Source organism: Mauremys mutica, chromosome 3, assembly GCF_020497125.1.
Source record: "Mauremys mutica isolate MM-2020 ecotype Southern chromosome 3, ASM2049712v1, whole genome shotgun sequence".
In the NCBI taxonomy this organism is placed as follows: Eukaryota; Metazoa; Chordata; order Testudines; family Geoemydidae; genus Mauremys; species Mauremys mutica.
Window position 1 is genome coordinate 105,206,058 of NC_059074.1, and position 71,352 is coordinate 105,277,409.

General features: G+C 44.5%; 1 protein-coding gene and 1 long non-coding RNA gene across 2 annotated transcripts; one reads left to right on the forward strand and one right to left on the reverse strand.

The window, feature by feature from the left end:
- Window positions 1-15,367: 15,367 nt before the first annotated feature.
- LOC123367459 (p53 apoptosis effector related to PMP-22-like) lies at window positions 15,368-28,658 on the reverse strand. Its single transcript, XM_045011721.1, has 3 exons — window positions 28,222-28,658; window positions 17,381-17,524; window positions 15,368-16,474 (listed from the first exon to the last, which is right to left on the reverse strand). Exons 1-3 carry the CDS (start codon window positions 28,430-28,432, stop codon window positions 16,275-16,277), a joined length of 555 nt encoding a protein of 184 aa, XP_044867656.1. The 5' UTR covers window positions 28,433-28,658; the 3' UTR covers window positions 15,368-16,274.
- LOC123367460 lies at window positions 22,140-48,662 on the forward strand. The gene is made up of 3 exons (XR_006578477.1): window positions 22,140-22,409; window positions 43,192-43,299; window positions 48,606-48,662. It is a non-coding gene; the product is annotated as an uncharacterized LOC123367460 (long non-coding RNA).
- The last annotated feature ends 22,690 nt before the right edge of the window (window positions 48,663-71,352 follow it).

Genomic DNA, 71,352 nt, shown 5'->3' on the forward strand with positions numbered 1-71,352 from the left:
CCCAATGTCATCTCTATCAAGTTTAAATGCAACATGTTACAGAAGCAGTATTGTTTGCAACACAGACAAACACTGATTCAGTGCTTTAAAGACAGCCAGTACTCACACACCTGTCACTAACTGGCTGACCCCAGGTAAGCACACATGAGCCACAAGACCCCCAAAATGGTGAATAGCCGCAGGGGCAGGGGAAATCACTCTTCCCCGACCCTGCTGTACCCTGGGCAGGTGTAGGGGGGGCTTGATAATCATTCCTGTCCCCACACGTTCCACAGGATGTGATCATTATGGAAGTTATCTCGTTGCTGAGGGTGAGCCTGGAATCAAGGGAGGGTCTTCTCCAAGCCTGCGGCTTCCACCCTGGCCCCTATGCGGCTCGCCTGTGTGCAGCAATGGTCCCACCTCCCCCACCCACCGTGACAGGAAAGTTACCATTAATGGGGCAAGAAACAAAACAAAACAGCTCTGCCAAGAAACCCGGGGTAGCAGATTGCTCAGTATCTCCATGAGAGATTCCTGGAGATCTCTGAGGGAGATGCCTGTGGAGTGAGGAGTCGATCAACAGCCTGTTCCTCCACTCAGACTAGGCATGCGGTGGGAGACCAGCCTGATTTCTGCAGCCCTCCTGCCCCCAACAACTCGCTTCAGCAAGTCCCCAAATCAGATCTACTTACCGAGGGCCAAGTGGGGAGGAGGGGGAACGCAGCATGCCGGGGGAAGAGGCGGGGCCAGGGCAGCGATTTGGGGAAGGGATCCAATAGAGGCATGAAGGGGGCGGAGTAGGGAGGGGACTTTGGGGATGGGGTTGGAATGAGGGCGGGGCCAGGGGCAGGGAAAGGGGTGGGGGAGTGCGAGCACTCACCGGCGCTAGAGAAACTTGTCTCCTATGGCCTCCGAGTCATCCTCTGCCTCTGGGTCCACCTCCCCCTCTTCCTCCAAGATTTCCTCCTCCTGGCTTAGTCTACTCTCGACTGGTATGCGAACCAACGAAGTATCCACAGTGGTTTTCGCAGTGGAGATGGAGTTGCCACCGAGTCTCGTGTCCAGCTCTTTGTAGAACCAGCAGCTTGTGGGAGCAGCACCGAAGTGCATAGGCACCACTTCTCCTGGTGCCGGTAGGTGTCGACTCCCCTGCCCCAGCCCCGCCCTGACTTCACCCCTGCCCGACCCCAACTCTGCCCCTTCCCTGCCCCTGTTGAACGCCTTCCCCAAATCCCCATCCCCGCCCCGCCTCTTCCTCGCCTCCTCCCCTGAGCGTGCCGCATTCCCGCTCCTCCCCCCTCCCTCCCACAGCTTGTTACGCTGCGAAACAGCTGTTTTGCGGCAGCAAGTTCTGGGAGGAGAAGCAGGGACACGGCGCGCTCAGGGGAGGAGGCGGAGGTGAAGTGAGGTGAGGTGAGGTGAGCTTGGGGGGCGGGGAGCTTGGCTGTCGGTGGGTGCAGAGCACCCATCGATTTTTCCCCGTGGGTGCTCCAGCCCCGGAGCACCCACGGAGTCGGCGCCTATGCTGGAGTGGCAGTTTGCCTCCTGCGCCTTGTTGTAGGTGTTCCGCAGCTCCTTCACTTTGACTCTGCTCTGCAATATGTCCCGGTCATGGCCCCTTTCTATCATGCATCATGAAATCTGTCCGTAGGTATCATAATTCCTACGGTTGGAGCGCAGCTGGAATTGCACAGCCTCCTCTCCCCAAATGCCGATGAGGTCCAGCAGCTTAGCATTGCTTCAAGTGGGGGATCGCCTGGTGCGTGGAGCAGGCATGGCCACCTGGAAAGATGCGCTGAGACCACTGCACACATCGCCAAGCAAACAGGAAGGGGACTTTTAAATTTGTCATCCCCATTTCAGGATGGGGATGACGGTTGGTCACCTGAGGGCAGGGCAGTAGAGTTCAAACCAATGGCCAGAGAGGTGAAAACAGGCCAGTCACAACACTGTAATTGCCACAGTGTCTACATTGGCACCGCAGTGCTGTACCCCCAGCGCAGAAAGCTCTCTATGCCTCTCGTTAGGGTGGTTTTTTTAGAGCGCTACAACTGCGCAGTTTCTGCACACTAAGTGGCTTGGCAGCGTGTACACCTCAGGAGATACAGCGCTCAAAGCTGCTTTACTGCGTAGAAATTTGCCAGTGTAGACAAGGTCTGTGTCTAAACAGATGGAAGTTCCTCAGTGCTGGGGCACTGGTTCTGGAATGTATGGCTAAGACAGTCAGACTGCAGGTTCCCACTGCCCAAGAAGAGTGTCAGATGTGAAGTCTGTACCATGGTCTAAGAAGTACATGACCCACAAGGGCAGTTGGGTCCACTCACAACAGACTGGTGTTTGTCCAGAGAGGAACTAAGCTAGATTATGATTGTCCCATTTTACAAATGAGGTAACACCAAGGACTTGTCTACACTGGCACTTTACAGCGCTGCAACTTTCTCACTCAGGGGTGTGAAAAAACACCCCCCTAAGTGCAGCAAGTTTCAGCATTGTAAAGCATACACAAATCTGTAGCCATTCCAAGACCCCTCCCCTTCTTGAGATCTTCCCTTCTCCCATCCCCCTCCCTGCTGATGAATTTTTTCATTTGACTCTCTCCTCTGGTTGTTGTCTTTTAATAAAAGAATTGTGTTTGTTTGAAAGCAATTTTCCCACAAGTCTTAGTGGCAAAAGAGAAAGAGGTGCTCTGTGAGATAGCTGCCCAGAGTGCACCGCTCTGAATAGCGCTGCAAGTGCTGCAAGTGTGAACATGCTATTGCACAGGCAGCTGTCAGTGTGAATACACAACAGTGGTTTCCCTTCAGCGCTCTCTGAGCGGTGCTGTAACTTCCGGCACTGTAACTTTGCCAGTGTAGACGTGCCCTCAGTCACTACACCTATAAATTGGAGCTACCTACCTTTGTCAAGACCTCTGAGATTCAAGCACAGATGCTCTGTTGATGATCTGCTGCCTAATCGACTAAACTACAGTGTAACAACAACTACTGGAATAACCCTGACACAGGTCAGCTAACCAAGGACAGGAATAAAGTAATTCTCAATTATTGGCACTCCTGTGTGTCACACTTTTTTTTACCCCCGTGCCTTCTCAGACATATTGCCTACATCCTCTGTGCCTTACTTATGCCTTCTATAAAATTAATACCCACTCGCTTTGTAAAGTACTTTGAGATCTACAAATGAGAAATGTAATGTACATACAAAGCATTATTTATTAAAAGACCTGGTCAACATTTTTCTTGTGGAAAGTTTTCCTGCTAAAAATAGGATTTCATCAAAACTGAAATTATTTTCTGGAAAATGTCAATCCTGATTATTAGAGAGACAGCTCAGTGGTTTGAGCATTACCCTACTAAACCCATGGTTGTGAGTTCAATCCTTGAGGGGACCAGTTGGGGATTAGTCCTGCTTTGAGCAGCGGGTTGGACTACATGATCTCCTGTGGTCCCCTCCAACCCTAATAATCTATGATTCTAAAGTGGGTGAGGTAATATCGTCTGTTGGGGTCAGAGACAATCTTTCCAGCCACACAGCTTTTCTTCGGGTCTGGGAAAGGTACTCCCAGCATCACAGCAAAACACAAGGTGGAACCAGATTGTTTAGTTAGCACATATTGTAAGGGACCATTCAAGGTACAGTGGCCCATTAACAACTTTGCAGTCATAGGACAAAAAGAGGGGGTTAGTGAGTTATAGATTGTTGTAATAAACCATGAATCCAGTATCTCAGGGCTAGTCTACATTGGCAACACTAAAGCGCTGCTGCAGCAGCGCTTTAATGTGCCTTGTGTGGTTGCAACACTCTCTCACACTCTAAAAACCCACCTCCACGAGGGGCGTAGCTACCAGCGTGGCTCCCAGCACTGGTGCACTGTTTACACTGGCACTTTATAGCACTGAAACTTGCTGCACTCAGGGGGGTGTTTTTTCACACCCTGAGCTAGAAAGTTGCAGCACTATAAAGTGCCAGTGTAGACAAGCTGTCAGTTCAGGCCTCAATTTTTAGTGTCTAACAGAGCAAGGAATTGAAGCTCACAGGTTCATCTTTTGAAGGTGTTGTGCAGGTTTCCTTTGAGGATCAGGACTGATTGGTCAGATATGGAGCGATCACATTGTGAAAAGTGCCCGTCCACAGGTGATAGGGTGTTTTTGTCTTTTATCATTTTCCTGTGTGAGTTCATTCAACAGCATAGTGATTGTCTGCTTTCACCCACATAGTTGTTGGGGCATTTAGTGCACTGGATGAAGTACACTGCATGTTGTGATACACAAGTATAGGACCCATGGATTTTGAAAGGTGTGTTATGGGGGATGTTGATCATTATAGCATTGGAGATATGTCTATTGTTCTGGAAGGGACTGATTCCATTTTGAGTTGGCATGTCCTGATCTGTCGGGAGCTTGCTTCTGCTGATTGTTAAGATGAGTTCCTGTCTGCATCCTATAGAACTTGCCCATACCAGTATTGCCCTGGCCTCTTCTTTTGTCATTCAGTGTTGAACGCATTCTAAGACAATATGCATTTCCTCACCTTTTGGGGGCGAAGCCAGACTTTAAGGCACCTGCTCCCCTACATGGTGTAAACTTTGCTTGTGCCAATCAGAAACGAACACAAACAGGTTTTGGGCCCCGTCCCCTATGACACTTCTATGATGTCCTTGTGGGTACTTTATGGCCTGCCTGCCATGTGCAGGCAGGGAGAGGAGAAAGAAAACGAATCCTGTGTATACCCGTGTATCCTGTGTATACCCGTGTGTCCTGTGTATACCTGTAACTGAGCCTGATCACCTCGAAGCCTCTCTCTCAGCTCACGTGTTTCAAATAGAGCTTCTACGTTTGCCGGTCGTTATGCGTTGGTTTGTATTTGTAAGTATCAGTTATTACTAAATGCTGCATCTTTGTTTATAAATATTGTTAGTAGATATTTTAGTCATTGTGTGTTTTAAGTTTCAGTAACTCTATTAGCTAATCATACGCTGCTCCCTTACCCCTTGTAATTATCCCCAATAAAACTTTTAAATTGATTAAGTTTAGTGTGTGTGTGTCTGCAGTTTGCATCGTGACCCACACTCTCCTTGCATCCCTTACCAATATAGTCTGTTGCCACGTGCAGCCTGGTAAATAACAGGCCTGCATTTTCTTTTGCCCCTGCGAGTCCGTGGCAATCCACATGGCGTCACGAACAGGATGCAAGGGAGTTGGGCCATGCCCGTGGCATGCTGCAGACCGCGCAGATTATGAAACTGAACAGTTCCAATATTTGCAGTTTCACCTTTTTACTAGCCAAAATTCGACTAATCCAAAAATAGAATGGATCTGTTCCCTTGGCTCGGGCAAAACTCTAAAAGGCTATACTGTGCCTTTAACCCTGGCAGATACTCTGAGGCTGTTTCCACCGTCCTGTTTAGCACGATATGCAAGGCCCTTGATCTGTGCTCTGTCCTCCACGGGGGCACAATGTTTGCAGCTAAACAGGCAGCCCCAGGCTCTCCTAAAGATGATAATGAGGAGAAGACAGAAAAGGTAGAGCCCATCACTTCCCCCCCCCCAGTCCCTCTCAGAAAATTTTGCCACCCTCATATGAAGCTCCTAAAACTCCTCTGTATCCAGCTCTGCCAATGAATCTAAAACTGTAGCAGAAGCTTTGCCTGCGATAACTAACCTCGATGGCGTTAATCTTTCTTGGCTCAGGTCTCGCTACGTTCCTAGGTTGCTCTTCACCCCCTCTTCCCCCCCTCCGCCTCTCCTCACTTTGGCTCTCTCTTTTTGTTTTAAAAATTAAAAGCTATAGTTTTTACAGAAACCTCCAAAAAATAAAGCAATTGAAAACAGAACAAAACAAGAAACAAAAAGAAAACAAGGTAAAAACTTTAAATACGGTAAATTAATTATTTTAACCCTCCAGGAATGCAACAGCTGGAATTATTCCTAACTTTCTTGAAGATATGGTTGCCAAGCAACAGAAGTGCACTCTTTGCTTCTTATTCTAACCACTAACTAATATTTGTAACATGGGCTTTTCTTATTTCCATATAGCAGAGTTTTAAAATAATGTTAAATATAAAGTAATGCAAAATTCCTTGTTACCGAATTAATACAATACATTTGGCAAATACTAATATATTTTTATCAAATTTATGCTACAAGTTTTAAATAAGGTAATAATTTGTTTATTCAAATGTTTAACCCTTTTACTTTTTATTTTTGGTTGTGTTATTTTGTATAAATATGAATAGAATTTTGGCGCCATTTGTTTTTAATTGTAAGTTTGTCCTGTATGTCGTGTGTGTGTGTGTTGTGTCTATGTTGTGTGTGTCACGTGACTATTTTTTTTTCAAAAAATTATTTTTATTTTGTTGCAACAAAAGTCAATTTTATACCCTTTTAAAAAATATATATATATAAGATGTGGTACCACACTATTTTAAAATCATGGTTGGGGTGTAATCATAGTATATTAACACCAATTTTTTGTGCAAAGTTCAAAAAGGTTTCAGTTACAAATATATGTACATATATTTCTGCCTCAACAAATAATGCAATTGCAAACAAAGAAATTCTCTTTTATCAATCACAGTTTTGTTTTTTAAGTTTTTTTTTAATTTGTTATTCAAAAAAAATGTAAGGGGAAACCTCAACATTAAGGTAAAGATAATATTAACAAATGTCAATTTCTTGTTTGGGCTTTTTATAAACTTGTTTGCACTTTTAATTATAGTTATAAGAATGTCATAACCAAAATGTTTTAAAATAACAATTTATGCATAAAGCTAACCAAACAATTTCAACAGGTTTCCACCTTTGGCTCCCAAACATAACAAAAAAGCATCATAAAAGTATACCCTCAAATACCCTCAAAGTATTTGCATGTATCTGTGTTTAAAATTTATTTTGGTTTAATTTTATAGTTGGTTTGTATTTGTTATACTGCTCTCCCTCACAACATCTTTGCCGACTGCTCTCCCTCACAACATCTTTGCCCACAGAGCCCTTAGGAGAGGGTGGACTACAAACTTGGTTTGCCGCCTACTGGGTGCAGGAGGTCAGCGGAAACCAGTCCCTGTCAGCGCTGAGTCCAGAAGATTGTCTTGTTTGCTCCACTCAGTTTTCACCTAAATATCCATTACCCTTTCAATTTGTACCAATAGTTTATAATTTTTCTTCATTTAATATATCTAGTGTAAATTGTTCTTCCCCCTATGTGCAGTGGGCTGCTTTTACTGTTTGTAATAATTGTTCTTCACAATTTAATTCTTATGTGTTTCCAGTTCTTAATGCTTCAGGTCGAAGTGATCATAGCTTTCCTTTAATTGAGAGTATTAAAGTTCCAGCATCTCATTGTTGGGTTTTTGTTGGTAATAGTTTAACCCCAGCCCCTACTTGGGTTGGTACTTATTCTAATTGTTCTATGTGGAGTTTCTCTTATGCTAATACCTCCCTAACTTAACCCACTCTTTTTGGACAGCAGCTTCCTTCCTCGCCTCCTCTATTGTTAGTTTTAACCCTGTTGGTTATATGATGTTACGTGATCAAGTGCTGTTTCAATCCCTTGCTATTGAAATGCTTACTAATACTACAGGCAAGGGCCTCTTCTTAATTAATCAGCACTAAATACATTAATGATTCAATATTTGTTACAATCTTCCTCATTTTGTACTAAATTTGCTGAAGTATATCCCAACTTTGCTGATAAATGCTGCGTTTCTTTGCCTTCTATTTCTCCTAATTTGTCCTCAATTGTTAAAGACCTGCAAACATTGAGCTCTACTGTCAGAGAGTCAAGAGAGTCCTTCCAGTTTTGGTCATGGCTCAATTGGCTTGGCCTTGCGCCCTACAAATCCTATTTCCAATCCCTGTTTGTGTCCCTTCTGGTTGGGCTTGCTCTTCTCTGTCTTGGATGTGCCTTCATTAAAGCCTGCATTCACAAGTTTGTTGCCTCGGCCTATATCGCTTCCACCCCCGAGGCGCATCCCCTCGTAGGTGGGAATGAGGAGTCGGACTCGGAAGTTTAGGTTTTCGGCCAAACTATTTCGGCCAGGGCACGGGGGCATGTTAAGATGAGTTCCTGTCTGCATCCTATAGAACTTGCCCATACCGGTATTGCCCTGGCCTCTTCTTTTGTCATTCAGTGTTGAACGCATTCTAAGACAATATGCATTTCCTCACCTTTTGGGGGCGAAGCCAGACTTTAAGGCACCTGCTCCCCTACATGGTGTAAACTTTGCTTGTGCCAATCAGAAACGAACACAAACAGGTTTTGGGCCCCGTCCCCTATGACACTTCTATGATGTCCTTGTGGGTACTTTATGGCCTGCCTGCCATGTGCAGGCAGGGAGAGGAGAAAGAAAACGAATCCTGTGTATACCCGTGTATCCTGTGTATACCTGTGTGTCCTGTGTATACCTGTAACCAAGCCTGATCACCTCGAAGCCTCTCTCTCAGCTCACGTGTTTCAAATAGAGCTTCTACGTTTGCCGGTCGTTATGCGTTGGTTTGTATTTGTAAGTATCAGTTATTACTAAATGCTGCATCTTTGTTTATAAATATTGTTAGTAGATATTTTAGTCATTGTGTGTTTTAAGTTTCAGTAACTCTATTAGCTAATCATACGCTGCTCCCTTACCCCTTGTAATTATCCCCAATAAAACTTTTAAATTGATTAAGTTTAGTGTGTGTGTGTCTGCAGTTTGCATCGTGACCCACACTCTCCTTGCATCCCTTACCAATATAGTCTGTTGCCACGTGCAGCCTGGTAAATAACAGGCCTGCATTTTCTTTTGCCCCTGCGAGTCCGTGGCAATCCACACTGATGAGTTTGGAGAGGCTGGGGGGTTGTTGGAAGGCCAGAACTGGGGGTTCAGGAAAGATTTTTTTCAGGATGGGGTCCCATGGGCATAGTTTTTTGATGAGGTTGTAGGTAACAATTAGGGGTGTGCAATCAGAAGGGGTTTTAATTCTGTGTTGAAGTAGGTTCCCCTCGCCAAACAGCTGTGGGAAGGGGCTTGGTGGAGGGCAGAGAACAGCGAGCATTGGTCGGGTGGGAGCCTTGGGGGAGGGGTGGAGTGGGGGCAGGGCCTCAGGGCTGAGCAGGGTAGAGCACCCCAGGGAAAAGAAAAACTCAGTGCCTATGGGTACCGCCACTCGCAGGGGCTGGAGTAATTAAGCCAATGGCTTAGAGCAGCTACATTAGAGAGCCTACAGCAGCGTATCTGCACCAATGCAGCTGTGCCTCTGTAAATCTGTAACTCTTGTCTCTCTCACCAACAGAAGTTGGTCCAATAAAAGACATTACATCATCCACCTTATCTCTCTAATATCCTGGAATTGCCACGGCTACAATAACACTGCAGACAATCTTGATTTTTTTTTTCAGTAAATGTTGAAATGAAAAATGTTTGTTTTGAATCTGCATTTTGCATCAAAATTACCATTTTCAGTCTAGTATGACATAAAATGTCAACATCTTCTCAGCATTTTGTGTTTGTGCAATTTTTTTTTAACTTTTCATTCTGATTCGAAACAGAAACTATTTTCAGGGTAAAAATTCTGTTTTCCAAACAGCTCTATTTATTAATCCATTGTACAGATGAGTTAACTAACACAGAGAGAGTTCAAAGAATGGTTTTACTCTGAAAAGAGACTGCATTAAAAAAATGTACCTCTTGCCCAACATGACTGCTCCCTATGTATATCAGGAGTCATATCTACTGACTAATTCCCTTTTATTCTTAATAGTTTTCCAGAGCCAACACAGCTAAGAGGGAGTGAGCTGAATTCTATTCCTCTCTATGCATCATCAACAGAAATTCCAACTGCAGAGCCAAATAGTGCCCTCATTCACATCAGTGTAACTGAATTACACTAGTTACACCTCTTTAGTCTCATTGTTCAAAGCAAGTGCAATTGTTGGCACAATTGGCTGCAGTCTTTAATACTAGCAGGATGCATGCAAAGGAAATAAGTCTGCTTAACTTTCAGTCTGAATTAATTTGCAGTTGGAAAAACATTTTATTTGTAAATTGAGTCAGTTGCATCTGGAAATCATAATGGCATCAAATTTGGAAGCCAGTAGTACCGGTTTTGGTCACTTTTCAGAATAGATCCCCAATATAAGTAATTTGACCTTAAGGCACTATGTTTTAATGACTTGTCTGGCTGTTGAGCCCACAGATCTAAGTTCTAGTTCCAACTTTGTCAGACTCATAAGCTGCCTCTGTGAACGGGATTCAGTGGTTTAAGTCTTAAGTTATCTGTGCCTCAGTCACTATATCTATATCACATGGATCCGACGAAGTGGGTATTCACCCACGAAAGCTCATGCTCCAAAACATCTGTTAGTCTATAAGGTGCTACAAGACTCTTTGCTGCTTTTACAGATCCAGACTAACACGGCTACCCCTCTGATACTATATCTATAAATTGGAGCTACCTACCCTTGTAAAGACCTCTGAGAGCCACAGAACATGACAGTGCCAAGAACTTTATTACTCCTAAAAAAACAACAAGGAGTCCGGTGGCATCTTAAAGACTAACAGATTGATTTGGACATAAGCTTTAGTGGGTAAAAAACCCACTTCTTAGAAAGCTTATGCCCAAATCAATCTGTTAGTCTTTAAGGTGCCACTGGACTCCTCCTTTTTGTGGATACAGACTAACATGGCTACCCCTCTGATATTTATTACTCTTAGGCTTTGGCTACACTTACACTTCAAAGCGCTGCCGCGGCAGCACTTTGAAGCGCTAAGTGTAGTCAAAGCGCCAGCGCTGGGAGAGAGCTCTCCCAGTGCTGTCCGTACTCCATCTCCCTGTGGGGAATAACGGACAGCGCTGGGAGCCGCGCTCCCAGCGCTGGGGCTTTGACTACACTGGCGCTTTGCAGCACCGCAATTTGCAGCGCTGGAGAGGGTGTGTTTTCACACCCTGCTGCAGCGCTGCAAATTTGTAAATGTAGCCAAGCCCTTAGTGTATAGATCAACACTGATTCAGTAAGGCAGAAGTCTTGACCGGGAGCTTTATAGATGGAAATCCTGGCTCTGATGCTTATTTGCCATGTGACATTAGGCATCCCTTTGCATAATTTAGTGTGGGTCATCTCCTCCAGGTCTAACTTCAGTATATAACTCTTTGGTGGTTTATTTTGTTACTTATTTGTAATTGTCCTTATTTCTTCGTGGCTACAGTTATTTGCACAGAAAGCATAGGGCTAGATTCACAAAGATACTTAGATGTGGTGACACTTTGCATTGCCATGCCTAATTTTTTGGTGCCTAGAAAATCACCGGGATGCACAAAGCCTGTGTTTGACCACTAAGCACCACTGTCTAATGAATGGGGAGAGACACCTCAGAATGGAATTCACACACACACACAGCCAGCATGCTAGGCAGCTCTCCTCACCTAAGGCAGTTAATGAGAGATGCCAAGCCAAGGGGCATATACTAACTCCTGGAGCTTAGGTATCTTGGTGGGTGGTGTGCTCATGCCCAGAGGCAGAAACACAGGTGCCCAGGGAACTTTTACTACAAACAAATAGGTGCTGAGTGAGTTTAGGCGCCTACAGTCTTCAGCAGCAGTTAAGCAGGAGTTTTGTGAATCTGAATGGGGCTTGATTCTGGGATTTAGGCACCTAACTGGTAGTTAGGCTCCTAAGTCCTTTTGTGAATGTAGCCTATAGTCTTTAGTAGGTGTGCTTCTTGGGGGCTTCTCTGTGTTGCAGCAGCCTTCATTGCCCCTGGGAAACCACTGCATCAGCTGACACCATGGCAGACTTTCTCAGATGAGGCAAGTGCAGAAGAAAAAATAACTTACTACACAAGTTCCATAAACCATTTTTTAATACATTGCAGTCTACTCTTACACAATGTATTTGGAACTCATTGTTTTACTTAAACACTTGAGCTCAGAGGTTCCTTTTTACAGTTCATTTAATTGTTTATACGTATGAGTGTTTCTATAGTGCTCATCACCATACTACTACTCCCTCCTCCACTCCACCCCCACCGAAACATCTTCAGTTATCTGGACTGGACTCCAGTGCTTTACCTTATGTAAATTAACCACAGGTTTTTAAACTCAGCCAGATATTTGAATGAACTCTCTTATTAATGAATTGTTTTTGAATTTATCCTTAATTTGACTAAATATGAAGAAAAAGAAAGAAAATCTCAATGTGGGCCTAATGCTGCCATGCTTATCCATGGGCATACTCACTAGTTGTCCCGTTCAATTGAATGGGCCTTCTTAAGTGTCCACTTCTACAAGATAGCGAGTGCCCTTGATTCATCCAGAAATAGCTAGGAATAGCAGGTGCTCACACCCCAGGAATGCTTATTGTCTCCCAGGACTGAGCTGATCCTGCACCATTGAAGCCTGTGGGAGATTTTCTATTGACTTCCTTGAGAGCAGGCTCTGGTCTATGGTGAGCAGAGGATTGTAGGAGAGGACTTTTAATGTATAAGTGTGTTTGAGGAAAACACCCGAAACAAACTTACATTCTCTTCAAGCCATTTGGGAAAATCTAAAAATCAACCAAACTGACCTAGTTGTGTACTTAAAATCGTGAATATTTTAAAAAAATCTTTAAAAAATAAATAAATAAATAAACCTATAATCAGAAACAAAGTGAGGTGAAGGATGGGAGAAAGAAGTCACATGTTCCCTACAATTGTACGAGCACAGTGCCTCTCAAACTTTCTTACTGGTGACCCCTTTCACACAGCAAGCCTCTGAGTGTGACCCCCCCCCTTATAAATTAAGAATACTTTTTAAATATATTTAACACCATTATAAATGCTGGAGGAAGAGAGGGGTTTGGGGTGGAGTTGACAGCTCGCGACCCCTCCATGTAATAACCTCGAGACCCCCTGAGGGGTCCAGACCCCCAGTTTGAGAACCCCTGCATCAGCACGTCTCTAAAATTCATTGGGGATGAAGAAGGAGGATGGTTAATTAATGCAAACAAAGAAGAAAATCCTGGCTTATTAGCTGGAAACAGTTGTTAGATGTCTCTTGTTTACCTACTTCAGAGATCAACAGTCCTGGGGTCTGGAACAACATTATCCAATCAAAAAGAACAGGAGTACTTGTGGCACCTTAGAGACTAATAAATTTATCTGAGCATAAGCTTTCGTGGGCTACAGCCCACTTCATCGGATGTATGCAGTGGAAAATACAGTAGAAAGATATATATACACAGAGAACATGAAAAAATGGGGGTTACCATACCAACTGTAACGTGACTAATCAATTAAGGTAGGCTATTATCAGCAGGAGAGAAAGAAAACTTTTGTAGTGATAATCAGGATGGCCCATTTCAAACAGCTGACAAGAAGGTGTGAGTAACCGTAGGGAAAAATTAGCATGGGGGAAATAGTTTTTACTTTGTGTAATGACCCATCCACTCCCAGTCTTTATTCAAGCCTAATTTAATGGTGTCCAGTTTACAAATTAATTCCAGTTCTGCAGTTTCTCATTGGAGGCTGTTTTTGAAGTTTTTTTTGTAGAAGAATTGTGACTTTTGCTGATACAGACTAACACGGCTACCACTCTACAGACTAACCTGTCTACATTTTTTGAATAACCTCCTTAAGCAGAATAAGTTAAACCACTATATTTGAAATTACCAAAATATATTACCATCATTTATTTAAAGTAGTTTATTATTAAAATATTTGCAATTGCTTTTTCCTGAACAGCTGAATTGAACATAACAAGCCATAACATTTTGCTTTTGTTTCCTTTCAAAATACTTCTGGAACTCAACTTGGTTTATATTTAACTTTATTTTTTTGTCAAGTATGACAATGATTACAAAAACATACAAAACACTTCAGTAATTCTGAGCAACACACTTCTACTCAACCTCTCTCCAAGTGTGTACATCCACCTTCAGGTCTTGTTTTGCTTCAGATCTTTAGCTGTGCAAGGTATTTGCCAGACAGCATCACTATTCCTTGTTGTGTTTTGTGCTCGATGTACAACTATATATTATCATATTAATGGTACAGATTAATTCGTAAGGCAGTCCCCACCAGCAGTAGAACTGTACAGAAATAGAGGCAAATTTGCTCCTTCCCAGCAAGAATCATAAATTTAGTTGATTGGCTAGCCATGACTGAGATTATAACATGTACAATTATACATTTTCACCAAAAGCAAAAGGTGTATTACAAAACTACAATATAATACAAAATATAATACAAAATAGATTGAGCATTGAGATAACAGTTTTAATGTATTTTAGTTCTACTGTGTTCTGGTTATGTCTTATAGCTTATATTTTTGTATGTGTTTTGTATGCGCACACACACACCACCTACAGTATGGTGTCATGATAACTTGGAATAAGTTATTTTATTTCTGCAGCCATGTGATATAAACCTCAGACCACTTGACAAACAATGGAAGGATGTGACCACGTGCATTTGCTTTGCACTTTTCACCACTTCACCTGTACCATACCCAGTAATATAGCTGTGCCAGAGCTACTTTCAGGATTTGCAACCTCTGAGCAGCTTCAAATGGTCACCCCTTAAAAAAAATAACCTGCCACAAAAAAGGTTTTCTTCTTTCTCCTCAAATGAAGATAAGGTAAAAAGTACAGACCTAAAATTACATTTGCTGCATCAGTGAGGGATCCACAGTTTAGAGGGTTGATGTAATTGGTGTTGAGATATTAAGGTGATAAGTCCCTACTTTCTAATACGTCTATTAAGTCTAGAACAGGGGTCGGCAACCTTTCAGAAGTGGTGTGCGGCGTCTTCATTTATTCACTCTGATTTAAGGTTTCGTGTACCAGTAATACATTTTAACATTTTTAGAAGGTCTTTTTCTACAAGTCTATAATATATAACTAAACTATTGTTCTATGTAAAGTAAATGAGGTTTTAAAAATGTGTAAGAAGCTTCATGTAAAATTATATTAAAATGCAGAGCCCCCCAGACTGGTGGCCAGGACCTGGGCAGTGTGAGTGCCACTGAAAATCAGCTCGCGTGCCGCCTTCAGCACCCGTGCCATAGGTTGCCTACCCCTGGTCTAGAATCACATGCCTTATCCCACTCAGCTGGGATTTCAGATTATCCAGTGAAATGTGTGTAAATATATGCACACTCACACAGAGACCTGTGATGTGAACCAGTGGTTCACAACATATGAGACCTTAAATTGGCTGTCCTCTGAAATACAGAAAATCTATTTTAAATCACTTTTGAAACCTTTAAAATTGTATTTTAAAATTTTCCTCCAAAGCCTGTCTGATAGCTAAGGCAACCTGGTTTTAAAGGTGGAGGGATGTGAAAAACAGTACCAATTTAAAAACAAAATACAACTCTAAAATATTTTCTAAATTAACATCTCTAAAATGAAGCATAAAAAATACATGATGGTGTTTGATGGTTTGAAGGTTTTATTGGTACTCTTGGAATGATTTGTGTTATTCACTCATGGTTTCATCACATATGAGTACTGCAGTCTTCACAAACGAATGCCAATAAATGTTACACCAGCGCACATCATTAATATTGTACACACAGATATTCACTTTATGCTTTTGAGGAACATACCATCTAACTGCAACGGTCAGTGGAAAAATATTTTGTTTTAAGTTTCTAATTTCTCTAGATCCAATTTCTACTACTTAGTATTGGACATCAGCCCAATAATATGGAGGAGAGAAGAAATTCTTGGAGACTTAGGATTGCAATGAACTTGCATAGCAAAAATTCTTCCTTTGGGACTAATTATGTTGGAAGAAAAAAACATTCTTTGAAAGATTTTTTTTTTAATTCTATTTCACTACTGACAAATTTGCAAATAAAACATAAAAACAAAGATACCAGGAAGGGAATAAAAGGGCTCTGCAGTGTTTCTGGTTAAAATCAGAATGCACTTCTGTTTCTCTCCCTCTGTACTTTAAGTACTAAATTCTTTTTATATATGAATGTCTAAACAAATGTGTGGAAGAGAGTGACTTAATTATTAGGAACTTTTGCATGTAGAGAGAGGCAACACATTGACTAACCCAAAATCAATCCATATCGGATATGAATATGAAAATACAAACTTTCTGATCTTTTACCTAAAATTTCTCAAATGTTTGCTTCAGGTTGCCAAGCCTTTCTGCTAACTGAGCATCAGCACAAGTTCAAAACATTCTGGAAAAATAAGATTTTTTTTTTCAGCCTGTAACATCCAATTATCAAAGTTCCTGCGCTGTAATTTTTAGTGTGTTTATATTTTAATTTATTCTTTCATTTTATACAATGTGCTTTTCAACTCCTCTCTGGGGAAGAGTACTAATATGCTGGCTTGATGTTACCCAGCACCTCATCCTCCCAGTTGGGGAGACAGCAGAAGAAGAAAGCACAGCCTATTACAATAATAGTGCTGGCCCAACCAAAGCCGTATGCCCAGCTGAACATATTAAATCCCCTCATATGGATGTCTTCTGTGAACTTCACTGGATAGATGACCAGGCATATGATCTGGAATACCGCTAAAAGAAAGTAAAAATAAACAAATTGAAAATAAGTGACAATTAATCTCATCACATTTCCTATTCTGACTTTATTGGCAGGTAGGTGCATTCCTTTCTCGGATATTTAAGGACTTAACTGCAATCCTACAGTCAGATCAGTGCAGGTGTACCCCTGCATTCTTACAGAGGTCCACTGACTTCAATGGGACTCAGCGCAGGTATGAGGGTCTGCCCACACAGATCTGATTTCAGGATCAGGGCCTCATTCTGGAACTATTCTACACACAGATCTCTCACTGACTTCAAAAGGATGTTTTGGGTGCAAAGTGACTAAAGAATTGGGTCCTTAATCCTATGCTTGAGAAGAATTCAAACTAACACAATGGCAATGATGCTTAATAAGAGGAATGCAAATTTCTTTAACCAAGCATAGATGCAGAGAAGGAACAATCTGGACTAAAATAATCAAATGTAGTAGTTAAAAGTCATTTACTTTAGTATTGGCATAGCAGTTTCCATGGCAAAACATACTCGTGTGTTAGCAACATTGCTGTTGGGATTGTTTCACTGTTTAGTTACTGCCACAGAACCATCAGAAAGAGTTCAAAGCCAAGCATTCTAGTTTACCTGCTTGCTTTATGTCTCCCCCATAATGTCACAACACCCACATTCCATTTTAATTTTGAAGTGAAACTTGATTTGCATCCTCGGACATTGACCATTACAACATCCCTAACCTCTGAGGATGCAAACCAAGTATCACTTCAAAATTAAAACAAGCTTTTCTCATTCATGAACATGAACCACAAACCCAATTAGAAATGTGTGTGCGGTGGATATTTTTAGGAGAGGGAGGGAGGCTTTACTCCAGCTAGCAAGTATCAGATTTAGAACATCAGTTTAAGAAGCAATCATCAGTCTTACCAACGACAAAGAGCAAGCCACCGATTCCTCGCACAAAGTTGAAACGAAGTATATCAACGGAGAACGCAATAATTGCTAGGGCGAAACAGATGACTAGGATCACGAAGCCGACGAGGTAGGTGGCAGCTGCTGCTCTTCCCCAGGCTTGAAAGGAAAGGGGGAAACATGTTATACAAAACAGTACATGGAAGTCAAGTGGGTGTCACTCTTAGGTCTTTTGTTTGCTTTAATTCTATCATTGTGGAGATTCTGTCCCTTAAAAGCATACAACAGGGGTCGGCAACCTTTCAGAAGTGCTGTGCCGAGTCTTCATTTATTCACTCTAATTTAAGTTTTCACGTGCCAGTCATACATTTTAACCTTTTTAGAAGGTCTCTCTCTATAAGTCTATATTATATAACTAAACTATTGATGTATGTAAAGTAAATAAGGTTTTTAAAATGTTTAAGAAGCTTCATTTAAAATTAAATTAAAATGCAGAGCCCCCAGGACCAGTGGCCAGGACCCGGGCAGTGTGAGTGCGACTGAAAATCAGCTTGTGTGCCGCCTTTGGCACGCCTGCCCGCCTTTGGCACGTGCCTACCCCTGGCATACAATATTGCTTTGACTTAGGACTTACATCTTATAGTGCTCTAACTTGCTGACTCAGGGATGTGAACAATCACCCCCCTGAGCGCAGCAAATCTGAGCACTTTAAAGTGCTAGTGTAGACAGGCTCCCAGTGCTAATCCCTTCATGGAGGTGGATTACCAAGAGCACTGGGAGAGCTCTTTCCCAGCACTCGTGCGCAACCACACTTGCACTTCAAAGCACTGCTGCGGGACCGCTCCCACGGCAGCACTTTGAAGTTTCCAGTGTAGACGTACTCATAGTATCAGAAATGTAAGTGTAGCTTTTAGGGAACCATAGAGGTCTGAGCAAAGACTAATTGTTTATTATCACTATTTATAGGGTGCCAGAAGTATGCATGATGCTTTATAAGCACAAGAAAAAAGACAAAGGTTGGGATTTTCAAGAACACTTAGCATTGGCCTAGCTCTATTCCCATTGAAATGAACGGTAAAGCTCTCACTGAAGTTAGTGGGAGGAGAGATAGCCCACTTTTGAAAATTCCATTCATGGTCCATGAGCAAACAGACAAGAACGATGTGGGGAGGACAAAAGCAGAAAAATTAAGGGCTATCTCCCTGGGCAATGCAGTTTTCTGCTGGGAGCAAGAGATAGAAGCTGTTTGACATCATGAATTTGTAATTACTTTTTTAATTGATGAAGAAATGAGTAATGCTGTAATGGAGAACTAGCACTGTCTAGAACAGGGGTCGGCAACCGGTGGCTCCTGGCTCGCCAGGGTAAGCACCCTTGCGGGCCGGCCCGGTTTTTTTATCTGCCGCGTCGGCAAGTTCGGCCGATCGTGGCTCCCACTGGCCGCGGTTCGCGGTCCCAGGCCAATGCGGGAGGCAGGAAGCGGCGCGAGCCGAGGGATGTTCTGGCCGCAGCTTCCTGCCTCCCGCATTGGCCTGGGACCGCGAACCGCGGCCAGTGGGAGCCACGATCGGCCGAACTTGCCGACGCGGCAGATAAACAAACCGAGCTGGCCCGCCAGGGTGCTTACCCTGGCGAGCCAGGAGCCACCGGTTGCCGATCCCTGGTCTAGAAGGCTTATCAGAAGAAGTTAGGATTAATGTGAGATCTGAATAAGGAAAGGGTGACTGGTGTTCAAGATAAAGAAGCCTATGCCCACATAGAGGGAATGAGAGATGTGAAGCAACCAATGCAGAAAGTTGTGGGTAGTCATAAAGGGAGTGGAATAAACCACATTCAAGGAACTGGATTTTGGCAGCTTTATTCTGAACTGTAGGGAGTGAAATGAGAATTAAGAACAGAATTGGGTAGATTTGGAATAGTTAAGGGGAGAAATTACAAAGATTTGGACATGGGTTGTACCCAGTGATGAACTGCCAAAATATTAACAACAGGTTCCCTCCTCCTCACCTCACGAGGGGGTCGTGCCCCCCCATGTTCCTTGACACCCGCCCCTGGGGACCCCTGACCCATCCCCACCCTTCCCTGTCCCCTGACTGCCCCATCTAACCCCTTCTCTCATTCTTGATGGCCCCCCGGGACCCCTGCCCCATCCAACCACCCCTTCTCTCTGTCCCTGACTGCCCCCCACCACCTCATCCAACCCCTGCTCCTTCCTGACTGCCCCCCGGGACCCTTGCCCCCATTCAATCCCCCTGTTCCCTGCCCTCTGACCACCCCGACTCCTATCCACCCCACCACAACCCACCGAACACCCCCTCGCTGCTCCCTGCCCCCTTACCACACTGCCTGGGGCCCGGGTCCGCTCCGCCGGGACTGCGACCGGCACTGCGGGGCCCAACTCCCCAGGCTGGGCCGGAGCCATTCAGCCAGCACCGGGACTGGCGCCGCGGGGCCCGACTCCCCGAGCCGGGCAGGCTGGGCCGGAGCCGCTTGGCTGGCGCCACAGGGACCGACTCCCTGAGCCGGGCTGGAGCCGCTTGACCGGGACCAGCCCGAGCCGGGGGCGCTCGGCCAGGGCCAGGGGGAGCCGCACTGGGCCATGCGCGCCAGGCCTCCCTGGAGCCCTCGGCGTGTCCCCTCCCCCCCACCCTGCTCGGCTTACCTGACTGCTCCTTGTTTCAGGCTTCCCGCGAACATTTGATTCACGGGAAGCAGGGGAGGGGGAGGAGAAGGAGGGCGGAGTGTTAAGGGGAGAAGGGGTGGTGAGCTGGGGCCGGGTGGACAGCTGCCCGAGCCTTTGTTAAATTTAAAAGTTTTAGAACCGGTTGTCCTGGAACCGGTTCCTGCGAACCAGTGCGAACCTGCTCCAGCTCACCACTGGTTGTACCAGTAGAAATAGAAGGGAATAGGTGGCTCTTAAAGATGATGTAGATACAGTGCCAAAAGGACTTGGAACCAGCTTAGATGTGTAGGGAGAAGGAAAGTGAGCAGTCCAATGACTGGTGGAGTTATCCAAACTCCCAAAGTAGACAGGTTCATGGGACCAGGATAGGTCTCAAGTATAACTTCAAGTCATTCAGAGGCAGAAGAAGAGGACCAAAAAGACATTCAGAAAGTAACCTTATTCCAGTAACCTTATTTCAGAATATTCTCCTCCATTTGTCACTGCTAAGTAAGAATTCCCATCATGGCAACAATGGGCATCAATGTCTGAGCACCAGAAAAATAACATCCCTCTCTGAAAAGCAACCTACGGGTTCTCCTTTTTAGAATAAATGCTGGCTTCTGAACATTCAAATCCCATTATCTTTCCAAACAATAGACACAAGCATAGGCAAGCATCATGCAAACAACAGGCCATTTCTTAACCACGAGGCCGAGTAGTTGACTATTTTGACTCTGAAGAGCCCAAAGGTACTAAACCAAGAGTTTTGATTTTATAGGTAGACAGTCGTCATTCATCACCCTCCACCTACTCTAAAGGCTGGTTGCCTGTGTTTACACAGGGGATTAAAACAAGGAACTCATGTAGGCCCAAATCCTGAGCCTGTCTTGTATAGGACTAAGGGGCATAGCAGAATACACAGGAGGGTTCCACATAGGCATGGCCCAATCCTGAAGGCAGTCAGCCAAGATGTGGAGAATCTCCACAGCAGTCCTGCAAACTGGATCCACATTGCTGCTGAAGAAAAGAAGGAGTTTGTGCCAATGAGCTTCTGCTTGTCTGCATTCCTCCCAAACCACCCCTAGTATATCCTATCCCAAGGGTAGGCAACCTATGGCACAGGTGCCGAAGGCAGCACACAAGCTGATTTTCAGTGGCACTCACACTGCCCGGGTCCTGGCCACCGGTCCGGGGGGGGCTCTGCATTTTAATTTCATTTTAAATGAAGCTTCTTAAGCATTTTAAAAACCTTATTTGCTTTACATACAACAATAGTTTAGTTATATATTATAGCCTTATAGAAAGAGACCTTCTAAAAACGTTAAAATGTATTACTGGCATGTGAAACCTTTGAACTAGAGTGAATAAATGAAGACACCGCACACCACTTCTGAAAGGTTGCCGACCCCTGTCCTATCCCTTCCCTCCCCTGTGGAACTGATGCAGGATTAGGAATAGAGGAAGGGAACAGCTTGGTTGGAATTTTTGGTCTGAAACCTGCACTAATTCTTTCATACTGGATGTTGTTCACTTATGCTCCCAATGCTGGTAATGGCTACTGTTCAAAGCTGCCACAGCCAAAGGATTCATTTACAAATCATTACTAAATATGCTTAAACATAGGATGGAATCAGTTCAAGAAAAAATGCTTCCTGGATTAAACCATCTATTTAAACTATTTATTGGGATTTGTCATACAGAATAATTCACAAAACTGGTCATTATAAAAGTTCAGTAGAAAGCCAGATCTGTACACTCCCTGTCCAAGGGGAGCTTGGAATGTCAAGTACAAACATTCCAAGGACTCAAACATCTTATAATTTGGATGGACTCTGAATAGTTGACGCTAAAAAAATGGGGTCACACATGTATTGAGTCTCGGGAATCTCCTTATCAAATACACATACTTTACAAGTAAAACGCCTGCTGTGTAAGCTCAGCCTGGAATCCATTTGCTGTGAATTATTTGCTCAGCTCTGGTAATAATAAACCAGCAATGTATTTAGCTTCGGGAGCTGTCTAGTGACAAAAGTGCAAAGACTAGTGTCAAGTCCAGTGTTATTTACTGTCTTCATCATGGCCGTCCTTAGGCACACGCAGCATACCCGCTTGCATTCCCCTCGCGGGCTGCAGCTGCACTCCTCTCTTATCTGCCCCTTCCCCGCGGTGGCCTGGCGGGCTTCTCCCCACCCCCTCCCTCAGCCAGCCTCTGGCTCTGCCGCCCCAGCCCCGGGGAGCCCAGAGCGGCACAGCAAGTCTGTGGCGGCCCGGCCCAGCGCCGCCTGGAGCATAGTCCCTCCCTGGAGCCTTCCTGCCTCGGCCGCTTGGTCTCCGGCGGGGGCTGGGCCTGGGCCAGGACAGGAGGAGCGAAACGTCCACGTGAGTCAGCGGAGGGGAGGGACAGGACGGAGCCGAGCCAAGCAGGGGAGGGGGGACTTAAAGTAACAGCTCACACAGAGAGAAAGAGAGAGAGAGAGACTGGCTCTCACACCCACATTTATTGTGAGACTCTGTGTGTGTGACACTGTCACACAGTCCCCCAATACACAATCCTACACACACACACAGGCTTTCTTGCTGGCTCTCTCACATGAACTGACTCTCTCTAACACACACACACACACACACACACACACATGTATTATTGTTGTTCTTATTACTGCTTGGTACTTCCTATCAAAATGCTCGTGGTGAGCCAGGAGTGGCAAGGGGCTGCAGGAAGGCTGTGGGCTCTGGCAAGATGCAGCCCCCATGTGACAGCACGAAGCCTGCCTTGAGCCACTGCCGCAGCGTCTGCTGCGTACAAAGCTCGGAGGGTGTCAGCAATTGGGGGGGGGGGGGGTCTGGGGATCTGCAGGCGGGGGTGGTGGCTGTGCCCCCTTGACATACTGGGTTCAGCGGCGACAGCTGGGGACCACCTTCAGTGGAGCATAGGGGCACCAGTTTAATAATACTGCATAGGGACCCATAAATCCTAAGAACGGCCCTGCTCTTCATAAATAAAGAGGGAGTAAACAACATAGTCATGAAATTTACAAATGATAGCGTGACCTTGTCTAATTTGGCCAAAATTTTTCTATGATTGCTTCTGCCATTTCAGCACCACTAGTGGCAGCAAGAGTTGGCATATTAGTATAACTAGGGCTGAAGATAGCTGTTGGTGTTTTTTGCCATTGTGTCATGTGGACCTGCTCTGAGCAGGATTAGACAACATCATGCTTGAAACAGAGTCGTACAGCTCTGTTTACACTAACACTGCTACTGTTTCTAACACTGGTGGAAGTAATAGTGGGAAATGTTTGGCAAAACAAACCCAAAAAATCCCAGTGTAGATATGCCCTAAATGAGAGCATTTGACAATACCAAGCAGTATAGGGCTTGAAAAATGTACCAGACATCTGTGTTAAGGGTCAATATAAAAATTGGGGTAGGAAGGTTCACCACAGAGCACCTGGTGAACGCCATTTTTACACACACACACACACACACACACACACACATACCCCTTCCAGATCTGAGAGTGCTAGGATTCCTTTACAGTGCTGTCCTTGGACACTAGCTGGATGTCCTTCTTTCTGATTAGCTTCTGCCTCACGGCTGTCTGACAAATGTGAAAGACTCCCCCTGTCCGTGAGTTTGCTAAAAGAGATTACAGATTTTTGCTCTCTTTCCACCACAGAGCCTTCTGACTGTTGAGTAGGCTTCAGCTGATCCCCAACTCCCAGCCTGTTTGTGGGGTCCTTTGTCTATCTCAGTTGCTCTACAGCAGAGGTAGGCAACCTATGGCATGTGTGCCGAAGGCGGCACGTGAGCTGATTTTTAGTGGCACTCACACTGCTCGGGTCCTGGCCACCAGTCTGGGGGGCTCTGCATTATAATTTAATTTTGAATGAAGTTTTTTAAACATTTTAAAAACCTCATTTACTTTACATACAATAGTTAGTTATATATTATAGACTTATAGAAAGAGACCTTCTAAAAACATTAAAATGTATTACTGGCACGCAAAACCTTAAATTAGAGTGAGTAAATGAAGACTCGGCACACCACTTCTGAAAGGTTGCCAACCCTGCTCTACAGCTTTTCTCTGGGGTTAGCCATAGCTTGTCTCATCATTTTCATGCTGTTGTTGCTCGGGCAACTTGAAGTTCTATGCCTGCTGACAGAGAAAGAGAAAGCACTGCACCAGTTTCCATTTGGTTCATGTTTGTAAGGCTAGTTTTGCAATCATAAGTGAGAGGTGTTCATTTGTTAAAGCTTCTATTCTGGAGAAACTGATGTATTCGATCCCCTTTTAGCCAGAGTTTTTCTTATTCAGCACTGGCAAATAGATACTCATGATATGGTTGCAAAACCACCAATGCGATTTTGGGCTGCATATATAGAAGCATCAGATCATGCAGAAGTGAAGTAATAGTCTATTTTTATGTGCTCTGGACCAGCTTCACCTGAAGTACTGTGTTTAATTCTGGACATCTCATCACCAGAAATATATATATATATTGGACAGAGTTCACAGAAAAGCAACTAAAATTATTCAGGACTGGAATTACTAGGAAAGATTAGAAGAGTTAGACCTTAATACCCACATCTTAGCAAAGTGATTATTTAGAGAAGAACATAAGTCTACAGATATTAGAGGACTGCAAGCACCTAGGAGGGAGAGGAGTTATTTAGGGTGGCATTACCAGAAATAGGATGAAATTTAAAAAGGAGGAGAAATTAGCCTGAATGTCAGGAAATCTTTTTGACAGTGAAATGTGTTCCCAAGGGAAGTGGTGAAAACTGTATTGTGTAGGACATTTAAAACTAGACTGAACAAAAACAGCGGCAGGTACATGGACTAGATCATTTAAAGTATCAGGACTTTTCCATCTATAACTTCTGATTTTATAAATCTCATTGCAATGATCAGTTGGTGAGGTTGTGAATAATTGCTGGTCTAATGGCTGAAGGCTGGGAACTGCTGATAGTGATGTTTTAGATATTTATTTTATATTATCATAAATGGCTGCAGGTTGTTTGGTTCAGCAACAGGGCAGCAGGTATGAAATGGGATCTCGTTGACCAAATAAGGAAGTCTAAGCTCTCTTTTGGTTCATTCTGAACAGGAATCCAAGGTAAAGGGGATTTTCTTGCACACATGACAGATTAAGGTGGGTATGTCCACATCATGAGTGCAAGAAATGCAGGACTTAGAGATTGTTTTGGGGGAACTAGGATTGTCAGTTGCACCATTTATTTTATTGGTATGAGTTTTGAATAGGCCATGCGTAACTCACCTGAGCTCCCCAATAAATCTACCAACACACTTGGCTGAGAGCCTGGTGAATCAAAGTCCACTCAGTCTCCCAGCTACACTGTTACTGCTACACATCCCGAGATAGACTTAACAAATGACTCCTGGAGCTTGGCTCATGCTCATAAACTTCTAGCCTTTTTTTTTTCTCCTGGTAAAGATCCAAATTAATGTTTCCATGTACTGCATATATTTTTTTTTCAAATCAATTATTGTGAATTTAATAAATGCCAATGGATTATTAAAACATAACCAGCAGGGCATTAACTACCCTGTTAGGTACTTGACCGTACATACTTTCTGTTAGAGGATGGTCATTCCTATCTAAAATAACTGTGAAGCTAAGAATCTTAAAAAAACAAAAACATTTATCTTGAATCAAGAGGACATTCCCACCCACAAATATTGGGTCTAAACCTATAAGTGTCTTTGCAAACAAGTCCTTACCAGTAATATATCAAACACATTATATCTGAACAGCACAGACCACTAGACACAAAAGGAGGATTGTTAATCCAGCTGCATTCTAGGCTACATAACCACAATTAAAAATGCAGTGCAATGCGCCAGTTTTTGCATGTAGTATATTGCTAACATGCACATGCTGGCACTCAAGAGCTTCCTGGCCTCAAACCAGAATAGTTCTCAATTAAAACAAACCCTGCAAGAGCACCCTGCTCTTCTTTTTGTCTTTCCACCCTTTGGCCATTGTGGGACACCAGAGCCCCAGGTTTCAGACATGCATTAAGAAACAGTTCAATTTAGGAACCTATTCCAACATGAAGATTCCCCCTTCCCCCACCTAGAGGGCGTGGTTTAGTTTCATCTCCTCTAATCAGCATGCAATGGACATGCAGATGCTTGATTAAGAAGCTGATTCCAACTTAGCTTTATATTAATGAGGGGATCCACCTTGAAGCTTTCTTTTCTTATCACTGGGAGAGGAACAGAATAGGGTGGAGTAATTAGATATTATAAAGAGTTATGCATCTAGATTAATAGATTTCTTTTTAAACTGCAGCAGCCCTTTGCATGCCTATTTTGAGTTAAGTTTCTTAGCATTTTTTTTTAAATAAAGCAACATGTTGTATATTGGTATGTTAACATGTCAGACCATGGTTTGATTTGCTTATGTCCTTTGACCAGATGTAGATACTATTTGAACAGAATAATTTTGACAGTAAAGCATTAACCTCATCAAGATTATTCAGAGGACAAAGTTAAATTGGTTAAAATAACCTGTCGGTAATTAAGGCTATTCTTCATTTATAACAGCTGTAGGAACAACTGTTCTTTAGCAAAACAGCAGAAGGTGGCCCTTCCCCAAAGCTCCTGGTTTTCTGGGGTGAAGTATGAAACAGTTTATCAATATGTTATATAGCACTTAATCTACACAGCGTCTATTGAGAGAAACCTAAGTGCAGTAGCCTTTCTTCCCTTTGTAGGAAGGGTCTGGGAACCTGGAGTTACTTTCTGATGGCAGCCAAATTCCTCCCACATGAGACTAAAACCTACAAACATCATCAGGGTAAAAAATTATGCTGTTGCTCTCACAGTGAGTTAGTTCTGCATTTTGCTTGCAGGCAAGTGCTATAATGGAAAACTACTAACAGACATTAATGCTTCCATCTACACAACACATACAGTATCCCAAATGGCTTATCCTCTGTGTCCTTACTCCTGATACCCATTTTAAATCCAGTATAATCCAAGGTTTCTGAGTTTCCAGATCATTTTGGATGTTTATCAGCTTGATACGATCACTGTATCTGGTCCTCCTCCACTAAGTAGGCTGTAAAAGAACCAATATGTACAAAGAACAGCCTCTGCCTTTTATGGAGAAAAAATATATTCCATTTTTCCTATTCTCATCCTCCCAAGCTTTCCCAGTCCAGTGCATTTCAATTAAGTTTTGAAGGTGTCTCTCTATTTGACCCTAAATGTTTCATTATATAAAACAACAAATGTAATCAGCAAGTACTTTGGCAGCTACTATTAGCAAAGGCCATACCCTGAGAATATGTGGTGAGAGTATTAAGAGGAGGCAGCAGAACTGAACATAATTTACTAACATTTTTAGCCACTTTGAAAATATATACACATTAGCCTCCTGATTTAGTTTCTGATTTTTCAGCTGCTTCATATAGTGACTTCCTTTTCTATAATATACATATGTGTATAAATTAAATACCATTTTCTTTCCATGCTCAAAACACATTTCACTCTATTTGAAATCACAGGTTGAGAGGCACCAAAGCAGCAGAATTTCCCTAGTCCAGAAGAGGTGGACTCCTGTTTCCCTCACTCCCCCCAGAGTACAATGAGGAGGGCAGTTAAGATCTAGTACAGGAATGGCACTCCAGAGGCTGGGCATGTGTGCTGTGCTAGTAATGGCCAGCATTTATCAATACACTCATCAGAGGGCAAAGAGGTTGGTGACTTCAAGGAGTCTCATGTAGGTCACAAATAGTGCTGGTGGGGAGCCAGCAATAAAGGAGAGAAGGCATGCAAAGAGCCAGATCTGTTCACCTGATTTTAAAAGACCCCATCCAGTTGCTTAATGTTGGACTGTCAGAGAAGCCTGTTCAAAAGCCACCAGAGGCAGATAAGGGCTGGTTTTCTGTGTAACTATTAACCAGGAAACGCTGTTAATGCTAGTCCTGCAAACACCAACCTGTCCTGAACCCTCCATTAACCAGCCACATGAGGGGGACAATTGGGCCCTTCCTAAATGAGGAAAGAGGTCATTTTGCTAACGGCCATTGGTAGAGGCAAAGTTATTTTGCTAATAAAGATGGCACCAATTTACAGCTGTCAAATACTGGCAGGGATAACTGGGGTGGTTGGAGTAGGGTGTGGCCCGGACTCTGACACCGCATTGCAAACACTTACAGTAGTCCATGAGGGACTGGCATTGCCAGTCGAAGTCATTATCCCACCGGGTGCAGGACTCCCATAATGACGCTTGGTGCCGGTAGGGCGCTGACTCCGATTCCAGCCAGCCCCGGCCGGACAGCGCAATGATGCCCAAGATGATAGCTAAGCCCAGGAGAAGGGGCAGGAGCCACCTGCATCTCCAGCAGGCAAGGGTACACGTCGCCATCTCATGCAGCAGTCAGGGCCTTCAGCAGAGAACGGGTGCACAAGCCTGAGAGCTCTTTCTGGATTCTGCAGGGCGGGGTGTTGTGAGAGTGTGTGTGAGAGAGAGCGAGCTGCTTTTTAATCAGCAGAAAGGCACTAAGGGAGGAGAGAGCCCCACCTAGATTCCAGTGACTAAGAGCAGCAGCAGCAGTAACCTGTTGAGCCAGAGAGCAGCTGCAGGGCTGGGCTCAGCTGCCTTGCTGCTCTGTTCCTTTTCCCTGGCTGCTAAACAAACCATGGTTCCAATTACACTCCCTAGTCTAGGCACTTAACCCTTTCCTAGCTGGCACTGCCCAGCGTAAAATGCACCTCACACATTCACAAGTCCTTTTTTCAGTACAAGAAGATTCGGGGCTGTCCTAGGCTGTGAGAAAGTGAGATTTCATAAAACATGCAATATTTAAAATCTCATTAAAAGGCACTACAAAAAGCATTCTGTAGTGGTGCTGATCAAAATGTCTGATGAAAAAAATATTTACTATAAAATCAGCCCTTTTTTTGGTCAGTGAATCAGCCCCAAACTGATCCTGAATTTCTTTTAACATTGTCATTATTCATAATTATTTCCCATAATTATTTCGTATTAGTTTCCAACCTGTAAATTGGATCATGAACCGATCACTTTAACTCTTCACTGTATTCATGCTATGTTGTAGCTTGTAGCTGGTTACTTAAGTCTAACAGATCTCATTCAGTCCCCTCATATCAGGCTGTCTCTTTCGCCTGGTCTACACTATGATTTTAGGTCAAATTTAGCAGCATTACCTTGATTTAAGCCTGGACCTGTCCACATGACAAAGCCCCTTTTTTTGACTTAAAGGGCTCTTTAAATTGATTTCTTTACTCCACCTCCGACGAGGGGATTAGCGCTGAAATCAACCTTGCCGGGTCAAATTTGGGGTAGTGTGGATGCAATTCGATGTTATTGGCCTCCAGGAGCTATCCCAGAGTGCTCCATTGTGACCGCTCTGGACAGCGCTCTCAACTCAGATGCACTGGCCCGGTAGACAGGAAAAGGCCCGCGAACTTTTGAATCTCATTTCCTGTTTGGCCAGTGTGGCAAGGTGCAGGTGAGTGCAGATCTCATCAGATCTCATCAGCAGAGGTGACACTGATGGAGTCCCAGGATCACAAAAGAGCTCCAGCATGGACCGAATGGGAGGTACGGGATCTGCTCGCCCTATGGGGAGACGAATCCATGCTAGCTGAATTCCGTTCCAGTAAACGAAATGCCAAAACGTTAGTCTCAAAGGGCATGAAGGACAGAGGCTATAACAGGGACACACAGCAGTGCCGTGTGAAAATTAAGGAGCTAAGGCAAGCCTACCACAAAACCAGAGATGCAAACGGCCGCTCCGGATCAAAGCCCCGAACATGCTGCTTCTATGATGAGCTGCATGCCATGCTAGGGGGTGCAGCCACCACTACCCCAACCCTGTGCTTTGACTCCATCATTGGAGAATCATGCAACACGGAAGCGGGTTTTGGGGATGAGGAAGATGATGATGAAGAGATTGAAGATAGCTCACATCAAGGAAGCGGAGAAACTGGTTTCCCCAACAGCCAAGATATGATTTTCACCCTGGACCTGGAGCCAGTAACCCCCGAAACCACCCAAAGCGGGCTCCCGGACCCTGAAGGCGGAGAAGGGACCTCTGGTGAGTGTACCTTTGTAAATATTACACATGGTTTAAAAGCAAGCGTGTTGAATGATCAATTTGCCCTGGCATTCGTGGCCAGTACACCTACTGGAAAAGTCTGTTAACGTGTATGGGGATGGAGCGTCAATCCTCCAGGGACAACTCCATAAGTATTATACAGGCCAGTAGCACGTCGTCGAGAATCATTGCATAACAAAGCATGGCAGCGTATGGTCCTGGTGTTTGCTGGCATTCAAACAACATCCGTTCTTTATCTCTCTGTGTTATCCTCAGGAGAGTGATATCATTCATGGTCACCTGGTTGAAATAGGGTACTTTTATTAATGGGACATTCAGAGGTGCCTGTTCCTGCTCGGCTGTTTGGCTGTGGCTGAACAGAAATGTTCCCTGCTGTTAGCCACACAGTGGGGGGAGGGGCGAAGCGGAAGTGATCTCTCACACCAAACCAGCAGGCCCTCAATACAAGAGGCAAAAAGCGACCTTGTAACGAAAGCACATGTGCTGTATAATGTGAACAGCAAGGTTTAACATGGAAGTGTACCCATTTTTCTCTAAAATGTGTCTTTTTAACCACTCTCCCTTTTCCTCCACCAGCTCCTGCTGTCCTCCCACACTGACAGAGCACAGCAGAATGCGTGGAGGCAGACAATGTCAGAGTGCAGGAAAGCACAATATGAACGCGAGGAGAGGTGGTGGGCTGAAGAGAGTAAGTGGTGGGCTGAAGATGATAGGTGGCATCAGCTTGCTGATAGAAGGCAGAAGTCAATGCTTAGGCTGCTGGAAGATCAAACTCATATGCTCCAGCGTATGCAGGGGTGAAAGTAACTTACAGGACTTACCGATACTGCCGGAGTCCCCCGGGGGAGGCGTGGCCTCAACAGGAAGAGGCGTGGCCTCAACCGGAAGAGGCAGTGCCTCTCAAGATTTAAAGACCCTGGGGCACCGGCTGTGGCTGGGAGCCCCAGGGCCTTTAAATCAACCCGGGGCTCCCAGCTGCAGAGGTGGTGGGAGCCCCCTGGGGCTCCTACCACCCCGTAGCTCCGGACCCTTTAAATCCCCACCGCAGCTCCGGCTGCCGGAGCCACGGGCGGGATTCAAAGGGCTCTGGGCTTCCCGCAGCCGGGGGAGCTCTGAGCCCTTTAAATCCAGCCCCAGCCCGGCCACTGGAGGCGCGGGAGGGGGTTTAAAGGGCTCTGGGCTGACCGCAGCTGCGGCAGCCCAGAGCCCTTTAAAGCTGGCCCCAGCCCAGCCGCCGGAGCCGCGGGCGAGGGGTTTAAAGGGCTCTGGGCTGACCGCAACCACGGCAGCCCAGAGCCCTTTAAATCTGGCCCCAGCCCGGCCGCCGGAGCCGCAGGTGGGATTTAAGGGGCTCTGGGCTCCCCGCTGTGGCGGGGAGCCCAGAGCCCCTTAAATCCCCACTGCGGAAGCCGGTGCGGTCCGGCATGGCATACTGGCTCTTGCCGGTACGCCGTACTGGACTGTACCGGCTTACTTTCACCTCTGAGCGTATGCTTGAGCTGCAGGAAAGGCAGCAGGAGCACAGACCGCCGCTACAGCCCCTGTGTAACCAACGGCCCTCCTCCCCAAGTTCCATAGCCTCCTCATCCAGATGCCCAAGAACACGGTGGGGGGGCCTCCGGCCACCCAGCCACTCCACCCCAGAGGATTGCCCAAGCAACAGAAGGCTGGCCTTCAATAAGTTTTTAAGTTTTAAAGTGCAGTGTGTCCTTGTCCTTCCCTCCTCTCCTCATTCACCACCCCACCCGGTGCTTCCCTCCTCCCCCACCCCTCCCAGGCTACTTTGGCAGTTTCCCCCCTATTTATGTGATGAATTAATAAAGAATGCATGAATGTGAAGCAACAATTACTTTATTGCCTCTGCAAGCAGTGATCGAAGGGGGGAGGGGAGGGTGGCTAGCTTACAGGGAAGTAGAGTGAACTGTGGCGGTGGTTCATCAAGGAGAAACAAACAGAACTGGCCAGTCATGAAACTGGCCAGTCATGAAACTGGTTTTCAAAGCTTCTCTGATGCGCACCCTGCCCTCCTGTACTCTTCTAACTGCCCTGGTGTCTGGCTGCGCGTAATCAGTGGCCAGGCAATTTGCCTCAACCTCCCATAAACGGCTCCCCCTTACTCTCACAGATATTGTGGAGCGCACAGCAAGCAGTAATGACAATGGGAATATTGGTTTCGCTGAGGTCTATCTGAGTCAGTAAACTGCGCCAGCGCGTTTTTAAATGTCCAAATGCACATTCTACCACCATTCTGCACTTGCTCAGCCTATAGTTGAACAGCTCCTGACTACTGTCCAGGCTGCCTGTGTATTGCTTCATGAGCCATGGCATTAAGGGTCCCCAAGGATAACTATAGGCATTTCAACATCCCCAATTGTTATTTTCTGGTCTGGGAAGAAAGGCCCTTCCTGCAGCTTTTGAAACAGACCAGAGTTCCTGAAGACGCGAGTGTCATGTACCTTTCCCGGCCATCCCACGTGGATGTTGGTGAAACATCCCTTGTGATCCACCAGTGCTTTCAGCAGTATTGAAAAGTACCCCTTTCGGTTTATGTACTCGCTGGCTTGGTGCGCCGATGCCAAGATAGGGATATGGGTTCCGTCTATTGCCCCACCACAGTTAGGGAATCCCATTACAGCAAAGCCATCCACTATGACCTGCACATTTCCCAGAGTCACTACCCTTGATATCAGCAGCTCTTTGATTGCCTTGGCTACTTGGATCACAGCAGCCCCCACAGTAGATTTGCCCACTCCAAATTGATTCCCAACTGACTGGTAGCTGTCTGGCATTGCAAGCTTCCACAGGGCTATTGCCACTCGCTTCTCAACTGTGAGGGCTGCTCTCATCTCGGTATTCTGGCGCTTCAGGGCAGGGGAAAGCAAGTCACAAAGTTCCATGAAATTGCCCTTACGTATGCGAAAGTTTCGCAGCCACTGGGAATCATCTGAACTGCAACACTATGCGGTCCCACAAGTCTGTGCTTGTTTCCCAGGCCCAGAAGCGGCGTTCCATGGCATGAACCTGCCCCATTAACACCATGATGTGCACATTGCCGGGGCCCGTACTTTGCAAGAAGTCTATGTCCATGTCTATGTCCTTATCACTCTCGTCACCGCGCTGCCGTCGCCTCCTTGCCTGGTTTTGCTTTGGCAGGTTCTGGTTCTGCATATACTCCAGGATAATGCATGTGGTGTTTACAGTGCTCATAACTGCCGCGGTGATCTGAGCGGGCTCCATGATCCCAGTGCTATGGTGTCTGGGCTGAAAAAAGGCGCAAAACGATTGTCTGCTCTGACGGAGGGAGGGGCGACTGACGACATGGCTTACAGGGAATTACAGTGCACAAAGGGGGTGGCTTTGCATCCAGGAGAAACACAAACAACTGTCACACAGAATGGCCCCCTCAAGGATCGAACTCAAAACCCTGGATTTAGCAGGCCATTGATTTCACGGAGGGAGGGAAGGAGGAAGCAAATGAATACAAAACAAATCGGGTCTATTTCTTGTTTTGATCCACTCCATCTATCTTTTACATCTTTAGGGTGGCAGCAGACGGTGCAGTTTGACTGCTAGCTATCGTCATCTCCTGGGTGCTTGGCAGAAGATGGGAATGACCTAGCTGAGTCACTCCCATGTCTGCCCAGGAGCCCCTGACTGACCTCACCGAGGTTGGTTGAAAGAGCACCCAGGAATACGATGACGACAGCTACCAGTCGTAACGCATCGTCTGCTGCCAAAAGGCAATGAGCTGTTGCTGTGTAGCAATGCAGTCCCACATCTGCCAGCACCCAGGAGATTTACGGTGATGGTCAGCTGTGCGGGCTCCATGCTTGCCGTGGTATGGCGTCTGCACAGGTAACCCAGGCAAAAAGGTGCAAAACGATTGTCTGCCATTGCTTTCACCGGAGGGTGAGGGGGGGCTGACGACATGTACCCAGAATCACCAGCGACACTGTTTTTGCCCCATCAGGCATTGGGATCTCAACCCAGAATTCCAATGGGCAGTGGAGACTGTGGGAACTATGGGATAGCTACCCACAGCTACCCACAGTGCAATGCTCCAGAAGTCGACATTAGCATCGGTACTGTGTATGCAGTCCGCTGACTTAATGCACTTAGAGCATTTTTTGTGGGGACACACACAATCGACTGTATAAAAACGATTTCTGAAAAACTGACTTCTATAAATTCAACCTAATTTCATAGTGTAGACATACCCTTTAACATCTCCTTGTGGCTGTCCTGTTGGCAGTTGCAACTAAACATGGCTAAACCTAAGATCCTCATTTTATCTCGCAGGCTTTTCTCTCTTCCCTCATTCTTGATCATTTATTATCCCTTCTGTTGCTCACACACAGAGTCTGAGCACTGAAAACAAGTCAGTTATCAAAAATTGATGGTATTAATTATGAGCTACCAAAAACTGATATTATTAATATGTTAATCATCTCATGTATTGAAGGCTTAAAACCTGTTGTTATTGAATTAAAACGTGTGACTTCTCACCCAATTTTGAGATGGCAAAAATGCAAATTAGAGGCAAAAACTGTCTTTAGAATGGAAGTGAGAAATTATTGACGAGGAAATCTGCTTGTTTTAACTATAGCTTACCTGCTATTACGGTCAGCATTATGCCAGGTGCCTGTATGTTGACTGACATTAAATTATTTATTGGAATTTATGGCCAGGAAAATTAAGTCAGCATCTGGCCCCAGAATTTTTAGAATCTGCAAGGACTTGTGACGTGGTAATACCAAACAGCTTATAAAGTATCACTCTTTTTCCTTAAGTCCTTTTTTAAAGGACTCCACTGGCAAACTCTGGAAAGAAAATACAGCTGTTCATACCAATTTCAATGAAACCTGAATGAAAGAGGTGGCTCAGTTAATAAAGTTATTAAGTTTGCTTCCTATAATGTATGTAATTTGTTCTTAAAAATAACTCTAAGTCATTATCTGCATATTTAATCCGTAGTATGTGACATATTTGTTAGTGTATAAATGACAAGGTGTGGCTATGAATTATTGTTAACTTGAAGGTACTTCTGAACTAAATTGATACCTTAAATTATTAAATAAATTCTTAAATTTGAAATTGTATTGGGTTGAATTGATGGACAGTCCCACCATTTAATTAACACATAAAGCTTATAATTGGCATGTCAAGTTTGATTGGCAAATTAATGAAGGATTTGTTTTAAGGTCCATTGTTCTATACTGGAATTGAAAATATCTATGCAGAAAAAATGCAGTATATTTACCACTATGGTTAAGATTTATTGTGCAAATATATTGGTCTGTTGATTTGACATAGATTTTTTTGTAAACTTTTAGTATTTGATGTCAAAATTATTTGTTTAGAAATTATGAACACTTATCTAATAACTTTATTTTTCATTCTGTAATTTCTAATATTACCATAAATATTATTTTGGTTAATAAAATGTATAAACTTATAAGAATTCTTAGCTAAGTCCACTGAGATACAAACAACGGCAAGAAGTGTAAGATGGGTAAGTGATTAATTGAAAATTTCTTAATGAATATACATTTGATACCATATGTCACGTATCATGCCCATATTTTTGAATGATCTCTCTCTCTGGATCCTCACATCAAGGCTACATCCAAATATTGCTACTTATTCCTTTATAACATGTCCTGTTTTCTGTCTGCTCCAGACTGCCAAAGCTCTCATCCAGGCCCTTGTCATATTGCATCTTGACTACTTTAATTTTCTCTTCTTCAGCCTTGACTACTGCTACCATGCCCCTGCAATTTCATCCAAAGTGATGCTCTCAAATTCTTCTTACCTTCAGGTCTTTCCTGTTGTTCAGATTCCATCCCTTTTTCACATAAACAATAAAATATAGGGCCTAAATTGAATGTACATGTAACTCCTCATTGGGGATTGCATAAGATATACATAAGGGTAGAATATGGCCCCATGAGTACCTGTTGTTTTGTTTTGTTTTGTTTGGGGGAGAGTTCTGTAAAAATTGTAACCAGTGCCAGTTTAGAAGTGCTTGGTTTGTTCAGTGGTGAGATTTCCCAATCCACCCACCGTCATCACTCAAACAAATAACTTCAGAAGTGGAAACATAGTTTCTTCAAGACTAAAAAGAGATTGTATTGAGTGCAATACAATAATGGTAAGGGAAGAAGGGAGAATTATGTTAAGATTAAAATATGCTTTGTAAGAGTCACAGATGTGTTGCAGGGAAAGTGTGCCACACAGGCAGAGGTAGCTGGATTCTTATGCTATCTAAGGTTAGAGACTCTAACCCCCAATTCAGGAAGGTATTTTAAATGTGTGCCTAACTTTAAGCATGTGCATAGTCCCATGAAGTCAATTAATTCAGTGAAGGGACAATTCACATTATAAAGTTAGGAACATGCTTTAAGTAGCTTACTGTATTGGGGTCTAAAGGGAGTATGGGGAGAGGCAACCCTTGCTACATCTCTTAAGACCATATAAATCTATGTCCCTCCCCGACCCTTCAGTGCAGCCATCATAGTGCTGTTCAGTGTATTTTTTTTTTTTTTTTTTTTTTGGTCAGAACCCATTTATTAACTATAAATTGAGGTTTATAAACCCAGACATGGCTAACATGTAGTGTCACTAGAGTTCAGCCTAATACTTCAGGAAGTGTCCATTGTTTGTATGGTTTCATCCACCACTTCAAGTTCCAGGAGAGCCACATTTTCTGTGAGAACAGCTGTAGTTCCTTTTTCACACCTGTATTTACCATGCCTTTCGCCTTTTTTGTTGGCCACATCATAAGTGTATTGCTGGAGACTTGGTCACTCTTCTACCTCACCCAACCATGCCCCTTCTTGTTTCACGACACTGCCATCAGCGCTAAACTGGGCTTCTCCTCCCTCCCTCCCCAGTGCAACCACACAGAGGTTCATGTAAGTTTTCCCTTCATTTTTAAATGAATGACCATCATTGAAGTCCAGCATATATTTCTCCTGTCACTGCCCTCAAGCCACACTTCACACTCCTTAGCAGTACTATCCTTTGCACACTAGGAATATCCTTAATCACCCTAAAACTGATACTTTTTTGGGTGGCACAGAGTAGACAAATTTGCCCAAAAAGAAGAATTCCCCTTATGTTTTGCATTGCTTTCTGGACTCTACTTCTGGAAACCTCACTGAGCTGTGGAAAGGAGCTGCCTCACGCAGCTGTGTAGAAGAAATACCTATGACAATCCATCTGAAGGGAAGCCTCTCGGGAAATCAAAATAAATCCAAAGATAACCTAAAATCTACTGTATATTATCTGTGGCCAAGTGTTCAATGACATATTATTGACGTTTATCTGCCCTTAGTGCTAATGTTCCTGTTATCTAGCACTGAAAAATCTATCAGACCAATATGGCAGCCTCAGCAGAGCAGGGAGTTCCATGTGGGTATGGTGCGTCTCTCCTGTCAAAGGTGCGTTGACTGCTTATGCCCGGGGAGCAGAGGGTAGCTATCAACTCTGAGGCTGCAAAGAAACAAACCAAAACCTTAGTGATGCATGTGATCACAGGAAAAGGATGCCAAAACCTCTAATGAAGTGAAGCAGCCTTTGCTTAGCTAACCTGCTCAAATGTCTTGGGCATGTGACTCACTTGGGCACAAAACATTCTGGAACAAGATGCTATCTCAGACATGCAGGATCCTGAATTACAACACAAAGTCATGTGTGCTGTAATTAGAGCGAATCTAGACCCTTCTTCCTGAATGGCACCTTTATAGAGAGAACCATAAACCAGGGAAACCATAAGTTACCCTAAATCCCTTGTTCCTCCTCCCACCCTTAATTATTGAGTATAAAGGGGTTGTATAGCCTTTGTTTCAAATCAGATAATTCCATCATCTTTTTTATTTTGTAGCAATATTTTTTCTGTGCTACACAGCTGGGGCTCTGCCTGCATTTGGCTATTTGATATGTGGTGTAATTTGTGTCGGCAAAACCATATGCTGCCCTGAGCTACAAAGCAAAATTTCCATTTAATAATCAGTTCTAGTCTATTTTTTGAAAGAGCCTAGAGCCTGATCCAAAGCCCATCCAAGTGAAAGGGAGTCCTTCCATTAATTTCATTGGGCTTTGGATCAAGTATTTTTAGAGAGCAGGAACATCAGCCTCATAAAGCCATTATAAAAGCTGGAATACAACTCCTTACAAGGCTAAAGGTTAAATGCTAGTACTCTGAAATATTTCTGTTACAAACTTTTAAGTCTATGCAGGTTTCTTTCTTATTTGTTTTGATCTCATTTTTAAAGAGGTGGCCACCAACACACAACTACAGGAATGGATCCTTAGTTGGATTTACAGTGCCCCCTGCTGGATCCTGTTGAAACTGAACATTCTTTGTGGTGACTCGTGGCTTTCAGCTACTGTCTGGCACATTTCAACTTTTATGAATCATTAAGTTAAACAAGTCCAATGTAAACAGGAGTGATGGGCTATACTCTGACCTCAGTTACCTCCATTGAGCTTTAGTGACTCAGTGGAGTTGAACAGGTGTGAGTGCAAAATTTGTTTCACATCTGGTTTCCAGTAAGAAAATATCCCTACTTAAGATATTTTTATTCTTTGTGATTATAATCCATTTTCACTGAGCTGCATAGATTTTGAAATCTGTTTCCACTCCACCAGCACATATCAGAAGCTTACTTTACTATCACTCTCATTATCTGTCTCTGAGGGTGGTCAGCAATGTTCTATCAAAACTGTTTTTCAACAGCAAATTGTGTTTTTGCCTAAACAGATTTTTTTTCATGATAAGTGTCTGCTTTCCATGGAAATTTTGGATAAAAAAAACCCAAACACCTGAAAAAACAAAATATTTTTACTTGGCTATACCACCTTGATGCCACCTGCAAGTTGCATCTTGTATCTAGCAGCAAAGAATCCTGTGGCACCTTATAGACTAACAGACGTTTTGCAGCATGAGCTTTCGTGGGTGAATACCCACTTCTTCGGATGCAAGACTATCTTGTACCTAGTCTCCTCTCTCATCAGGCTTCCCAACCAGACTTAATCTCTGTTGACACACCAGAGCCATGGAAATCTTATGTTAGAGTTGCCACCCCCCAGGATTATCCTGGAGTCTCCAGGAATTAAAGACTAATATTTAATTAAAGATTATGTCATGTGATGAAACCTCCAGGAATACGTCCAACCAAAACTGGCAATCCTATGTGATGTATCACCTCCACTCACCAAGAGGGGCAACCCATGCATCATGGATCTGTACTCTGACCAGGTAGCCCAGCCTACAAAGGAGAATAGGACCTGAGGCACCTTAGCTATAACTCACATGAGGCACTGCGGTAGCATGCCTGAATCAAATGTTGGTTCTTGATTTTTTGCTGAAAAGGTGACAATTTCCACGGGACATAAAAAAGCCATTTTCTGACCATAGTCAGAATGCATAGTCAGCAGCCTGCATTTTATTGGACTGGTACAAAGCCACCTGGAGCCAGCTCAACAAAGATTGCCCGCACCCTTAAAACTCAAAAGGGATAGTAGGTAGAATACCCTCTTATTGCATGTGCTGTTCATCTGCTTGCTGTGTAGATGCCAAGGCACAGGATTCTGAGACTAGCTTCTGTCTTTTCTAGCTTCTGTATGTCAGCATACAGGCCTCTCTGATGCCACAGATATATCAAGTGAAGTCCTGGCCTCATTGAAATCAGTGGCAAAACTACCATTGACCTCACAGGAGCCAGGATTTCACTCCAGGGCTCATTTGAGGACTCTGGTACAGCACATGTAGCTTGATGGGGCTCACACAGTGTCCAGGGCCTAGCACAAACTAGGGGCCCATGACTGAGGGTCAGGAAAGTGTCACTACAGCCTCTCCTCCCCTTTTCAGGAAGTTCTTTGGCCATCTTCTTTCCCTACCAAGATGTAAAAAAGGAAAAAAACAAGCAAACAGAAGAACTAATTACAACCTTAACCTCCATCTTAAAGATCTTTTTATCTAGAGATTTTTCTTCTGCAGGTTGCTAACATAGGTCTGTAAGACCCCAAGGGAGTGTAATAAGAGCTAGGATTTGTCTGGATTACATAGAAAACCTCATGTCCAGGAATGGTACCACAGCACAAGAAGTTGGACATTATTTCCTACAGTTTTTAATGTTTTGTTTTTCTTTTTAAAAATGTTAATGTGCCCAAAGCAAAGCCCAACATTTAGTGTAGTAGATTTGTACATAGAAGATGTGTTTACATTTTTGCTTCTGTTCCCTCACAGATGGCTAGGAGAGGCTGAAGAATTTCTGTAGACAGGGCCGGTGCAACCAGTTAGGCGGCCTAGGTGGTCGCATAGGGCGCTGGGATTTGGGGGGGCGCCATTTTCTTCAGCAGTGACCGCGGCGGCCGGATCTTCGGCCGCCCCGGTCACCGCTGGCATTTAGGCAGAGGGAGCTGGGGCAGGGGAGCGTGGGGAGGGCCGCCTGCAGCAAGTAAGGGGGGGGACGCGGCACGCAGGGGAACTCTCCGCCCCAGCTGACCCCTTCCCGTCCTCCTCCCCGAGCACACCGTGGCTACTTCACTTCTCCTGCCTCCCAGGCTTGCGGCGCCTAAGCTGATTGACGCCGCAAGCCTGGGAGGCGGGAGAAGTGAAGCAGCGATGGTGTGCTCGGGGTGCTCGTGCGCGGAGCAGGGGTGAGCTGGGGTGCGGGGGGCGTCTCGGGGCAGAGGGTGGGGGGTGGGGAGCTGCCACAAGGGGGGCACCTCAGGGCGGAGGGCGGTAGCTGCCGTGGGGGGGGTCGCCTCAGGGTGGGGGTGCGGGGAGGGGCTCAAGGTGGAAGTTTTGCCTAGGGCGCGAAACATCCTTGCACCGGCCTTGTCTGTAGAGCAGCTTAATTGTTTTTTCAAAATGGCATTTTCACCTTAACGTGCATTAACTGGGGGAAGATGCTAATTTTGGAGTGTTTATGGTTTATGGAATGTAAGGGATGAATAGAAGCGGGGGATGCAAAGTGTAGGTGTCAGAATGTTACAACCCAACCTGATTCAGAGGGAATAATTTGCTAATATTACTTGATACAATCCTGATAACAACTGGAGACCAATGTTAATCGTGAGAATCTCCATAGCCCAAGTGGTTCTCAACCTATTTACCATTGTGGGCTGCATATGCAGCTCTCTATGTTATGTAGGTTGCATCCACACACATATATATTACCTGTATGGCCCTGAGGATGTCACACGGGCTTCAGCTGTGTGCTGATTGGGCGACAAGTGGCCCGCAGGCCTCAGGTTGAGAATCACTGCCATAGTCAATTGTCAATTGTCAAGGCTGAATTCAGAATCAAAGCTGCATATTAGTCAGAATTAAGGTACCTCTATTATTATATTATTTTGAAGACAACTGTGACAGCTGATGCATGTAGGCTTTTTTTTCTCTGTTTATAAACTGTCTAGCACAACAGAGCCCTGGTCCTAAGTGCTACTTCATTACTACTACTAATAATAACTAATAGCCATTCTCCTTTGATGTTCCAATGGATTTTCATTCCTAGGAGATACAAGAAAGGCTGCCATGTGTTACCACTAGAGGGCAGAAGACACTAAAAAATGTTAAGGAATTTTGAGACCCATGTAGGGGCAAATGTTGCTACTCTGCTTTGGCAGTGCCCTACGGTGAAATTCATCCTGTGCAAGCATAGGTATGGGAACTAGGGATGCACCCCCTGGCTTGAAGTGCTTTCCATCATAAACAGGATTTACAGATTGGGTCAATGTTTCTCAGTACCCCCACTATAAGAATTGTTCCAGCACCCCGGTGTGCAGGTCCTTGTGTGGGTCCCTGGCACCCGAGTGAGCTAATGCCTTTCTAAAACCTTGATCCTAAAAACACTTATGCATAAGAGTTGCCTCATTTAGTTCAATGGGGGCCCCTTAGGTTCTGCATGTGCCAAATGTCACCCAGGTATGTAAGCCTTTGCTGTACCAGGGCCTAGGTGTGTCTGGGCCATTTCAACTTTTCTAAACTCAGTTCAGCCTAAGAATCATCAGGGAAAAAATCACATCCAGCTGAGACCTCAGAAAAGATCAACCCAGCCCTGAAAACACACAGGAGGGAGCAGAAATATTTATTAAAAATGAAACAAGTGATCTGTTTTTTAAGAAAATGTTTTTGAGAAAAATATTTTAAGAATATTAATGTTAGAAAAGATTTTAAAATTAATTTTCACAAAAAGACATTAATAGACTAATAGATTTGAAGACCAGAAAGGACCATTAGATCATTAAGTCTGACCTCCTGCATAACACAGGCCATTCAATTTTACTCACTTACCCCTGTATTATGCACAGTGCATTGTGTTAGGCTAAAGCAGATCTTCCAGTCTTTTGAGCCAATGGTTAATTACTCTAATTTTTAAAAATGTGTGCCTAATTTCTGATTTGAATTAGTCTGGCTTCAGCTTCCAGCCATTCGTTCATGTTCTCCATTAGATTAAAGAACCTTTTAGTACCCTGTATTTGCTCCCTGTACGTATACACTGTAATCAAGTCAGTCTCACTGTAAGGCATTTTCTCCAGCTCTTAAATCATTTTTCTGGCTCTCTTCTGCCTCCTCTCCAATTCTTCATCCTTTTAAAACTGTAGGCAACAGAACTGGATTCAGTACTGCAGTATCGGTCTCACCAGTGCATATACAGGTATAAAATCACCTCCCTAATCACGACTTTTCTGTTTATACATCGAAGGATCGCATTAGCCCCTTTTGCCATGGCATCGCAGTGGGAGCTCAGGTTGATTTGTTTGTCTACTTTGACCCCTAAATCCTTTTCAGAGTCATTGCTTTTCAGGATACAGCCCCCAATTTTATAGATCTGGCCTGGATTCCTTGTTCATAAGCATATATGATCCTGTGTTGGACTGTATTAAAATACATATTGTTTGAATGGGTGCAGTTTACCAAGTGATCCACTTCACTCTGTATGACTGCCCTGTCCTCATAATTATTTTCCACTCTGCCAATCGTTATGTCATCTGCAAATTCTATCAGCAGTGATTTTATATTTACTTGCAGATCATCGATGAAAGTGTTTCATGGAGGCCTGGTACTGATCCCTGCAGAACTCTATAGAAACGCCCACGTGCAGTGATAATGCTCATTGACAACTACTTTCAGAGATCGGTCAGTTAGCCAGTTCTTTCTTAATACATGTAACGTGTGCTTTATTGATATTGTAAGGTGCGGTCTCTCTTTCTCTCTGACCCAAATGACTGTTCCACTGTGGATAAATTCTTAAGTAACCATTGGGCCAGAGAGAGAAAGGACAAGATAGTGAGACTGACATTGTAGTCCAGTGGCTAGGGCACTCGCATGGGAGGTGGGAGACACTGGGTCCAGTCCCCTGGCTCCAGTTATTCTTTCATTAGCAAAAGGAGAGAGTGAGGGAACCCCAACATCAGAATATACCATAGCCCAGCAATTGGAGCCCTGCCCACTCCTGAGAGGTAGACAACCCCTGTTCAAATCCTTTCTCCCTGGTGGGCGGAGGGTGGGGGGAGTTGAACCTGGATCTCCCATGTCCCAGGCAAGGGTTCTAACCAGTGGACTAAAAATTATGAAGTGGAGTATGCTGCTTCCTTATGCTGTTTTGTGTGAAGTGAGGCAGGTGCCTAACTTATTCCCAAGAGAAGTAGATCAAGTGCCTAAGCCACCTCACAGCAGGCGGTGGGTTCCCATTCATGGGTCACAAGCAGAGCTGACACCTCCCTGCAGCCCAGACATAGCTGCCTAGCTCAGGGTACGTCTACACTACGGGATTATTCCGAATTTGCATAAACCGGTTTTGTAAAACAGAATTTATAAAATCGGGTGGAGCGCGGCCATACTAAGCACATTAAATCGGTGGTGTGCGTCCATGGTCCGTGGCATAGCGGTCGATTTCTGGGAGCGTTGCACTGTGGGTAGCTATTCCCTAGCTATCCACATAGTTTCCCGCAGCCTCCCCCCAAGCCCCTTGGATACTTCCGGGTTGAGATCCCAGTGCCCTGATGGGCAAAAATTCATTGTCTGCGGGTGGGTTCTGGGCGTGTAAATGTCGTCAGTCCACTCCTTCTTCGTCTGGGGAAAGCAACGGCAGACTAAAGCATTTCGCGCCTTTTTTCCACTGGATTGCCCTGGCAGATGCCATAGCATGGCAAATCATGGAGCTTTTTTTGCCGTTTGTTGACTCTTCACCGCTTTGTGTACTAGATGCCGCCTCACAGAGGCGATTCAGCAGCGCTACACAGAAGCATGCTTTTGCTTTTTGCATGACAGCAGAGATGGTTACTAGCCATATTGCACCATCCAAAACCCTTCCATAAACTTGCGAACTGAGCGGATGCTCATGCGATACCAAGTCCTTTCTGTACCCATTTGACTGCTAGTGCCCCTGGTTCAATCAGCCAGGGGCACAAAAAGCCAAGAGTGGTTTACTAGCCATATTGGCACCTTCCATCGTTTTGTACCATATGGCTGCTGTTCAATAGAGAACATGCCCCTGGCAGATCAGCCAGGGGCGCCAATAAGCAAAAATTGGGAATGACTCCCTGAGTCAATCCCTCCTTTTTTGGTTATCTAAAAATAGTAATCCAGTGCTGCCTCATATAGGCAACGTGTGCTAGAGAGACCACCTGCTCTGTGGTCAGAGCCCGCAGAATTATTATTTTCTGTATGCTATTCACAGGGGGTGCTCCTGTAACAAACCCCCACACTTGTTGAATTCCGTTTACTTCCCCCCAGCCCCCCCTTTCTTGGCTACCGTAGCATTTGTTCCCCCCACTTGTGTGATGAAATTTAAATAAAGAATGCAGGGAATAAGACACACTGGTACTTGTTAGTGAGAAATGAGTGGAAGGCAGCCTCCAGCTGCTATGAGAGTTCCAGACAGGACATTAAAGCAGTGTGGTAGGAGAGAAGCCCAAGCATCCCACTGCTAGTCCTAGGGGCAAACTGAATCTTTTCTTTACACATGATGAAGTGTGGGGGCTGATGGAGCTCAGCCCCCTGTTGCTATGATGAGGATGGTTACCAGCCATATTGACACCATCCATCCACCAGAAAAAAATATTAGGGCCAATAGGCTGCATGACGAGGACGGTTACCAGTCATTTTGTAACCATCAGTGAGGCTGATGATGAGGATGGATTTACATCATTTTGTACGGATCAGCTGATTTGCTGATGATGTAGATGGATTTCCATCCTTTTTGTGTTACCATCAGAGACGCCCATGGCGGGGGGGGGGGAGCAAGGAATGTTGAGTGGTTTGAGTGCTGCACTATCGCGTCTATCTGCAGCATTCGAGTAAAGATAGGGTGACATTGTAAAAGTGTCAGAGGATTTGTTTTTCTTTCGCTTCTGTGGGTGGTTTTGGGGTCGGACGTGGAGCTCTGTTTAGAACGATTTGGAGGAATGAGATAGGAAGTGATGCGCTATTGCGTAGTAGATGTAGTCCGCTAACAATCGTGCAAGGAATTGGATCACGTAGTGTATGAGTGATGAACGTTGACCGTAGGTGTCTCATAAGATCGGGTGCGAAGAGTTATTAGGAATGGTAGGGACCGGTTGAACGTGTACGAGGGGAATTGTGACGCTGTGGAGTCTGGTCCAGTTGACTTATGTGCTATGCGTAAGAGTGGGATCGATAGGAACTTCGGTGCAGTAATGTGGGGGGGAGTTTGAATTTTGGCTGCATCTTGGTCATAGAGGGCTGAAACGAACGTATTGAGAACAGTATTAGATGATGACGATCTTGGCTGATAGAATATGCAAAGTCTGCGTGCGTATTTGGGAAGATAGGCAAGCGTTGTTTGAGAAGGATAGATGATGTGGGGGTGCTCGGTATTTGGGATGCTCGAGACTATGTAAGAGAGAACGGTGTTCAACCTTAGGTAATACACGTGGGGGTTTATACGAATAGGAGATTGCCAAGCTATGCCCTGACCCGAGGGCACTGTGTTTGACCCTAGGAAGCATTTGGGAGCTCAGCCAAGAATGCAAATAATTTTAGGAGGCTGCAGGAACTGTGGAGATTAGCTTTTCAGTCCTCCAGTCCATGCGCATCCATTTGATTCTTTGGCTTTCCGTTTACGCTTGGTCACGCTGCAGTGCGCTGACGTCCCTGCTATGGCGTCTGTCTGGAGATTTTTAAAAAAGGATTCTTGAATTTCATTCTTCTGTAACGGAGCGCTGATAGAACGGATAGAACGGGATTTGCCTGCCCTTACAGCGAAAAAAAATCACATCCGACATGGTCCATGCTGGGAGCTTCTTTTTTTTATTTTGATTTCGGACTGCATCGCCACCCGTGCTGATCGGAGCTCCACGCTGGGCAAACAGGAAAATATTCAAAAGTTCGCGGGGTTTTCCTGTTTACCTGACCACTGCATCCGAGTTCAGATTGCGGTCCAGACAAAGCGGTCACTGGTGCACTGTGGGATAGCTCCCGGAGGCCAATAACGTCGATCCAGCGTCCACACACTAACCCTAATCCGATATGTTAATACCGTTACTAGCGTTATTCTCTCCGTTTAGGGGAGGTAGTACAGAAACCGGTTTAAAGAGCCATTAAAATCGATATAAGGTGCCTCCTAGTGTGGACGGTTTTGGCGTTAAATCGGTTTTACGCTCCTAAAACCGATTTAAACGCCTAGTGTAGACCAGGCCTAGAGGAATGGGACTTAGCACTCACCCCTCTCCTCGACATCTCCCATTGGCTACCTTAGGTGTCTCCACCCCAGCATGTTGGCTTTTGTGGCCTGGGTTATAAGGCACCTACCTCTCCCTATTCATTGTATAGAAGCCTAGGCACTGAACTCAGCTTTGTGGATCACACTATGAGTCTGTGATTTTTCAGGCACCTAAAAGTGAGGTGTCACAACACTTAGCATCAAAACACCTGAGTCCCTTTGTGGATCTGTGCGTAAGTATATTACATCTATGCAAAAGCAGCAAAGAGTCTTGTGGCACCTTATAGACTAACAGACGTTTTGGAGCATGAACTTTCGTGGGTGAATACCCACTTCGTCGGATGCACCCGACGAAGTGGGTATTCACCCACAAAAGCTCATTCTCCAAAACATCTGTTAGTCTATAAGGTGCCACAAGACTCTTTGCTGCTTTTACAGATCCAGACTAAGACGGCTACCCCTCTGATACTTGTACATCTATGCATCTATGTACATCAAAGAATGAAATCCAGTTTGTTTGACAAGACCTGTTTTACATAAAACCATGTTGACTGCCATTAATTATTTTCCAATCCTTTCATTCTTAATCAACTGAATCCTGTATCAGATTTTCTGTTAATTTGCTTGGGATCGATGTCCGGCTGTGTGCTCCCACTTTGCCCTTTTTGATATTAGCACTCTTCCATCTTCTAGAATTTCCCTGGTATTCCAAAATGTATTAAAAATTAACATCAGCAGGTGAGAGATCTCCCCACCATCTGTTTTTGAACTCTTGTTTACCAGTTATCCACATCTGCTGATTTATAAATATTTATCCCTAGTAGATGTTCTCTAACATTCTCCTCAGTTACTAATGGATGGGAAAGTTTTCAAATATCTTGGGGAAAAACTGGTTTATTGGAAGAAAATTAGCTTTGTTTTCTACTAGGTGCAGCAAGAGGACAGAGAGCGCTCAGCATGTAGGAACTGGATTTTATAATGTACTATGAAAATTAATGTATGATTTGATTTCATCCTGTCAGCCACCCTTTTTGAATAGCAGAAAGGAATAACAGACCAGAACAATCCTTCTAACTGATTATAGTCACCTTTTGTTTTAGGTTTCAGAGTAGCAGCCGTGTTAGTCTGTATCCGCAAAAAGAACAGGAGTCCTTGTGGCACCTTAGAGACTAACAAATTTATTTCAGCATAAGCTTTCGTGGGCTACAGCTCACTTCTTCGGATGCATAGAATGGAACACACAGGTATTATCTCCTGTCTGTGTGTTCCATTCTATGCATCTGAAGAAGTGAGCTGTAGCCCACGAAAGCTTATGCTGAAATAAATTTGTTAGTCTCTAAGGTGCCACAAGGATTCCTGTTCTTTTTGTTTTAGGATGTGTTATAATGTCTACTATGTTTTCCTATATGTATTACAAATTAGGCACTCTAGTTAAATATACATTTCTTTGTTTTAAGGTTTAGCAAGTAAGAGACAGGATTCCCTATTGTGTCTATGTTAAGTAGATTAGAGAAACATTAAAGGCAAGGTTTAATTTGCAATGCCTTTTTGCTCGATATAAAATACTACTGTTTGTATTCTCAATCTGTTTGTGTGAATGAGGAATGTATGCATCAGGAAAAGATAAGGTGTGAATCATAGAATCATAGAACTTAAGATCAGAAGGGACCATTATGATCATCTAGTTTGACCTCCCGCAAGATGCAGGCCACAAAAGCTGACCCACCCACTCCTGAAATAATTCTCTCCTTTGACTCAGCTGTTGAAGTCCCCAAATCCTGATTTAAAGACTTCAAGTAGCAGATAATCCTCCAGCAAGCGACCCCTGCCCCATGCTGCAGAGGAAGGCGAAAGACCTCCAGGGCCACTGCCAATCCAAGGCCATTGTTATAGCCAGAGTCAAGGAAGAAGAAGTAAAGCGACTTAAAGGACATCAAAGAATCATCCATAATGAAGGGCAGATTGACGACCCTGAGGTAAAGGCTGGCACCCCTGAGGACAATTGATTAATTCAGAACAAAGGACAGGATGACCTTCTCAGAGGTGTATTGAAATGTTTACACCAATTAAGAAGTAACGGTCCATAGACTTCAACAAAGGAAAAATACCTATAAGAACCAGGGTGCTTGGCCATGGGACTTTGGGTTCGTCTTGCCACACTCCAGGAGCATCGGATCGCGACCGATAGAGCCCTGCTCGCCTCTGCGACCAATCTGGCTGGCCACTAGATTGATCCAGACTCTGGACTGGTAACTATAAACATCAAGGCAGGACTGTGTGTGTATGTGTGTGTGTGACTAAAAAGCATATGCTAGCTGTTGTATTCTCAATAAATGCTGTGTATTTACCTTCCTCTATAAAGATCCCGTGTGCTTTGTATGAGCATAACAAGCAGGCTTAGAGGATAGTGCCTGTAATCCCTGCAAGGCTGAAGAGCTGGGAGAAAGATAAATAAAACAAAACAAAAAAACAAGTGCTGCCCTGGTAGTAGTGCAAGAGTGCAACTGTGTCGGAGCCACATTGGCAAGAATAGTGGAGGAGGATGATCCGGGCAGAGGACAACCTAGGGGTGGCGGAAACTGAAAGGGAAGGGAGAAAAAGAAAACTGGTGGCACTGGTAGTAGAAGAAAGAGATGCCATCGAGAAAGGAAGAGTCTCTCTAGCAGGCGGGCTTGGGGACAGCACCTGATCATTGCTTCTGAGGAAGATATTTGGGAGAATGGGACCTTCTCTTCATTTTCTCCAATCCTGAGTGTTTCTGTTCTGTACAGTAATAAACAATGAGATATCAGCACCAGACTTGTGTAGAATGGGAAAGGAGAGGAATTATCTTTATTGCCATTACTGGTAATCAGCATTGAAATGTATGTATACTTGAACATTGTGGAATGCTAGCCGCAAATGAAACAGTCACATATTTCTGGTCTCTCTCTCTCTCATTTACAGATGGTACAGTCTGATCAGTTGGGAGAGCAAGACCACAAGAGACTTCAAATGGTCATGCACTGACAGATGGGACAATATAGACTGGGGCAATAAAAAATATTTGCAAAACAAATGAAAGATTACATTTCTCCATGACGACTCTTCTGTTGTAACCATAGAAAAAGAGGCAAGGGTTAAAGCACTATCTAAAAAGCAATTTGGTGAGAAGAACATATGGCCAAGTAGGTAGGTGTTAAACACACAGAGAGATAATTATAAATTGTGTCATGCTGCATCCCTGCTTCTGCCCCTTTGGGCGCCTTTCATCTCCATAGGTCATGTCAGCACCAGCCTTGAGCTGCGAGCAGTGCAGAGTCATCCCACCACATGACGCATTGGGGAGCATCCTGCTCTAGGGAGGTAGAAAGGCACTCAGAGGTCACAGGCGTGCAGCGGCTGTGTAAATTTGTTAGTCTCTAAGGTGCCACACGTACTCCTGTTCTTTTTGTGTATACCCACCGTTATACCTCTTCCCCAAATTTGGGGTGGTTGAATCCAGGGTTTTTGGTTTGGGACCATTTCTATGCACAGCCATGGTGTAAGATCCATCTCTGTTCTGAGGCCTCTGAACAAGCATTACAGTGTGGATTAAAGATAGAATGGTGGCTTGGATCCGACAGTCCCTTGGATTTGCGAGGCATTTAGGTCCAAAATGTAGCTTCTGTAAAAATTAGAACACAATAAAATAAAAAAGGGATGACGATTTGCAAACCCTGAGCTGAACAAAAATGTTCTCATGATTTCTCTCCTTTTTAAATTTCAGTGCAAATCCTTGTAGAGTGGATTTAAACATTGCCTTGCATTGCAATGTGGCGCTAGTGCCAGAAGGTGACTATAAACAGAAAGTGAATCTGGCCTAGCTAGACATTTATGCCCTGCTCATCATTCTGGTATCTGAGCACCATTATCCTGGCTAGTGAAATTGGCCATGTGGTTAGGAAATGCAGAAAGCAAACAAACAATGTAAGTGTTGAAGACTGTCAGATATTTAAATCTCTTTCATCTTTAATACTCTACAATGAGCTCCAGGAAGGCATCGGGATCTACCTGTGACGAGTTCATTGCAAGATTCATTCCAAGGTTCATCGCAGAGCCTCGGAGGGTAACTCCTAACATGAGTAAGAGAGTGACTTTTAGTGATTTTAGCAGTGTACATTTAAGTAAGAACCTTAGGCCTTGGTACTAGGGTGGCCAGGCACCAGTTTTTGACCAGAACACTTGGTCGAAAATGGTTCCTGGCGGCTCTGGTCAGCACCACTGACCGGGCCGTTAAAAGTCCAATCAGTGGTGCAGTGGGTCTAAGGCAGGCTCCCTGCCTGCCCTGGTTCCGCGCAGCTCCTGGAAGTGGCCGGCATGTCCCTGCGGCCCCCTAGACAGAGGGGTGATCAGGGAAGCTCTACATGCTGCCCCACCCCCAGTGCCGGCTCCGCAGCTCTCATTGTCCAGCAGCCACGACCAACAGGAGCTGCGGGAACAGTGCTTGCAGGCACAAACAGTGTGCAGAGCCCCCTGGCCCCTCCGCCTAGGAGCCGCAGGAACTTGCTGGCCGCTTCTGGGAGCTGTGTGGAACCAGGGCAGGCAAGGAGCCTGCCTTAGACCCACAGCACTGCCGACCATGAGCTGCCTGAGGTAAGTGCTGCCCGGCCAGCCCTCGCACTCCAATCTCCCTCCCGCAGCCCAACCCATACTCTAACTCCCTCCCAGAGCCCACACCCCTGCCCCAGCCCTGAGCCCCCTCCTGGAGCCTGCACCCCAAGCCCCCTCCTGCACTCCACACCCCCTCCTGCACCCCTCAGCCCCTGCTCCAGCCCTGAGCCCCCTCTCACACCCCAACTCCCTGCCTCAGCCTGGAGCTCCATCCTTCACCCTGAACCCCTCATTTTTGGCCCCACCCCAGAGCCCGCACCCCCAGCCAGAGCCCTCACCCCCTCCTGCACCCCAACCCCCTGAGACAGCCCAGTGAAAGTGAGTGAGGTTGGGGGACAGCGAGCAATGGCAGGAGGGGGGATGGAGTGAGTGGAGACGGGGCCTCTTAGAAGGGGCAGAGGTGGGGTCTCAGAGTAGGGGTGGGGCAGGGGTGTTTGGTTTTTTTTATTAGAAAGTTGGCAACCCTACTTGGCACTGCCAAGATTTACACATGCTATGAGTAATCCACTAAGTTCAATGGGACTGCTCATGTGCCTAAAATTAAGCATATACATAATTCCTTGCAAGATTGGGCTTACGGGCCTTATGTAAAGGAACATCATCATGGTTAAAATCGTATATTTAAAAGTAACTTCCTCACCCTTGTCTCCCTGGTTATTGGGACCAAATTATTTTTAGTATTGTAATTTCCCTTTTTTTACGATAGTAGGAACAAAACAAACATAAGAAAATTAAAAAAATAAAAACCATTCCAGAAACATCATTTGAATGCACTATGAGACTTGTCATTCACGTCAGTATCGAGCTGATAATGCCCAGATAATAGCACTGATACTTATCAGCTGTGCTGAACTGCAAAACACTCTTTGTTATGCTCTCCGCAGAGCTGTTTCTATATTATGACTCACCCTTTTATGCACTGAAAAATGAAATCCTTGCAAATCAATACACAATAAGGGAGCTGCAGTTATTAACTAGAGTCCAGCTAGATGGGGCCCAAGGTAGAATACTTGATCCCACATCTGTCATTTGGGATCTGTTTGGATCCTGATCTCAATGTCCTGACTAAGACCTGACTGGGCCGGAATGGAGCATCAAGCCCCCCCCCACCAACAGCCTTTGGGGAAATTCAAGTCATGCTCAATATATAAACGTCAGGACTCAGGCTTAGCTCTAATTCAGACACAGTATGTTGATCAAAATAAATGAAACAAAATAAGTCTTGACTTCACTCACCAGCCCTTCCTGCTATGGGGAAGGAGAAAGGAAGCTACAGATGGCTCTGTGAGCTAGAAAAAGGGAAGTGGAGAGGGAGGGAGACATTGAAGACGTCTCGGGTGACATAAGCAGCAAGGGAAAACATAGGGATTCTGGACTGAGGAGTAGTGCTATTGATATGAGCTACCCCCATGTGTGTCCTGATCCTGTGATCTTCCCAGCTGACTTTGGGCACAGGTCAATGTGTGAGACTTTTAAACAAAATAGAATGTGTACCTGTTTTGTTTCTAGAGTTAAAAGTAACCAAACAGAAGTTGTAAGAATGAAGAGATGTGTAATGGAGTCAGGCTGGTGGCCCCCAGTGGCTATGACCACTGAGACTACTTAGCCATGCAGGTGTGCCCTCTTTTACTGTTACCATATTCTGCTCCCCACCCTTGTTTCCATTTTTCTCCATTTATTGTGTCTGGTCGTATTCCTGGGCTGTGAGCGCTCTGGGGCAGGGATTGTCTTTGTCAACACTTGTGTGTATAGCACGTAGCACTTTGGGACCTTGACCCCTAGGCAAGACCTCTAGGCACCACCACCACCACAACAACGATAGCAGAAAGGAAGTGGCAGTGCAATATGAGTTTGGGGTGCAGTGACGTGTGCAATGTAATTCTGCGTGAGGCTGCTCCTTTCGGTAAGCCCAAGTGTGGATGAGGCTGTAAAAAAAGCCAGAGGTAGAGGGCCCAAGTCTGAGAATGACTCTGCAGCCTGGTGGTTGGCGCATAGCCCTACAATGTGGGCAACCCAGCATCTAGTTCCCCTGTTCCAGTGACTCATTCACTACTTAACCACAGTGGCACGGCTTCAAGAGGAGGGACTGAGGGAGCCCCCCATCAGAACATCTCACAATCCAGCGATCAGGGCACGTATCTGAGAGGTGGTAGATACCTGTTCAAATCCTTTCTCCCCTTCAGGTGGAAGGGAGACCTGAACTGAGGGGCCCCCACATCCCAAGTGAGTACCTTAACCACTGGGCTCACAATAATGAGGGAGCCCCTCCCTCCCAGCTGTTTTGTGTGAAGTCGCATGTAGGGCCTGATCAAAGTGAGCCTGCTGGATCAGGTCGCACATATGAGTTAGGTGGACGAATGACTATCTTCCCTGATTGATGAATCACTTGGAGGCTTAGGCAGGAGATAGGTGGCCAGATACTTAGAAGGAGACAGTTGTGCACTTGTCCAGAAGCAGCAGTGTAGGAGCCAAGGGAAATTTTTACTGTGAAAACTTAGGCACTGAGTGAGTTTAGGCATCTACAGGTTTTGGTAAGACTTTTGTGAATCGCAGTGGAGCCAGGACTGGTATTTAGGTCCCTACACCCAAATGTAGGCACCTAAATCAGGGGCTTATGCACCTAAGTACTTTTGTGAACATAGACCTTAATCTCCCAGTGCGTCAGTTCCCCATCTGTAAAATGCACATCATAATATTTTCTTTCTATCACCCTTTCTCTGCCCTGTCTATTTAGAGGGTCAGCATTTTGGGGCAGGGACTATCTCTTACTGTGTCTTTTTACAGTGTCTAGTCTTGGCTGGCCCCTCAAAGCGCTACTGTAATATTGATAATAAATAATAATCTTCCACCTTCTCTAGACCACAGTTATACTTCCAGGATATATTTAGGAATTTTATTTGATTTCTAGGGTAGCTAAACCCTAATCTTGTGAACTCGATGAGACTGAACTGCCCTAGGTCACAAGACAGTTATTTTTCTCTTTGAAGTCACAGTGATGTGCCAGCGAAGGAAAAATGCTATTGGACGTGAAATAAACTCCCTCTGGAGAGACAGATCACTGACAGCTTCCGTTATTTTATGGACATGTTACATCAAGCTGAGCCTTTGCCATCTGCTCTGCCCCCTAATTCTAAATGCAAAAAGAACAAATCACAGGAACATCTAGAAAATAAAAATGATTTAACTGCCTGTATATGTCCCTCCAAAAATGCAGCCTGCACCAAAGATGTTCTTTCTTGTGATTCAGACACAAATCAGAAGGAAAACTGTTCACACCAGATACTGTAAATTTCCTGCCTACCGAAGTTTTCTTGAACAAACCTGACTCCAGAAGAGGGTTCAACTGTATTTATATTAAAATATGTGAGTTTTATGTAAAGAGCATTTCTAAATATCTGGCATGCCCTTTGCAGCTTAAGCAATAAGGCTCAACCGAATGTGAATTATTTAAGGGATAATGCTCACAGCAGAGGAATCTATGAGGCAATAAATGGCTTTTGCAGGTGACTGAATGCCAAAGCAAGCTGTGAAATGTTTGATAAGCAGAAAAGCCGTTCCTTGCAAATATGCCCCGATACCATGGGAAGTTCTCTTATTCGATTAGAAGAGAAAGAAAGAAAGAAAGAAAGAAAGATTAAACAAATATCAATAATGTATTTTTTTGTTTTACCTTGTAAGGATTTGAAAAATCTGTGCTACTGCTTTCCCAGACTTTGTAGTAATGTACCTTTGGGGAGTGGAGACATGAATACTTTTCTGAGAGCACATAATGGTGAGTGGTCTATGTGGAAAAGAGTGCTGAGACTGGATACACACACAGGGGGTCAATAAAGATTCATCACATGTGCAAGGATCACATTTAATTTTTCTGTCCTGCCACTGCATCAGAATCCTTCTATTGATGCACAGCTTGCAAGGAGTACTCCTCATTGCATTTTTAAACACAAGGCCAAAGGCCAAATGCCATCTGCACAACACAATACGGATCATTACACCATAATTCGAATGTCTCATTTCCAAGATAAAATCACATTTCTGATGTGTGGCATAGGTCTGCCATATCCCATCTACCTGGATTCATTATAGCAATAATGGAGAAGCGTTAGATTTATAAACAGCATACGTATTCCTTATTTATCTACTTTTGATGCTAGTGAAAATTGAAATAAAACAGTGTTGACTGCATAAAACATTTGCCTTTTTCTCTTTGACCAGCCGATGATATTAGGGATCTTGAATCATGATTTAGGTACAGTGTAGTATTAAAAATACAGGCCTAGCTCCTCAGCTGCTGTAAATTGGTGTAGCTCTATTGACTTCAATGGCAGTATGCTGATTCATACTGAGGAGCTGGTTGCCCCTAACATAGTTCTGTAACATCCGTCCAGTTTTTTGACAGATCTGTGCTTTGACTGATGGCATTGAACAACACAGGCTATGTACAGCCATTCTTGCACATGTACATGATGACTAATTTACGTTTATCACATGAGCCTTTCAGGAATGATAGAGAATACATGAATTCTGCATTCCTCCTCCTGAATGAATGTAGGTATACTGAAGGATCAGCTCTCTTGTGTTAATGTTTGCTCTTGGGGAGGGTTGTGACAATTGGAGAGTTTCTTCTTCTCAGTCCTGAACATAAATGTCATAATAGAAATTAGGCTTTGTGTGGCTCGGCATGCCTGTTTTCATCAGTTAATGGTAGTAAATCAGTTTACAACATTTTGCTTCAGGCTGAAATTAGAACTACAAACAGAGCCTGGGAACTGTATTTTTCAAACCACGTTTTCAAAAACAACAGAGATGCTAACTTACACTGTGAATGTCATGTGCTCATGTAAACTCAGACAACTGGAACAAAACTGGAATCCTGTTAGTCTGATAGATGCACTGATGTACATTTGTGAGGCAGCAATGCTCTTCTCTCCTGCACCCATTCAAGTCAATGGGAAACTTTCCATTGACTTCAGTGAGCAATGGACCAGGTTCCTAATGAATGAAGACATCATAAAAGTGAGACACTTTATATATAAGAATAAAATAACCCTTAAACCCTCCGAAGCAATCAGAGAAGGCAAAGTAATTGAAATATATAAAAGTACATCAGTTATTACTATTAGTGACATTTTGATAAGGTTCCCCAGGATGCAACCTGGAACTGGGGTACCGCTGAGCCCTCTGGCTTACCAACCAAATCTCTCCAGGTACTGCACTTAACACAGACTTCCACAGGCAGGGACACACCCAACTAAGTTACATGAATGCTTTTGCCAGCCACTCATGTATGTTTATTATCCAGTCCTCCCCTCCCTCAATGTGGAGAGGAGAAGCACCAGTTTTTTTCCTGAGCAGATTTTCCAGGCACTTCAGCCTAGGGTGACCAGATGTCCCGATTTTATAGGGACAGTCCCGATTTTTGGGTCTTTTTTGTATATAGGTTCCAATTACCCCCCACCCGCTGTACCTATTTTTCACAATTACTATCTGGTCACCCTACTTCAGCCAGAACAGACTTCTTTAGGTAAAATATAAAACAGACTTATTAACTACAGAAAAATAGATTTTAAGTTATTATAAGTAGTACGTGTACAGATCAAAGTTGATTACCTAAGAAATAAAAGTAAAATCACAATCTGAGTTCTATAAATTAGACAGGATTTGAATCAAGCAGTGTGTCACCCTGATAGTATAGTTCCTTCAGACACAAGCTGGGATTCTCCTTTTCAGCCTGGGACCATCTCCCCAGTTCAATCTTTGTTCTCCAGACATGTTTACAGGTGTGGAGTTGTGGGGAGAGTGAGGCCAAATGATGATATCACTTCCCCTCCTTTACAGGTTCCTCCAGCTTGCTGGAAAGATCTTTTGTTATGACGTGAGCCAAACAGTGTCCATTGTCTACATGCTCCCTCTGAGAAGCCTTCATTGTATACAGATCCTGTGGTAGTCCTTGGTAGTGTGGATTCCCCTTAATGGGCCATCCACACTGTCTGGCTGCTCCTTTGTTGCACCTGAAAGGCTGGTTGTAACACATACATAGCAAAACTTCAGAGCTTTACATACAATGATAGCACATACCATCCAACAGGATATTAATGTTCAGCAGCTCAAGACTTCTAAAATGATACCTAACATGGCATACTTTGTACAAAACCTATCAGAATTATATCACCATGGTGAATATGGGGGTGCCAGGGTGCTGCTTTGAGGCACAGAGTGTCACAAAAGCAATAACTTTATCACAGCTATGTCAGTTATAACAGGGGTTCTCAACCTTTTTCTTTCTGACCCCCCCAATATGCTATAAAAACTCCACAGACCACCTCTGCCACAACAACTGGCTTCTGCATATAAAAGCTAGAGCCAGCGTTAGGGGGTAGCAAGTAGAGCCATTGCCCAGAGCCCCACACCACAGGAGCCCCTGCAAAGCTAAGTTGCTCAGGCTTCAGCTTCAGGCCCGAGTGGCAAGGCACAGGGGCCTGGGCTTCAGCTCCATGCAGTGGGGCCCCAGCAAGTCTAACTCTGGCTCTGCTTGGTGGATCTCCTGAAACCTGCTTGCAGCCCCCTGGTTGAGAACCACTGAGTTATAATAAGACTGATCTGTGTTATAGACACAGATAGTAGACCAGCCTATCAGTAAGGTTGCCTGGCACTTCCCATTACAAGACCCCGTTTTCAGTTGCTTATATCTTTGCCAGATTTTAACCATTTGGGTTGAAATTTTCCATGCCCTGCCTCAGGCTGAATTGTTTTCAGAAAACTTCAACCAAAATGGTACAGCTGTTTCCAAGGAAGTAGCTAGTGAAAAATACATTGTTTTGCCCATGTGTAAAAATTCTGGCAACCTTTTCTTTGAGAAATTCTAGTGCTCTCAGTCTTTGGAGCAGGGACTTGAACTTTGGCAGGGGGAAGCTCTTGTGTCCGGGACATACCTTTTGCTTTTCAGGTGAAAATCTCACCAAACGTGGCCAATATTAGCAATTTTCAAAGCAAATCTTTTAAAATATGTGAATATTATTAAATAAGTGGTGCTCCTCGGCCCTGCTAAGTAATGTACTTGGCAGAAAGATATTATTTCAGGTTTGGAATGAGCTGGTAGTGCAGTTAAAGCTCTTGTGTGGTTCAATATATACTTAGTATTGGATTTTCTGACCATGATTTAAAGGCAATTACTGTCGGCTTTGAACATGATGAAATCTGAATAATACATTCTCTATGATGATATTTCCAAAAGTATATGCCAATAATAATTGAGCATTGATTTCATAGTGACTATTACCAATAAAGGGGAATAATGAATACATAAGGACATTACTGAAAACTAATGTATATTGGTCACTTGTTTCTCGGTGTACAATCTACAGTAAAACTTAAACCAGAATCTTTTGAGAGAGTTTTCCAAAATAACTCTCCAAGCATGTAACTGCACAGCTAACCTGAAAGCTATTGGGCTGATTCTTCATGTTAATCACTAGGTGCATGGGCTCAAATTCTGTGCAAGCATTTGAGGACAGAATTTGACTCATGGTATGTGGGTTACATACACTTGCATTTATTGTGAAGTATTTCAGAAGCCTTGTATCTGCACATCATGGGATAATGTCAGATAATGTCCCCATATATAGTAATATACAGAGTGTGGTACCTCCTTGCACTTTTTGGTGGCCCCATCAGAATCCAAGGCCTAATTTCTTTAAAATAAGATTTTTACCTTTTATGGTTGTGAAGAGCACATACCAGATATGAACCAGTGCACTGCAGTCTTTCTGGATCAAATTTGCTCTCTTAGACTAGTGCAAATCCAGAGAAACACTTTGAAGTCTACGTAGAGCAGAATTAGGCCCACTGACTCAGCAGATTGACAGAAATAGGAACTCTGAGAGACATGAACTAGCCTATTCATCACAGTGATGAGTTAACTCTGGGACACAATGATGGCAATTTAAAAATCGACATCAACCATTAGACAGATGATCATTTTACCGAAACATTTGATACTATAGTAAGAGTTTAATGCCATTACTATTTTCCCCAATCTAACCTCTGGCCATCAATCCTACGCATTAAGTGATGTTTATCAGTCCTTCTCTCAAACAAACTATTATTACACAATGAAAGTAACAGACCATTCTTTAAAAAACGATTGTCTCCAGCTTTGGTAGCATGTTTCAGATCTTCAAATGTTCTTTATTTGATCATCTCAAAATCTGATGCTTAGACACATTCTGGAATACTGATGATGTCTCGTAGAATCCATAGGCCACAAGCAAAATGACAAATCCGCTTTATAATACTGTGGGTAGAGAAACTTTTTTAAAAATTCATGAACTATAAAAGCCTTTTCTCTGACAAGACCTGAATTCAGGGTTCTGTGTTTCCCTTATAACAGTTGACACTCACATTTATTTCTTTGTACATTTTCTAATGTTTTGGGGGCTTGGGGTGATTACTGTATGGTGCTTAGATGTTTCACAGTGAGGCTCATTAATGGACTGATTAAATCATGAATACCAAAATCAGAGCAGGAAGCCACTTTCCTTATACAATTTTAGTTATTAGTAATTATGATACTAATAATACCAGGGGGACAAATATAAACATGGCGTGAGCATGTCCAGCACCATTTATGTAAATGCAAATACACCTGCTTATGCCATGTGTGAATTTTTCCCAGAACCTTGACCCTGAATCTTGAGCAGATAAGAAATATAAGAGCAATCTGCAATTATTTAAGCTTTAATTTGTAAATGTTAAGCCTGCACAAAAAAATCCATATTTTTATTTTAATTACATCTGTGTGACAGTGTAAAATTCTCATTATGCTATGGAAATCAATTAAGTTACTCCAGATTTATACTGCTGCAACAGATCAAAATTTGGCCCATATTCTATAAAAGTTTTAGGCTCTTAAACAGGCTTTTTATTGATTTGCTTTTTAAAAAAAAACCAACAGCATTTCACTTCCATTTTTCTATGTCACTACAGATATAAAATAATGGGATTGGTCACTGGTGAACTCAGCATGAAAGTCTGATAATGTACAAGGAGCATGGCTTGTAAATTTCTGGTCTCACAGGGATTTTTATTTTAAAAAGGAACCTGACACCATTTCAGATTTTCTGCTAATATTTCTGACATTTTAACCATATTTATAAACCTGCTCATAGCCAAACAGAATAAGTAAGTCACTGTCCATTTCCTGCCAAACCTTTTCTGGACTGTGCCTCATTAGTACCTGACAGATACAGAATAGCCATTACCTTCCAACCTCCCTTTTTTCCCCGATAACAAGAGGCATATGTTTCTCAATCAAAGGCCGTAACAGGTGTAAAAACAGTAAATGGCCTAAAGAATTGTGTTTAATGCATTTTTAATTCTGTCAGTGACCTGAATTTTATTGTGTGAGAACTAGGGATGTGATGGATTCCTGTTTGACCACAGATCTACTCAAATTGAAGCTATTTGGACTTGTCCATTCAGGATCTTACTAATGTATAAATACAGGCAATAAATCAGTGCCTGATCTTAGAACCCTTTCTGATAGAAGCAGTCCTCGAAGTTAATGACAATATTTGTGTCACGGAGTGTGGGGGAGACAGGGCCCTGCATACCCCACTTCCTGTGATTCACCGTGACTCTCAGCCAGCTAGTAAAACAGAAGGCTTATTAGACGACAGGAACACAGTCTAAAACAGAGCTTATAGGTACAGAGAACAGGACCCCTCAGTCAGGTCCATCTTGGGTGGTAGGGAGCCCAGACCCCGGTTCTGGGCCTCCTTCCATTTCCCCAGCCAGCTCCAAATTGAAACTCCCCCCAGCTTCTCTCCTCGCCTTTGTCTCTTTCCTGGGCAAGGAGGCCACCTGATCTCTTTGTTCTCCAACAACTCCAGTTGGCACCTTGCAGGGGAGGGGCGCAGGCCATCAGTTGCCAGGAGACAGGGTGTCAGCATGTCATTCTCTGTGCAGACAGCATCACACTTGCCCTCTAGGGCTCTGCAACAATCACACACCCTTTTCCCACCACCTAGATCAATGTTTCTCAAACGGGTCGCTGCTTGTGTAGGGAAAGCCCCTGGTGTGCCGGACCGGTTTGTTTACCTGCCCTGTCCGCAGGTCCGGTTGATTGCGGCTCCCACTGGCCATGGTTCGCCGCTGCAGGCCAATGGGAGCTGCTGGAAGTGGTGGCCAGTAAGTCCCTCAGCCCACGCCACTTCCCGCAGCCCCCATTGGCCTGGAGCATCGAACCGCGGCCAGTGGGAGCCACGATCGGCCGGACCTGCGGACGGGACAGGTAAACAAACCAGCCCGGCCTGCCAGGGGCTTTCCCTACACAAGCAGCGACCCCAGTTTGAGAAACACTGACCTAGATACTTAAGAAATGCATAGGGGAAACTGAGGTACTCACACAGTATTCAGATAAAACATTAAGAACATTCCCGCTTTGTCACAACCTGCATAAGAAAAGGCTGCAGTATTGGGCTTCAAGGAACAAATTTTGCTCTGTTACCCAGATGAAGTCAATGGAGTTACTCTGAGTTTACCCCATTGCACCAGAGAGAAGGATTTAGTCCTATGTCTTTAATCCCTCTCTCTATATATATACCTATACAGCAAAAAATCATAGCAATAAGGTGAAGCCATATAAGAGAAATATCAATAAAATCATAGAAAAAAAGGCAGCCCAATATGTTATTATTTCGGGGGAAGACACTTCCATTATCCCTTTAGCACCCTACTACCTCTCAGTTTTGAAACGGGTGAAATGTTTTTATTAGGGAATTAGTTTAGGGCTTTTATCATCACTCCTTAGGCCTCACCCTAGGTGGTCTTGTTGATAAAGGAGCTGCTTTAGCATCCCCTTTGCCCAACCCTGCCCTACAGAGTTTTTGCAAAGGGTTAGGAGGTGCAGTGACTTCTCTGACAGCTGGCTGAAGTTTATCTACGCCCAGCTCAAGCCCTGTCCTTTGGTTCACTTCATTTTCCCTTCCCACTTGGCAGTGTTTTCAGTGCCATGGACTTCTGCCAATATTACATTTGTGTAGATTGTTTGTGTAGTTCAAGTCTTTTGTGCTGCCTTTTGTCCTTTATTCATTCCCCCTCCCATGACCCTCCCTCAATTGTCTTTGAAGTTCTTCAAGTTCCTAGGAGAGCACCTGTTCTGCCTCCCACTCTTTGTTGGTCTTGCGCCAAGAACAGCTCAGCAAGACCAGAGAATCTAGCCTATTACTTATATCCTTATATCAGACTTAAATGATCCCTACAAATAAAGGCAAGGCAAAGTTAAATTGAGTAGACAGCAGTAAATCCCACCTCAACATTTTTTTTTCTAATACTGCTAATTTCTGCTGCTTGCCCCCACCCAATTGCCACTAGCTTTACAAAGCTTTTTCTCGGTTTACAAATGTCACATGCTATGCAGGGGTGGGGTGAGTAGCACTAAGCGGGAACAACTTTAGCGAGTACTAACAAGAGTATGGTGGCTTCCTATCTGAACACAGTAAAGTTACAGCACCCTCCCTATCCCAAAACTCAGACATGCAAAATATAAAACAAGGGCCCCATCCTGCTCTCTTTACTCACGTGGTCTCATTGCAGTCTAGGGGACAGAGCCTCAGCTAGTGTAAATTCTCATTGTTCTATTGAAGCAACCCCCCAGTGTAAATTAAGAGAGATGGGCTCAGATTTTCAAAACAGCTCAGCATCTGCAATCTGGGCCAGATTTTCGAAAGAGCCCAGCTCCAATTTAGCCACCAAAACATGTGGTCAGATTTTTCAATGCACTCAGAGCATGCTGGTTGTTGGGCTCTTTTGAGAATTTGGCCAGTGGTGACAAAATGGTGGAACACACAGACAGGAGATAATATCTGTGTGTTCCATTCTATGCATCCGAAGAAGTGAGCTGTAGCCCACGAAAGCTTATGCTGAAATAAATTTGTTAGTCTCTAAGGTGCCACAAGGACTCCTGTTCTTTTTGCGGATACAGACTAACACGGCTGCTACTCTGAAACCTAAAACAAATTTGGCCCATTGTATGTAATGTACCTTACAGGGCGTATTCAATAAGCTCATGGACTGATTCCCAGTATGCTTAAGCTGATATGGTATGTGCACATTTATGTGGTTACCATAGTAAACACAGACAAGGATTGATGGACTCCTGTTCGTTTGTTATTGAGCTGATAACAAAGAGAAGTGGCTTATGTCATGGATGTTGGCATCATGGCACTCTAAAACTTATCTGCTAGGAAAGGGACATGATTGTTTACTTTGACTTTTCCCCTCCAGCATCTATCATAGAGTGGGTTGCAGATGGCTTGTGGGTTTGAACATGAACAAGTATGGCCTGTGGGTTTGAACATGAACCTGGGTCCTCGCACCCTGCTGTATCAGGCCTGAAGAAATGCTCAGCTGTGCAGAATCCATTTTGCTGGAAAACAAACAGTAGTGACAGTGACTGCAATGCAAATGAGTTTGAATCTTGATTCCATGGACAAACTTCTATGAAAAGATTGTGGCTTTAGCAGGGACCCCAGCTGCAAAAGGCAGTGCTGTCAAGACAACAGAGAGATGAATTCATGCACTTATAATGCATTAATCTAGAAAATGTATCATAAATTTGACTGGAGTTAATTGAGTGTCATCACTGGCTTCCTGAAAATAAGCAAGTGTGCAAACAGTGGACAAATTTACTATTAATTATTCATTATGAATATTTTATCAGCTGGCCTAGGTAAAACGGTGGTCCCTATCCATTCCCCAGCAGATAGGTTCCCAAGTTATAAAAACAGTATCACGATCACAACTGGCTCCCTTGTAGTCAACGTCAGGAAAGAGGCCATGTAGTGAATAGGTACAGAGACTGAACTATCTTCTGGCCCCTGCACATGACCTCTTCTAAACAAAGCTGGGACATAATGGAGAGCTAAAATCATGGCAACCATCTCACAGTAACATAGGACTTGCACTGCTGGATCAGATCATTGGTCCATCTAGCCCAGAATCCTGTCTTTGTCAGTGGTCAGTAGAAGACAAGTCAGAGGAAGGTGCAAGAACCCTGCAGTAGGCAGTTACTGAAGAATCTGCACTTGGGGAAAGTTTCTTCTTAACCCCATTGCTAGCAGAGCTTGGTGCCTACCTGCAGCTCAGTCTTAGGCAACTATATCCAAGAGAAGGGCAAGGCTTCAGCCCACCTCTGTCTGGTCGGCATAGGTGGTGCATGAGTCTTCCATTCAGGAAGCTTAAATGCGAGTGCTAGAAGCTCCCTAGAAGTGGGGGAACCACTGGCGTCCAGACCATGGGCCATGGTCCGGGTGCTGGTGGCCCCCTCCCCACTTCTAGGGAGCTTTGCTTCTGCAGCTCCAAAGGCAGCAGGCTGATCCACCTCCAAAGTGAGGTGACCCATGCTGCATCCGCAGCATTTGCCCTCCTGCATGGTCAGCCTTTTTTGGGAAGGTTTAGCCTCCCTCAAGCCTCTGATACATACCGCTCATTACTCCTGGGGAAATTCTGCACCACTACGCATGCACATAATTTATGTCCCCTGCAGATTTCTTTGCTTCCCCACAGAAAAATGACTTTCTGATGGGGAAACAAAGGGAAGCCACAAGAATGGTCATGTGACCCTCACCAGCAGTATGTTTTGGGTGCCCAGGTCATCCGGCAGAGAGGTAAATCACTGTGGGGCAGGGAGCAGGACTGGGGAAGACCCAGCTGGTGGCTCCTATCCCACGCTGGGCTCAGCTGCCAGTCCCAGCTGGGCTGGGGGGGACAGAACTTCCTCTTCCCCTGCACAGCATCTGGGGCCAGGTCAGACCCACCCACAGAATTTCTCCCCCAGCTGCAGAAAGCTCTGCAAACTCCCCCTGCTTCTTGCACCCATCGCTCCTCAGTTGCAGAGGGAAGGATCCCTGTACAGGGAGCTGACCCCTACATGCATCCAAACCCTCCCACTGAACCTCACCCCCACTCCGCACACAGAACCCCCTCCCCCAATGAGCCCCACTTTCCCTGCACTTGGACCATCCCGATGAGCCACCTGCACCTGGATCCCCACCCCACTGAGCCCCTCTCCATCAGCATCTGGACTCCACAGCCAGACCCCCTGCCAAGCTCTATCCCCCTCCACCCCCAGACCCACCCCCGCTGAGCCCCAATCATCTTCACCTGGACCCCCCTGTAGAGTCCCATTAATGTTGCACCCAGAACCCCCCAACAAGCCCCTGTGCATCCAGATCCCCCGCACCTGGATCTCCCATTGAGCTGCCTGCACCCAGATTGCCCCACACAGAACCCCTCTCAAACCACACCTGGATCCCCCCACACTAAGTCCCTTGACACTTGAATCCTGCCTTGCTGAGCCTGCCTGCCCACACCTGGTGCACCTAGCATGGAGGGGCAGGGCCCTAGGATGTTTCTGGGGCAGACCTGGCCCCTGCACTGTGTCAGGGTTGGGTGCAGCCTCACCGCTGAGCCCATGTCCCAGAATGATCTCCCATCTCTGTGCAGCCAGTGGCCTGTGCTCCCCAATGCCATGCAGGAGCCTCCACATTTATTTGACAAATAAAATTTGCAGAATTTTAAAATATTGTACACAGAATTTTTAATTTTTCGGCACAGAATGCCCTCAGGAGTAGCCCATGCTGGTCAGCATCTCTCACTGGCTATCTTAGGTGGTTCCCCATCTAGGATTATGGTCTAAGGTGCCTATTTCTCCCCATTCATTGTATAGGAGCCTAAGCACCTAACTCAGGCTTTGTAGATCTTAGTGTTGTTCCTATAATTTTCTAGGCACCTAAAAGTTAGGTGCTGTGACACTGAGCATTATAAGTCCCTTTCCGGATCATACCCGTTGTGAGGTAGAAAATGTGTTTTCTTTTATTTCTGCGATGATGAGGACAATTGTGGGTGCCAGCGCTTCCAAAAACAAATAATACAGTTAGTCTAATGAACTTTGAACCCTTCGTTACAGCCACTAGCAGGCTGAATACATTTTCAAAATGAAGAACCAGGGTAATTGTAAGGGGAGAGGAAGGCAGCATGAGGATGGTTTTGGGTGGCTGTCAGGGGGTTTTGGAAGTGTGGGGGAGGATCGACGCTAAAGAGGCTGGGCTTATTAATGAATTTATGAATGGTAGAAATAATTATCCATATCTTAAATACCCATAAATCCCTTCACTTTGCACTTAAAACACTTATTTAAAGCCAGACTGCAGCCACAGGTGCATGGCCTCCCCAGATCTTGGGTTTCGATATGTAGGGGGTAAGTAGATGCTGCATGCATGCTCCTCCTTCCACTGAACAGGTGAGCGTAGAAAGGCAGGGAATGGGATAAGCCTTGGCCCTGGTAACCTCATTCCAGATGTGAAGTAAATTACTGCATTTCTTTACAGGGCACAATTTACTGCCCTGCATTATGCTGTCTCAGCCCTTCTAGCCAACTCACAGAAGGGAGTAGTAGTCCCATGGAATGGAACCAGTGTCTGAAATGGTTTCTATTCAATGGCTAGTGAACAGGAGCACCTAACAGGGGAACCTTCCATGTAAAAGAGTGACTGTATGATCCTTGGGGAGTGAGTTTATTGTCCTTAAGTTTGTTTGTTTGTTGTGTGCTTGCTGCTTTACAGAAGTATATAGTGTGGACTGTTTGTTTGGAGAGCCATGTGCTCAGGGCCGGTGCAACCATGTAGGTGACCTAGGCGTTCGCCTAGGGTGCTAGGATTTGGGGGGCGCCATTTTCTTCGGCAGTGACCATGGCAGCCGGATCTTCGGTTGCCCCGGTCGCCGCCAGCATTTAGGTGGAGGGAGCTGGAGCTGGGGCAGGGGAGCGCGGGGAGGGCTGCCTGCAGCAAGTAAGGGGGGGGGCGGCATGCAGGGGAACTCCGCGCCCCAGCTCACCCCTGCCCCGCCTCCTCCCGAGCACGCCGTGGCTGCTTCACTTCTCCCACCTCCCAGGCTTGCCACGCCAATCAGCTTAGGCGCCGCAAGCCTGGGAGGCGGGAGAAGTGAAGTAGCGACGGTGTGCTCGGGGTGGAGGCGGAGCAGGGGTGAGCTGGGGCGGGGGGGTGCCTCAGGGCGGGGACCTGCCGCAAGGGGGGCACCTCAGGGTTGAGGGGGAGAGCTGCCGCGGGGGGGGGGCACCTCAGGGCGGAGATGCGGGGGGGTGAGCGCAAGGTGGAATTTCCGCCTAGGGCACGAAACATCCTTGCACCGGCCCTGCATGTGCTGAGCCTAGCAGCCTGCTAGGCAAGGCTGAGTGCTTCTTAATGAGGCTTTGATCCCTATGCTCTTTAGCACCCACTAACCCTGAGCCAGGGGGCAGGGCTATTCAGGGAGAACAGGGGCTTAAAAAGCCAGCTCCTGAGTTACCAGAGGAGCTAATGAACAGGAGGAAGTTCTCCAGGTGGAGCAGAAGGTAATGAGTTTTTCAGGGGGCCTATAACTCAGGAACCCCTCAAATGATCCCAAATTTGGATCACTAATGCTACCCTATGCCTTTATAAGGGACTCCACATTTCAGAGCAATTTGATTAACCATTTGGATTTTAGAGCACTTACAAGAGCCAAGCTTTATGTGTATAAAATGGTGGGAACGGAAACCTTTTAGCTGTTTTTTCATGAGCAGTGTAAAAATGTGTATATTGTTTAAATCTTTGAGAGATCCAAATTGAAATGGATGCCATGCATTACCTTATGTAAAACTTGACAGATTGAGACCATATTGAGCTGCATTTCATCATAAAAACATGCGAATGTGCATAATGGGTCAGACCAAAGGTCCATCTAGCCCAGTATCCTATCTTCCGACAGTGGCCACTGCCAGGTGCCCCAGAGGGAATGAACAGAACAGGTAATCATCAAGTGATTGATCCCTGTCGCCCATTCCCTGCTTCTGGCAAACAGAAGCTAGGGACACCATCCCTGCCCCTCCTGGCTAATAGCCATGATGGACCTATCCTCAATTAACTTATCTAGTTCTTTTTTGAACCGTTATTGTCTTGGCCTTCACAACATCCTCTGGCAAGGAGTTCCATAGACTGACTGTGCGTTGTATGAAGAAATACTTCCTTTTGTTTGTTTTAAATCTGATGCCTATTAATTTCATTTGGCAACCCCTAGTTTGTGTGTTATCAGCAGGAGTAAATAACACTTTCTTATTTACTTTCTCCACACCAGTCATGATTTTATAGACTTCTATCATATCCTCCCTTAGTCGTCTCTTTTCCAAGCTGAAAAGTCTCAGTCTTATTAATCTCTCCTCATATGGAAGCTGTTCCATATCCCTAATCGTTTTTGTTGCTCTTTTCTGAACCTTTTCCAATTCCACTATATCTTTTTTGAGATGGGGCAACCACATCCGCATGCAGTATTCAAGGTGTGGGCGTACCATGGATTTATATAGAGGCAATATAATATTTTCTGTCTTATTATCTATCCCTTTCTTAACAATTCCCAACCTTGGAGGGAGGGATAGCTCAATGGTTTGAGTATTGACCTGCTAAACCCAGGGTTGTGAGCTCAATCCTTGAGGGGGCCACATAGTTGGGGATTGGTCCTGCTTTGAGCAGGGGGCTGGACTAAATGACCTTCTGAGGTCCCTTCCAACACTAATAATCTATGATTCTGTTTGCTTTTTTGACTGCCACTGCACATAGAGTGGATGTTTTCAGAGAACTATCCACAATGACTCCAAGATCTCTTTCTTGAGTGGTAACAGCTAATTTAGACCCTATCATTTTATAAGTATAGTTAGGATTATGGTTTCCAATGTGTATTACTTTGCATTTATCAATATTGAATTTCATCTGCCCAGTCACCCAGTTTTGTGAGATTCTTTTGTAGCTCTTCGCAGTCTGCCTGGGACTTAACTAGTTTGATATTTAGCTCTAGGCAAAAAAATAAACTCTATCTAGAAACATTTTTGAAAAATGGCTTTTGGGGGGAATGCGGGGGTTAAATGTCTCTGAATCTGCATCTTTAACCTTATACTGCACCCTCCGAGGCACACCAAATTTCAAAGAAATCCTACTAAAAACATCAATTTACAGATGAAATCTAAGTCCTCTAAAACAGATGTCTTGATGCTATCTGAATTATAGCAATGCTGGTGTGTTGCTATAATGCAGGAAGCTGGGAAAGTGGCTTACATCACTGAGAGATGTTTATAGGCTCAGAGTAGTTAGAGTGTTTATAGGCTCAGAGTAGTTAGAGTGAAAAAACAATAATTGTTATCTAATAATTCAGACTCTTGCAAGTACAGAACATAGTCACAGAAAACAAGTGTTATATAAGAAATAGGTATTACTTAATTATTATTATTCATTATTTTAAAGAGACAGGGTAACCTAAATATGGCTCCAAAGTAAATGCTATAAAACCAACCTTTTAAAAATCTAAAACCAAGATAAATATTTACACAACTTTTAAAAGGTGTCCAATGGAAACAATGGATTTCTGAAACATTGTTTTGCAATGCTTCAAGCCCAAATTTTGGAGCACTACATATGTGACAGTGAAACTGATTATAAACAAATTGAAATGGTCCTTATTCATTTTCATAGTCAAACAAAGAAAAAAAGCACAAAGTAAACAAAGAGCATCAGCAGTTATCAGACCATTGGATTGATTTTTGGTGGTGAAAGAACTTGATAAGGAACATAACTACACATGCTGTGGATAGTTCTTTGAAAACTTCAGCTCAGGGCACAGCATTAGTCAAAAAGTCTAACAGAATGTTAGCAACTACTAGGAAAGGGATAGAAAATAAGACAGAAAATATCATGCCACTATATAAATACATGTTATGCCCACACCTTGAAAACTGTGTCCAGTTCTGGTTGCCTCATCTCAAAAACAATATACTGTAGTCAAACTGGAAAAGGTTCAGAGAAGGGCAGAAAAAAAATCAAAGGTATGGAATGGCTTCCATATGAGGAGAGAGTGAAAAGGTTAGCATTGTTCATCTTAGAAAGGAGATAGATATGATAGAAATCTATACAATAATGAACAGTGCGGAAAAAGTGACTAGAGAAGTGTTATTTACACCTTTTCACAGTACAGAATCAGGAGTCACCCAATGAAATTAATAGGCAGAAGGTTTAAAACAAACATAAGGAAGTACTTTTTCACTCAACACACAATTAACATGTGGAACTCATTGCCATGGGATGTTATGATGGCCAAAAATAAAACTGGGTTATAAAAAGGACTAGATAAGTTCATGGCGTATAGGTCCATCAACTGACAGCTATTAGCCAGGACAGTTAGGGATGCAACCCCATGTTTGGGTGACCTAAGTGTGTGACTGTCAGAAGCTGGGAGGAGAAGACAGTAGTGGATCACTCTAAAACTGCTTTGTTCTGTACACTCCACCTGAAGCACTTGGCATTGGCTGCTGTTGGAGACAGGATACTGGGCTAGATGGACCATTGCTCTGACCCAATGTGGCCACTTTTATGCTTCATTTACAACGTATGGTTTCAAGATTGACACTATTCCTTTAAACTAATTCGGAACACAACAGGGAATTGTTAGTATTTAGGGCTTGCTCCTGATCCCACTGAAGACGGTGAGATTTTGACCACCGACACCAAAGGCAGCAGGATGAGGCCCTAACTGCACAATGAAAACAGGCCGGGGGTTTAGTGCCCTGTAATCGCCAGGTCGCTTCGGAGAGCGTTTCAGCGCTGCCTGCGCACCCAGGGCTGGCAAGAGGAGGCGATTGCCTTGGGCTTAGGGAACAGCATTACGTGGAGTGACAGTTCACCGTGGGAGCGGCTATGCTGTGGGCTGTGATAGCCGCAGGCCCTGGGCTGTGCAACAGAGCCGGCTCTCTCCCCCGCCCCTGAGCCACGTAGTTACAGGAACATAAGTTTGCA

Bases quoted from the DNA above. Each gene is read 5' to 3' on its own strand.
- LOC123367459 (XM_045011721.1), bottom strand. From the start codon at position 28,432: ATGGCGACGTGTACCCTTGCCTGCTGGAGATGCAGGTGGCTCCTGCCC. The intron at 17,525-28,221 runs GTAAGTGTTTGC...TTTCCTTTCAAG, and splicing joins CCAGTCCCTCATGGACTACT to CCTGGGGAAGAGCAGCAGCT. The intron at 16,475-17,380 runs GTAAGACTGATG...ACTTTCTTTTAG, and splicing joins TGGCTTGCTCTTTGTCGTTG to CGGTATTCCAGATCATATGC.